Raw genomic sequence first — 72,089 nt, forward strand, 5'->3', positions numbered from 1 at the left:
TTACTCGCCTACCCACTTACTCGCCTACCCACTTACTCATACACTCACTCACGTACTTCCACACACACACTCGCCCACCAACTCACCAACTCACCTACTTACACACACGCACTCGCCCACCAACTCACCAACTCAGACACTCACACACTCACTCACCTACTTACACAAGAACTCGCCCACCAACTCACTCACCTACTTACACACACGCCCTCGCGCACCCAATCACTCACTCACTCACCCACTCACTCACCTGCTAACACACACGCACTCACCCACTCACTCGCCTACCCACTTATTCACCTACTTACACACAGAAGCACTCGCCCACTCACTCATCCACCCACCCACCCACTCACTCACCAATCCACACAGTCACATACTCACACACACGCGCACTCACCCATCCAATCACTCATTCACCTACTCACACACACACGCACTCGCCCACCAACTCACCAACACAGACACTCACACACTCTCTCACCTACTTACACAAGAACTCGCCCACCAACTCACTCACCTACTTACACACACACCCTCGCGCACCCAATCACTCACTCACTCACCCACTCACTCACCTGCTAACACACACGCACTCACCCATCCAATCACTCATTCACCTACTCACACACACTCTCACTCACCCAATCACTCATTCACCTACTCACACACACTCTCACTCACCCACCCAATCACTCATTCACCTACTCACACACACTCTCACTCACCCACCCAATCACTCATTCACCTACTCTCACACACTCTCACTCACCCACCCAATCACTCATTCACCTACTCACACACACTCTCACTCACCCATCCAATCACTCATTCACCTACTCACACACACTCTCACTCACCCACCCAATCACTCATTCACCTGCTCACACACACTCTCACTCACCCATCCAATCACTCATTCACATACTCACACACACGAGCACTCACCCAATCACTCACTCACCTACATACACACGCACTCACCCACCCAATCACTCATTCACATACTCACACACACGAGCACTCACCCAATCACTCACTCACCTACATACACACGCACTCACCCACCCAATCACTCATTCACATACTCACACACACGAGCACTCACCCAATCACTCACTCACCTACATACACACGCACTCACCCACCTACTCACACACACCCTCACTCACCCACCTACTCACACACACCCTCACTCGCCCATCCAATCACTCACTGACCTACATACATACACGCGCACTCACCCACCCATCCACTCACCCACCTACTTACACACACGCACTCACCCACCCATCCACTCACTCACCTACTTACACACACGCACTCACCCACCCATCCACTCACTCACCTACTCACACACGCACTCACCCACCCATCCACTCACTCACCTACTCACACACGCACTCACCCACCCATCCACTCACTCACCTACTCACACACGCACTCACCCACCCATCCACTCACTCACCTACTCACACACGCACTCACCCACCCATCCACTCACTCACCTACTCACACACGCACTCACCCACCCATCCACTCACTCACCTACTCACACACGCACTCACCCACCCATCCACTCACTCACCTACTCACACACGCACTCACCCACCCATCCACTCACTCACCTACTCACACACGCACTCACCCACCCATCCACTCACTCACCTACTCACACACCCTCGAGTGATGTCAAACACAGACAAAAGAACGGCGTGAGTAACAATAGATGTCAGTGGAACGGCGGGTCACACACGTAGACGTAGACGGGAAATCAATCGCCCTTCGTTCCGGCTTCTACGCCTGGATGCGCAACGTCCGCGACTGACAGTTAACAAAATGAATTTCATTCCCGATATATTGGAGACCATGTCAAACGACGAAATTAATCCCATCGCTTAGGCGGTGAGGTGGTAAATCACGCAGACGTAACGTCAGTATAACAGATTGTCCGCCTTAGAGACTGTAGAGAAGGGAAGGATATGACTGTGTACCCCCCCCCCCCCCACCCCACCCCCCCCACCCACCCCCACCCCACCCCCATGAACATCGCCGTTCATCCCTGATATATATATCATACATAGGGCCATCTCAAACACTTCAAAGCGAAAACGACCCAAAGGTTCTGTGAATATCACAGACAGATTTGTGTTTCAGTATTCGAGGGCAACGGCCAATATTACAATATTTTATATTATGGTAAGTATGGTGAGGTGAAATGAGGTTTAACGCCGCGTTTAAGATTATTGCACTTATATACGTGTGTGTGTGTCTGTGTTTGTGTGTGTGTCTGTGTCTGTGTGTGTGTGTGGCTGTGTGTGTGTGGCTGTGTGGCTGTGTGTGTGTGGCTGTGTGGCTGTGTGTGGCTGTGTGTGGCTGCTTGTACTAGTACGGACTGATGCCGATTTATAGTACTAGCTCACTGAGATACCATGCTGCAGTTTAACATGAATACCCCACTCAGACACAGTATACTGACTCCGAGCCGACCAGGGTCCTTGTTTAGCCCCTTAATGCCGAGCGCCAGACAGGGTAGCAACAAGTACCATCTTGTAACGTCTTTTGGTATGACGCAGTCGGGGATCAAACCTCGTACCGGGTGGGCGCTCTACCACTGGACCACGGAGGCGGTCTCTTATATTATGTACTTGTCAACATGCTGTATAGGTAATAGCAAACACTCACGGTGTATTAGAGATACCAACAAAGACAATATCGTCATGTCATATTTCCGGAGAATCTGGTACAAGGAAACAAATACTTTCAAGGCCATGTGGTCGGTAGTGAAGGCAAGTCGTGGGAAATACAGATGAGTTGAGTTTATTATATACCGTGGTGAACATGTATACGATGCAAACGCAATGTGATGTGTAACACATTATATAAACATATTTATTCCATTAAGTGGAGGGATTGGCAAACAAGCAAATTTTACTTATCTGAATGCCTCTCCCAAACATGCTACATATACAAATAGCAATGTATTGAAAGTGACATGAGAAATAGCTTACATCGTATAATTGGCATTTAAGATAATATTGTTCTGTAAGTGTTTAAATCCTGGATTATCTTCCATAACTACAATAACATTATTATTTACATGCAGCACAACAACATCGCAGTATCATATAGCAAAGCCAACATCTCAGACACACTCTCTAAATCGGCAAGAAGATAGAATAAAACTGTGCACCGATTTCAAAATTTCAAGATTGGTTTCTGTCGTTAAATGTGAATTACCATTTAGAATTGAATTCAAATCTTAGCCCCTTACGAAATAATACATGTTTTGCCTTACTGTACTGTTTATGTGTTATACATCAATGTCTTCCTGCGCTTCCTCAAGAAGAGGTGTGCATAGAGAAGAAGATTTTAATTCGCTTCGTTCACTTTAACCGTTCCGTGCATTCTCCAATATCCAGTGTATGATATATCTCTTATTATATTAGGACCCGCGATTATCCTGTGTATTATATCTCCATTCTATTATGACCAACGGTTATCCAGTGTATTATATCTCCGTTCTATTTCATCCTCGAGTATCCAGTATATTATATCTCCATTCTATTATGAACCTCGATTATCAAGTGTCTTATATCTCCATTCTATTATGACCAACGATTATCCTGTGTATTATATCTCTATTCTATTGACCCTCGATTATCCAGTGTATAATGTCCACATTCTAGTTCATCTTCGATTATCCTGTGTATTATATCTCCATTCTATTGACCCTCGATTATCCAGTGTATAACGTCCACATTCTAGTTCATCCTCGAGTATCCAGTGTATTATATCTCCATTCTATTGACCCTCGATTATCCAGTGTATAATGTCCACATTCTAGTTCATCCTCGAGTATCCAGTGTATTATATCTCCATTCTATTGACCCTCGATTATCCAGTGTATAATGTCCACATTCTAGTTCATCCTCGATTATCCAGTGTGTTATATCTCCATTCTATTATGACCCTCGATTATCCAGTGTATAATGTCCACATTCTAGTTCATCCTCGATTATCCAGTGTATTATATCTCCATTCTATTATGACCCTCGATTACCCAGTGTATTATATCTCCATTCTATTATGACCCTCGATTATCCAGTGTGTTATATCTCCATTCTATTATGACTCTCGATTATCCAGTGTATAACATCCGCACTATTATAACCCGTGTGTTAGATCTACATTCGAAATGGTCCAGGATATTTCTTATCAGAGGTTGATTATATACTACTCAAAAGAAGTTAAGGAACATCCAATTCTTTAAAATGGCTACAGCTAATCTCTCATTCCATGACAAATTAACTCGATAGTCACATGTAAGAATTGTGTGTTCCTTAACTCCTTTTGAGTAGTATATACTACGTTGAACAAGTCTCGATAAGTTTCATGTTATGACAAAGAGTCAGTTATGAACCGGCACTGATACATAAAACGCTGTGAACAAGGATGTATTATAGTTTTACACCAGACAATGGTCTGTATGATAAGTATGGGCTAAATTAAAATTGTGTCCGTGTTTCATTTTACAGAAATACAATTTTAACTACCGACAATTCTAATCACAAGGAAGAAAATAATAGGCAAAAGCGCCCGGCTAGCGAGACCGCATCTTGCTAGTGACCGGGTTGTTATTCAACCTTGGGCCCAACAATGTATGCACGTCTTTACAGTGTTGTCACTACCCCTAGTGTACAGTACATACACCCTGTGCACTCCAAAGAACCCTCTCGTCCGATGGTAGAAGGTGCAGTCGGGTAGCCTAGTGGTTAAAGCGTTCGCTCGTCATGCCGAAGACCCGGGTTCGATTCCCGACATGGGTACAATGTGTGAAGCCCATTTCTTGTGTCCCCCGCTGTGATATTGCTTGAATATTGCTGATAGCGGCGTAAAACCATACTCACTCACTCACTCCGATGGTAGATGACCAGATGGTGGAAACACGAATACGTACATACACCCGAAACACAATTGTCTCACCGTGTGGTGTTACACTGGGCAGACTAAGTACAAATGTGCCTCTTACTCAGCAGTGAATGGGTGTCCGATATGTGGGGTAGAGGTAAAAACCCTCTAGGGCTCGCATGCAGCTTGGGTTGTATACTCCCCAGGGAGTTGATAATAACTGGAATGCAAACGGATCCTATGGTCAGGATACAAATAAAACCGCATTTGAGCAGGAACTAATATCTGGATGCATGCGATATATGAATGTATGATATAAATAAATAAATCGATACTGTCATTGCGTATTTTTAGGATCCCTCGTTCAGTGCCTTACTAAATCATTCTGAGTTACCTGGTAGATATACGTGTCAAAACATAATCATGTAAATAGAATAAAACAAACATTACATTTTCTGATGCAATTCCAAAAGGTTTGGTTTCAAAAGATCCGGTGCTAGGGTTGATCAGAAAAGGAAACAGCAGCTGAAGTGTTTTCTTTAAAATAGATTTAATATTCACCCTAACCACAGTTTCTGAAAGCATCCGTAAATCTGAAAACTCAATTTCTTCCGTAACATTTCACCATGTTCGGAATTGACTAGGAGTCAGGTTGACGTTTTTCAATCGACTTGTAATACAAATTGATAAGAGCGCATGGGTGTCCCAGTTGCGTCCCTTGGGCACACCCGAATCCTATGTAGGTTCAAATCCCGGTTCGCCCCGATTGTGTTTCTAGGTTTGACAGAACCATACCCGTGCTCGTGGGTTTCACCGAAGTGGTAAACGTCTGAGACCTGCATCATTTCGGGCTTTCCTCCCACATTAAGCTGACACGCCGTGAAATAACTGGAATACTGTTTAAATCGGCGTTAAACCCAACTCACTCACTACAGACTGATAATGACAAGAATAAAATCAACACTGGTGCTACTTGCTAATTCTTCAGCAACTGGGAACCTCCCCTACACGCCCTTCAGCTCGTGCTACAAGCATATGAACACTGGTCTATTATCAAGTCTATAAAATGCATAGTTATCAGGCGGACCAGACGCAGCTACGTATCACTCAAGCAAAAGATTCTATCCATGTACATTAAACTACGGTTATAACGAACACGCTTATAACGAACTGACCGATATAACGAACTTATTTTTAGTCCCGGCCATTTGTTGTATATATGGTGTGTATATGCTTATAACGAACTACGGTTATAACGAACTAAAATTAGTGGTCCCTTTGAGTTCGTTATAACCGTAGTTTATTGTATTGTAACCAGCCTATCCTCACCAGCCTCATCAGTTGGCCCTTGCGACTTCCTTGGAGTGCGGAATCCCATGTGGTCATATTGAGGACTGAGTATCGCACATAAACCTGAACTGTACTGCTCAGGCGTTATTTGGAAATTGATAGTTCTTGATAAGTGTGACAATTGACTCACAGGACATCAAGTGAAGGACTTAAAGGGAAATACCCACAGCCGGGAAGTATGACTGTGTATTCGCGCACTTTACACTGACGGACACGGACGTGAAACATCACCCTGCTTCACACAGATCACAGTATCGTCCTCAGTAGGTCGGCAGTCATGTTCCGTCTCATCTACATGCTTCTCCTTGCTGTGGATATCTATACAGTTGCGGGTGAGTGCACACAATCAGATATATGTATCTGTAACAGAGGTGACGTGAAATTGGGTTTAAAGTCGCGTCCACGATTATTGCATATATAAGCGTGTACGTGCATGCACGTGTGTGTCTGAGTGGCTGCTTGTACTAGTCCGGACTGATGCCGTTTTATAGTGCTAGCTCACTGAGATACCATGCCGCAGTTTGACATGAATACCCCACTCAGATATAGTATACTGACTCCGAGCCGACCAGTCCTTGTTTTAGCCCCTTAATGCCGAGCGCCAGACAGGGTAACAACAAGTACCATCTTTAAACGTCTTTTGATATGACGCGGCCGTGGATCGAGCCCCGGACCTTCCGCTCACCGGGCGGACGCTCTACCACTAGACCACAGAGGCGATCAAAGCACATCACCAGCTCCTGTCCACGTGACTTGCGGTTCGATCTTCCTACATGGTTAAGCTATCATTAATGCTATAACTCTGGATGCACATTTCGTCTCTTGGCTGTCATGTGGTTTTGTTTCATAATGCATGGGTTCATGGGTTCGTGGTAAACGTCAACATGTATATTCTGAGTCACTTTGGGCTTTCCCCAAAATCTGTGTTTGAAATTAATTATTATATTATTATATGAATATTATTAGTCGTTGAACCAAATTATACGTACATTACAAGTGAGTGAATATTGTTTAACGCCACAGTCAGCAATATTCCAGACATATCAGCCGGTACATAATCCATAAGCATGCTCAACGATCCCGGGTTCGAGTCCCGACATGGATACAAAGTTTGAAGACCATTCCTGGAGTCCCAGGCGTGATATTGCTGGAATATTGCTGAAAGAGGCTTACAACTATACTCGTTCACTCACTCACTCACTCACTCACACTCACTCACTCACTCACTCACTCACCCACCCAAAACCCACTCACTCACTCACTCACTCACACTCACTCACTCACCCACCCACCCAAAACCCACTCACTCATATAAAGACACACGAGGAAAATGAGTCCTAGGTAGCCTCTATTGAAAGTCCGACTATAAGTACTGAGCTACCCGGCTCCCCCACCCCTATAGCTACCAACAGATCGCACATTGTAATTAACCCAACTTCATTAGTCGGGGGCGCTCGGGTAGCCTAGCGGTTAAAGCGTTCGCTCGGCACGCCGAAGACCCGAGTTCGATTCCCGACATGGATACAATATGTCAAGCCTATTTCTGGTGTCCCCCGCCGTGATATTGCTAGAATACGTAAAACTATACGCAGTCACTCACTCACTTAGTTGGCCTTTTCTAATCCTGAGTGAGTGAATGAGTATGGTTTTACGCGGCTTTTAGCAATATTCCAGCAATATCACGGCGGGGACACCAGAAATGGGCTTCACACATTGTACCCATGTCGGGAATCGAACCCGGGTCTTCAGCGTGACGAGTGAACGCTTTAACCACTAGGCTACCCGACCGCCCCTTTTCTAATCCTGAATTCCCACCAGGACGTGGCAGTAATTCTACAAAATATCGTTACATCCTACCGTCTGTGAACCGTTGTCTCACGGGAACGACGACACACGGTTATGATGTGTCATCATTTATGATTCATGATAATTCTCTAGAAAAGCAAAGTTTGAATATCACCGAATGAGTCATTAATGTTAATCAACTGACCGCCTCCGTGGCCTAGAGGTAGAGCGATCGCCCGGAGAGCGGAAGGTCCGGGGTTCGATCCCAGGCCGCGTCATACCAAAAGACGTTGTAACCCTGTCTGGCGCTCGGCATTAAGGGGCTAAAACAAGGACTGGTCGGCTCAGAGTCAGTATACTGTGTCTGAGTGGGGTATTCCATGTTAAACTGCGGCATGGTATCTCAGTGAGCTAGCACTATAAATTGGCATCAGTCCGGACTAGTACAAGCAGCCACACAAACACACACACGTACATGCACGTCGCTATATAAGTGCAATAATCGTGGACGCGACGTTAAACCCAATTTCACTTCACTGTTAATGAGCTATGACTATGTACTTTGCGACAGAGAGACAGTCCTACATGTTGGCAATGTTCATTAATGAAAGTGATGATATCGTCAAACTGTCAGCAATATTCCAGCTATATGACGGCGGTCTGTAAATAATCCAGTCTGGACCACACAATCCAGTGGGTTATGTAATCGCACGCCAAGTACCGAGTTCTGTCTCTACGTTCTTTACCTTTTGGCTTAACGTGTAATATGTTGTATGCATGGCGTCTGTTAATAAAAGATTGTTTTAATAAAAGTATACTTTCAAGGTGCTTATATTAGATATTTTGCAACATTTGTTTGTTTCCTGACACGGCTAAGCTATTGTTATATTATTTGGTTTGTTTGTTTGTAGTTTAACGTCGCACTCAGCAATATTCCAGCTATAAGACGGCGATCTGTAAATAATCGAGTCTGGACCAGAACATCGAGTGATTGATGTCATGAGCATAGATCCACGCAATTGGAATACGATGACATGCATCAACCAAGTCAGAGAGCCTGACCACCCGATCCCATTAGTCGCCTCTTATGACAAGCAAAGTCGCCTTTGACGACAGGTGGCCTCATTTGCATATCTATCTGACCTTGATACCAAGTTTATCGTATCGATTTATCGCATCAGTAACAATATCAATTATATGAATTAAGACAATTATTTCTAACCAATGTCGACCACCTAACCATTGGCCTCGGAAACAAAGGAAGATACAAAACCAATTGCAATGGTTTGTATGGCACTGTTACAAAATTCCCTCAAAAATATACTACAATATTTTCAGATGCGTCGGGCCTCCGTCAGATCCAGGGTCGAGAAGGGCGTGACATCACTCTCCCATTCCAACATCTACTCAGATGTAACAATCCAGTAGAACTATGCCGTCTACCCTTGGATGAAAATGGACTCGCCTATGAGAATGCCAGCGCGTGTTGGAGCCCCGGATGTCAGAGGCTGTCTTTCTGTGCGAGACGGTCCTCTTTCAATGTGTCAAGGAAGTATAAAGAACGGCTGTCCTATAATGGAGACGGGGGACATTTGTCTTCCTACACGCTGTCTAACCTCAGCAAGGCCGATGCAGGAATCTACCAGATGTGCTACAAAGCAGCAGATCCTGAAACAGCCATGTTGATTATACAAGGTAAAGTTAAGGGTCCAAATTTGGTGTTGTGTTGGCGCAGGCAGAGTTGCGTCCCTTGGATAGGCCAAAATCCTATGATATTGGGTTCGAATTCCAAAGGTTTAGATCCTGAAACAGCCATGCTGATTATACAAGGTAAAGTTAAGGGTCCAAATTTGGTGTTGTGGTGGTGCAGGCAGAGTTGTGTCCCTTGGACAGGCCAGAATCCTATGATATTGGGTTCGAATTCCAATGGTTTAGATCCTGAAACAGCCATGCTGATTATACAAGGTAAAGTTAAGGGTCCAAATTTGGTGTTGTGGTGGTGCAGGCAGAGTTGCGTCCCTTGGACAGGCCAGAATCCTATGACATGGGGTTCGAATTCCAATGGTTTAGATCCTGAAACAGCCATGCTGATTATACAAGGTAAAGTTAAGGGTCCAAATTTGGTGTTGTGCTGGCGCCGGAAGAGTTGCGTCCCTTGGACAGGCCAAAATTCAGTGTCTTGGACTCGCCTATGAGAATGCCAGCGCGTGTTGGAGCCCCGGATGTCAGAGGCTGTCTTTCTGTGCGAGACGGTCCTCTTTCAATGTGTCATGGGAGTATAAAGAACGGCTGTCCTATAATGGAGACGGGGGACATTTGTCTTCCTACACGCTGTCTAACCTCAGCAAGGCCGATGCAGGAATCTACCAGATGTGCTACAAAGCAGCAGATCCTGAAACAGCCATGTTGATTATACAAGGTAAAGTTAAGGGTCCAAATTTGGTGTTGTGCTGGCGCAGGCAGAGTTGCGTCCCTTGGACAGGCCAGAATCCTATGACATGGGGTTCGAATTCCCATGGTTTAGATCCTGAAACAGCCATGCTGATTATACAAGGTAAAGTTAAGGGTCCAAATTTGGTGTTGTGCTGGCGCAGGCAGAGTTGCGTCCCTTGGACAGGCCAGAATCCTATGACATGGTGTTCGAATTCCAAAGGTTTAGATCCTGAAACAGCCATGCTGATTATACAAGGTTAAGTTAAGGGTCCAAATTTGGTGTTGTGCTGGCGCCGGAAGAGTCGCGTCCCTTGGACAGGCCAAAATTCCTATGATAATGGGTTCGAATTCCGGATTCCTCCAGATTATGATTGTTGGTTTGTCATAGCCGTACTCCCTGGACTCATCTAAATGGGAAGCTTTAAGCCTTCATGGCTTCGTATTACCATTCCTCAGCGGACTCCCTTTGGTATAAGGCGTTAGAACACTCATGATCATTCAGTGTCTGGGCAGTGCCCAAGACTCGTGTCCACTCACAACCGAGTGAGTGTGTGAATTTTGGTTTGGCACAGCTTATTGCAGCTAAAATAAATAAATCAAACTTCTTTGAGAGGCATACAGAAGTTGGATTACTAAGTAAGGATAAGATATGTGGGTTCTAACACCGTTATCAAGCAATACATCACTTGCTTGATAACGGTGTTAGAACCTACACCGAAACGTCGCTCCTAATTACAGAAAAGAAGTTGTATCCATATATCTTATTCGTACTTAGTCAATCAATGCAGCAAACTCCACTGTTTAACGCCACAGTCAGAAACAGTTCAGCTATAGCCGGGCGGCCCCTTATAGGCGAAATTACGGGACACGTGAGGGGAATCGAACATTGGCTACGCCGCCACCCACAGAGACAAAAGTAGCAGGACATTGACCTTATAATCAAGAATTTACCAACTAATGTATTCCAGACTCCTTCAAAATGTCATCGATCCTGGATCAGTAAAACCAGAGGTCGATAGTCATTTTTACCGACAATTGTGGATGATAAAGCAATATCTGTACCCATTTTGGGAATCGAACCAGGGATGTCGTGACGAGCAAACACTTTAGCCACTGGGCCCTCCCACCGTCCGGGACTCTGGTTGCCTTTATATATCTAGACTGCGATCTTGATAAAGTTTCAGGGGCGGTCGGGTAGCCTAGTAGTTAAAGCGTTCGCTCGTCACGCCGAAGACCCGGGTTCGATTCCCGACATGGGTACAATGTGTGAAGCCCATTTCTGGTGTCCCCCGCCGTGATATTGCTGGAATATTGCTAAAAGCGGCGTAAAACCACACTCACTCACTCACTCACTGATAAAGTTTCATGATGTATTTGTTCAACGCTTAACTGAAACGGGAAGCCTGTGTGGTTCCTTCCGGTTGCTGTGTGCTCAACTACCTGCCCTATTGTTCAGTGAGGTTGACTTTAGATACATAACCGAAACCGAGGCGACCTTGAGACTACTCCGTCTATGAATTGTGTGATTATGCAGACGTTTGACAACAGTACTTGCAAATATGATTGCATTACGTGGAAGAGACCTCCTCCGTGGTCTAGTGCTAGAGCGTCCTCACAGAGAGCGGACGGAAGGTCCGGCGTTCGATCCCCGGCCGCGTCATACCAAAAGACGTTTAAAGATGGTACTTGTTGTTACCCTGCCTGGCGCGCGGTATTAAGGGGCTAAAACAAGGACTGGTCAGCTCGAAGTCGGTAAAAATCGGAATTAGTCCGGACTGGTACAAGCAGCCACACACACATTCATGTACGTCGGTATATGAGTGCAGTATTCTGGACGCGGCGTTAAACCCCATTTCACCTCACCTCACGTGGTAGAATTGGTTGGGTTTAACGCCTCTTAGAACAATATTTCTGTTGTATGATGGCGTGTCAGCTTGATCTGCAGAACTGCGTTCATGTTTCTGGTTTGACGCTACCCACCGGTGAGGTTAAAAGATGGTACTTGTTGTTACCCTGTCTGGCGCTCGGCATTAAGGGGCTAAAACAAGGACTGGTCAGCTCGGAGTCAGTATACTATGTCTGAGTGGGGTATTCATGTTAAACTGCAGCATGGTATCTCAGTGTGCTAGCACTATAAATCGGCATCAGTCCGGACTAATACAAGCAGCCACACAAACACACACGTACATGCACGTCGCTATATAAGTGCAATAATCTTGGACGCGACGTTAAATCCAATTTCACCTCACCTCACCTTTGAGTTATTGGCTCAGGGAAATATCCTAGTTTCACTACATTATATCTTCCCTTTTATATAAATAGACTGATTGAAACGAATAAGAGAACAATGGGAAATATAGGGAAATGAGATTTGCTGTCAGTCCATTTAAAATAGGACCATACACATTCAACACGTCAGAATCAAATGTTGAGATGTGTTTGTGTGCATTGTTATGGGACTCGCGAAGATCCGGGGTAGAATAGGTCTTCAGCAACCCACGCTTGCCGTAAAAGGTGACTCTGCTTGTCGTAAAAGGCGACTAACGGGATCGGGTGGTCAGGCTCGCTGACTTGGTTGATGCATGTCATCAATCCAAATTGCATGGATCGATGCTCATGATATTAATCACTGGATTGTCTGGTCCAGACTCGATTATTTACAGACCGCCGCTATATAGCTGGAATATTGCTGAGTGCGGCGTTAAACAACAAACCAACCAAGCATTGTTGTGGACACGTATTTGGTAGACATGGCTGGGAATCCATGACAACATAATATTTTACTGTCTAAAACTTAGTGTTCCCTTATTCATTTCCATCACGATTAACGGTGTCTAGCCGGGAGCGCCACATTTCACAAATGGCTATTGCCGGTAGAGCCACATTTACAGCTGAGTGCATTTCACCTATTCTAGCGGGTAATTAATTAATCCGATTACCGATACCTTTAAATGAGTGTCCCACGTTTGAGTGTCCCACGTTTAAATTACTAAGCGTGGTGTTCTTTAGAGATACCTTTAAATGAGTATCTCACATTTAAATTACTAAGCGTGGTCTTCTTTAGAGATACCTTTAAATCTGCCCGCGACAATACAGCCCGTGTTTTGATGTTTCAAACTTGTGACTTCCATTCCTGAGTATGCTTTTAAAAGTATTTTTAATAAGTCATACAGTCCGTAACAGTTGTTTTGTGTTGGGCTTTAGAAAACATATTCCGCTAACAATGTAAAATAACAATATGAATATTTCATTTTTATTTTTTCATTACGTGTTTGTATCGTTATCCATCGCGTAGTTGTCCGAGTTTCGATCACGAGGGTTAATACTACCTAATTTCGTTAGTCTGACATACTCGTTTATCCGACACACTCATTTATCCGACATACTCGTTTATCCGACATACTCGTTAATCGGGTTACAGGCCGGCAAAGCCACATTTCGAAAATAGATAGCCCAAATTGATGTGGCTCTACCGGCAATAGCCATTTCTGAAATGTGGCGCTCCCGGCTAGACACCCAGATGACCACGGAGTAGGCTGATCACTCTGTCGGATTAACGAGACTGATTAAGGAGTGATTTCGGTAATTCGTTGCAAATTTGGTGTGTCGGAGTCGGAGTGCGAGACTGTCGGATTAACGGGTCTAAATAGCACTGATTTAATCGGTTCCCATCATTAGTGTCGGATAAAGCCGAATCTCGGATTAACGAGACTTGACAGTGTGTAGTTTCCATCGAAAGTTATAATACGCGTTGTCTCTTTACACCGTGGGCTGAGTTCGCCTCGAGACATGGGAACATGTTGTGAAGCTCTTTCAATGTCTATCCGGAATGGTTCTTTAAAGAAAAAATATTTCACCCTTCTCTCACGTCAATGCTGGACACCAGTGATGGTCCATTTAAGAATTGACCCGTGAAGATTCCGGGGTAGAAAAGGTCTTCAGCAACCCATGCCGTAAAAGGTGACTCTGCTTGTCGTAAAAGGCGACTAACGGGATCGGGTGGTCAGGCTCGCTGACTTGGTTGATGCATGTCATCGATCCCAATTGCGTGGATCGATGCTCATGATATTAATCACTGGATTGTCTGGTCCAGAGTCGATTATTTACAGACCGCCGCTATATAGCTGGAATATTGCTGAGTGCGGCGTTAAACAACAAACCAACCCACCAACCATTTTAGAATTGGTCTTCAGCAACCCATTCATGCCGTAAAAGGCGACCATACGTGTCGTAAGAGGCGGCTAACGGGATCGGGTGGTCAGGCTCGTTGACCATTATCCCAGTTGCGTAGATCGGTGCTCATGATGTCAATCACTGGATTGTCTTGCCAAAACAGATCATTTACAGACCGCCGCCATAAAGCTGGAAATTGCTGCGTGCAGCTTTAAACAACAAACAAACCAAAAAACGTAAGGTTGGATAAAGGGCTAATCAAGCGGAGTTAAAAAAAACTCAACGATTCTTTCGTTTAATAACAATGGTATCCTAGAAGGGACATTGTCGCGTTGTCACCTTCAAAAACTCCAGCCCAACGTGACCTAATTATCCCGTTTCTTGGTCACAATTCTGCGTTGTCAAGCACATGTCTGGTTTTGTAATGGCGACAACGTGACAATGTGCCTTTTAAGATTCCATAAATAACAAGTTTGCATCCAATTATAAAACCAAATTGATGATATGTTTTTCAGAGACGCCAACGAGGCCGCACATAGCCACGCCCCCGGCCCCGATCCTGTATACGGAGTACACCATTACCTGTGTGACCAAGTCCCGGTCACTCCCCGGCAACCATGGACTGCCAATGACGTATCAGTGGGTAAAAAACGGAGAAACCGTCCATCCGGATCAGTTCATCAAGTTGACCGGGCCGAACCTGACAATTACAAATCTGAGCATGATGTACGATGGGAAGGTGTTTCGGTGTTCAGTGATGGAGAAGGGAGGCAGATGGACCGGAGAGAGCCGAGTCTCACCGATATTTGTTGAGTGTAAGTGTGCTATTTTTACGTTGATAGTACCAACACTAATTCCATTCAACGTGCAACCCGTGGAATGAGAACCATGATTTGTTGTACAGAGTTGCGCCCCTTAGCCATGCCAGGACCCCATGTTCGTGTGTTTGAATTCAAAAATCACCACGAATACTTGGTTTGTCAGCACAGTACCATTGTATGTTGGTTTCACGAGGGGCGGTCGGGTAGCCAAGTGGTTAAAGCGTTAGCTCGTCACGCCGAAGACCCGGGTTCGATTCCCGACATGGGTAAAATGTGTGAAGCCCATTTCTGGTGTCCCCCGCTGTGATATTGCTGGAATATTGCTAAAAGCGGCGTAAAACCAAAATCACTCACTCACTGGTTTCACCAAAGTGGTAAACATCAAAGACCTGTATTCCAACGGGCTTTCCTCCCACATTAAGCAGACACGCCGTGATATAACTGAAATAATGTTTGCAACTAAATACTGTTTAAACACGACCTTAATCCAAACTCGCTCATTCAGGAAAATGTTTGTTACACGTCTCTCACACATATTGTGAGTGAGTGAGTGAGTTGGGTTTAACGCTGCTTTTAACATTATTCCAGTTATATCACGGCGAGTCAGCTTAATGTGGAAGGAAAGCCCGAAGTGACGCAGGTCTAAGACGTTTACAATTTCGGTGAAACCCACTAGCACGGGTATGGTGCTGACAAACCTAAAAACATAATCGGGGCGAACCGGGATTCGAACCCACAATCATAGGTTTCTGGCGTGCCCAAGGGACGCAACTCTGCACAGCGAATAGCGGCGCCTTAGACGACTGGGCCACCCGTGCCCCCACACACACATATTGTGGATTGTGGACTTTTTTTGTGGACTTTTTGGATTTTCAATTACATCTCTCTGCATGTTGCGTAAACTAAACTGCAAAGAAAGTATACACATATGTTTGATGGTGGCTAAAAATACAACAAGCAAAAAATGGGGATGTATTTGATACGGGTAATATAGTTGTGTTTTGGACCGTAAGTTTGTAGTGTTTCGGCGACTGTTTTCAGCCTAGTAACGTTTTGATAACGTTGTAGTCTTTTGGTCTTATCCATTTTTAAGTGTTAATTTATTTTGCCCCGAAGGTCATAAATGTTTGTACTTGGTACCGCTCACTACGACTGTATTAATATAGCACCATAATGAACACTATGTAGGTTCTATCAAGTTTGAAGGGGCACGGGTGGCCCAGTCGTCTAAGGCGCCGCTATTCGCTGTGCAGAGTTGCGTCCCTTGGGCACGCCAGAAACCTATGATTGTGGGTTCGAATCCTGGTTCGCCCCGATTATGTTTCTAGGTTTGTCAGCACCATACCCGTGCTCGTGGGTTTCACCGAAGTGGTAAAGTCTGAGACCTGCATCACTTCGGGCTTTCCTCCCACATCAAGCCGTGATATTACTGGAATACTGTAAAAAGCGGCCTTAAACCCAACTCACCATCTCACTATCAAGTTTGACCTTCTTTATGACGGGGGAACAACCATCCCCAACTCCTAGTGTCACAGATTTTAAACGTTCACCCATGAAAAGACCAAAGGTCATATACGAGTACATGCGAATCTTGGATTAGACCCAACGGCCACTGCAGCCTGGTGCACATAAGAGTCTTAATTTTCTGCACAGAAAATTGCGGCGATTTAAACCACAAGGTTGTCTATGCCCTAAGGTATAATAGTTGTCTAGGTCATGATCATAGAATTCTGATTTCTGAGATATTTTCCCGTTTCAAGTGACATAACATTTATGATTATGAGCGATCTTAGTTTTGTGTGTACTTTGTGAGAAATCAATTCAGAAAGATTATGGTGGCGATTCGGACGAATGGGAAATAACCACAAGCTGTATATCTGTGGTACAACATATTTCAGATGGCCCGAGGGAGTTCCGGTCAAGTGTGTCGGAGGGCGACAATAAGCTGGTCACTCTAACGTGCTCGGCAGACTGCCGGCCGAGGTGCACTCTCACCTTCACCAAGAATAACGTGACGGTGGAGTCGGCGACTGACGTCGACGTCATCACACGGGTGGTGGACACCCGTCGGACCGTGGTCGGCGACAGATTCACGTGCATCACCAGCAACATCCACGGATCCATATCAAAGATCCACACATTTTATAATAATCAAGGTCAGTAGACGTATTCGGTGTTAACCAACTTGAGTACACCTATTCTGTAACAACCAACTTGAGTACACCTATTCTGTAACAACCAACGTAGGTACTCCTATTCTGTTACAACCAACGCAAGAAAACCTATTCTGTTATAACCAACGTAAGTACTCCTATTCTGTAATAACCAACGCAAGTACACCTAGCCTGTAATAACCAACGTAAGTACACCTATTCTGTAATAACCAACGCAAGTACTCCTATTCTGTAATAACCAACGTAAGTACAACTATTCTGTAATAACCAACGTAAGTACACCTATTCTGTAATAACCAACGCAAGTACACCTAGCCTGTAATAACCAACGTAAGTACAACTATTCTGTAATAACCAACGTAAGTACAACTATTCTGTAATAACCAACGTAAGTACTCCTATTCTGTAATAACCAACGTAAGTACTCCTATTCTGTTACAACCAACGCGAGTACTCCTATTCTTTAATAACCAACGCGAGTACTCCTATTATGTAATAACCAACGCGAGTACTCCTATTCTGTTACAACCAACGCAAGGTCTACTCAAAACATAATCCCAGTTTTGATAGTGTCCGTGTCCCTTGTGATGTCCCACACGTCAACGTCGACGTCAAATTCCTATCAATATCCTCCTATGAGAAGCGGGCACGGGTGGCCCAGTCGTCTAAGGCGCCGCAATTCGCTGTGCAGAGTTGTGTCCCTTGGGCACGCCAGAAACCTATGATTGTGGGTTCGAATCCCGGTTCGCCCCGATTATGTTTCTAGGTTTGTCAGCACCATACCCGTACCTGTGGGTTTCACCGAAGTGGTAAACGTCTGAGACCTGCATCACTTTGGGCTTTCCTCCCACATTAAGCTGACACGCCGTGATATAACTGGAATACTGTTGAAAGCGGCGTTAAAATCCAACTCACTCACGCACTCCCATGAGAAGCATTGCTAGGTCGAAGGAGCCGTCCTACCTTATTACCTCCCTTAGCTAAACGGATCCGTTATTTGCATATTCAAATCCCAAAGCATTTGATATTATACTGCAAATGTTTTTCTTCAGTAACACCGGACATAAAAAGATTAACAGCCAATGATCGTGAGACTGACAGAATAAACATCAAGGCGAACCAAACCCTCGATCTGACGTGCATTGTGATTGGTCGACCCGAACCAACCATCACGTGGTACTTTAACATGGAAGGCGATGGCCAATCACGGACGCTGCTGAAGAAATCAACATTTGACCCCGCCTACATTGCTAACGCTGACTTCAACGCGCACAACTATAAGAGCTCGTACAACGTTCCAAACGCAGAGGCACAGCACCATGGACGATATTGTTGCAGTGTGCACAACGCACTTCCCAACTCCAACAGGGAGGCTTGTGTCAGTGTCCTCGTTAAGAGTAAGTACCTACCGCCTCGAAGATCCGGGTAAAAACAGGTCTTCAGCAACCCATGCTTGCCACAAGAGGCGACTATGCTTGTCGTAAGAGGCGACTAACGGGATCGGTTGGTCAGGCTCGCTGACTTGGTTGATACATGTCATCGTAGCCCAAATGTGTGGCTCGATGATCATCATGTCAATCACTGGATTGTCTGGTTCAGACTCGTTTACAGACCGCCGTCATGTATCTGGAATATTGCTGAGTGCGGCGTTAAACAACAAACAAAAAAAACAAAGTAAGTACCACCGGCACTCCAACCTTCAACCAACCCCTCTTTCCCCAGATCTCTCTTTCTCCATCAGGGGGCACGGGTGGCCCAGTCGTCTAAGGCGCCGCGATTCGCTGTGCAGAGTTGCGTTCCTTGGGCACGCCAGAAACCTATGATTGTGGGTTCGAATCCCGGTTCGCCCCAATTATGTTTCTAGGTTTGTCAGCACCATACCCGTGCTCGTGGGTTTCACCGAAGTGGTAAACGTCTAAGACCTGCATCACTTTGGGCTTTCCTCCCACATTAAGCTGACACGCCGCGATATAACTGGAATACTGTTAAAAGCGGCGTTAAACCCAACTCACTCACTCACTCACTTTCTCCATCACTTTCAATATAAGCCCTTTTCCGTGTATCTCTTAATAATGTGTATTCCGGGGTAGAATAGGTCTTCAGCAACCCATGCTTGCCGTAAAAGGTGACTATGTTTGTCGTAAAAGGCGACTCACGGGATCGGGTGGTCAGGCTCGCTGACCTGGCTGATGCATGTCATCGATCCCAATTGCGTGGATCGATGCTCATGATGTCAATCACTGGATTGTCTGGTCCAGAGTCGATTATTTACAGACCGCCGTCATATAGCTGGAATATTGCTGAGTGCGGCGTTAAACAACAAACCAACAAACCAACCAACCAACTTAATCATTTGTTCGCCCATGTGTCTGTCTGTCCCTGCCTCTCACTCTATCATCCTATCAGTCTACCTCCATATATCTTTGTCTCTGTGTCCGCCTGTCCGTTTTTCCGTATGTCCTGTCTTGCGTCACTTAATTATCTGTAAGTACTGCCTACTTGTAGGTGTGCCGAAAGTGGTTGCCGCACCTAATGACGTGTATACTGGCGTTGGCAAAGCCGTCACCGTGACGTTCTCTGTGCTATCCTACGATGCACTCAGCGTGAACTGTAGCCGGAAGAACACCACCTGCGACGTCAACATCACCGTCTACAACAACAACACCTTCGAGACAAATCTACACCAAATCACACTGGATACAGCAGTTAAAAGTGACGATGACTTTGGTACATACATCCTTCACCTTCAAAACGAAGAAGGCCCAAGCGAGGTAACTCTGCGTTTTGTTAAAGAAGGTGAGAACATTAACTCTTCTTTCTTCAAAACATAAATAGAATGTTCAGATATTTAGTTAATAATCTAAACCTGATATCAAATCGGCATTACTCCGGACTAGTGCAGGCAGACATACACGCACGCACGCACGCACGCACGCACGCACGCACGCACGCACGCACGCGCACACGCACGCGCACTCGCACACACACACATGCATGCATTTATAGGAAGGAATGTCAAATGTAGTATGAGTGAATGAGTGAGTTGTGTTTAACGCCGCTTTTAACAGCATCACAGTTATATCACGGCATGTCAGCTTAATGTGGGAGGAATGCCCGAAGTGATGCAGGTCTCGGACGTTTACGAGATCGGTGAAACCCACGAGCACGGGTATGATGCTGACAAACCTAGAAACATAATTGGGACGAACCTGGATTCGAACCCACAATCATAGGTTTCTGGCGTGCCCAAGGGACGCAACTCTGCACAGCGAATCGGGGCGCCTAAATGAAGCATGATATGTGACAATCATTATTTCCAGCGAGCTTCAACGCGTCACGTGGACATCAATCAGTGGCGCCTGTTGTCTCCGGGATCATTGTCGCGATTGTCGTTCTCGGGTGTGTCGCCATGGTAACTATCCTGTACAGGAGAGGAAGACCTAAGCCAGGCCATCTGGAAGGTAGTTGGTTTTCCTGTCGACTATTGTTGGAACCAGTCTTCTAAACTGGGAGCCTGTCTTTCTTCCTCATCTCCCAACTTTCAACTGACTGAAATGTTTCTGGTATAAATTTGTTTGGTTAAAACGCAATTGCTCTGCTCATTACGGTCTACATTATTACAAGGGACCGTTCACATAAATTAATCTTGGCAATAATATTTGATTTCTGGCAACTTTCACCCAGAGTGAAGCCTGTTACGGCCTCTTTACCAACAGTTAGTCACACACAACTTTCACTCAGAGTGAAGCATGTTACGGCCTCTTTACCAACAGTTAGTCACACACAACTTTCACCCAGAGTGAAGCATGTTACGGCCTCTTTACCAACAGTTAGTCACACACAACTTTCACCCAGTGTGAAGCCTGTTACGGCCTCTTTACCAACAGTTAGTCACACACAACTTTCACCCAGAGTGAAGCATGTTACGGCCTCTTTACCAACAGTTAGTCACACACAACTTTCACCCAGTGTGAAGCCTGTTACGGCCTCTTTACCAACAGTTAGTCACACACAACTTCCACTCAGAGTGAAGCCTGTTACGGCCTCTTTACCAACAGTTAGTCACACACAACTTTCACCCAGAGGGAAGCCTGTTACGGCCTCTTTACAACAGTTAGTCACACACAACTTTCACTCAGAGTGAAGCCTGTAACGGCCTCTTTACCAACAGTTAGTCACACACAACTTTCACCCAGAGTGAAGCCTCTTACGGCCTCTTTACAAACAGTTAGTCACACACAACTTTCACCCAGAGGGAAGCCTGTAACGGCCTCTTTACCAACAGTTAGTCGCACACAACTTTCACCTAGAGTGAAGCCTCTTACGGCCTCTTTACCAACAGTTAGTCATACACAACTTTCACCCAGTGTGAAGCCTGTAACGGCCTCTTTACCAACAGTTAGTCACACACAACTTTCACCCAGATTGAAGCCTGTTACGGCCTCTTTACCAACAGTTAGTCACACACAACTTTCACCCAGAGTGAAGCCTGTTACGGCCTCTTTACAACAGTTAGTCACACACAACTTTCACTCAGAGTGAAGCCTGTTACGGCCTCTTTACAAACAGTTAGTCACACACAACTTTCACTCAGAGTGAAGCCTGTAACGGCCTCTTTACCAACAGTTAGTCACACACAACTTTCACCCAGATTGAAGCCTGTAACGGCCTCTTTACTAACAGTTAGTCACACACAACTTTCACTCAGAGTGAAGCCTGTTACGGCCTCTTTACAAACAGTTAGTCACACACAACTTTCACTCAGAGTGAAGCCTGTAACGGCCTCTTTACCAACAGTTAGTCACACACAACTTTCACCCAGATTGAAGCCTGTAACGGCCTCTTTACCAACAGCTAGTCACACACAACTTTCAACCAGATTAAAGCCTGTTACGGCCTCTTTACAACAGTTAGTCACACACAACTTTCACTCAGAGGGAAGCCTGTAACGGCCTCTTTACCAACAGTTAGTCACACACAACTTTCACCCAGATTGAAGCCTGTTACGGCCTCTTTACGAACAGTTAGTCACACACAACTTTCACCCAGATTGAAGCCTGTTACGGCCTCTTTACCAACAGTTAGTCACACACAACTTTCTCTCAGAGGGAAGCCTGTTACGGCCTCTTTACCAACAGTTAGTCACACACAACTTTCTCTCAGAGGGAAGCCTGTTACGGCCTCTTTACCAACAGTTAGTCACACACAACTTTCACTCAGAGGGAAGCCTCTTACGGCCTCTTTACGAACAGTTAGTCACACACAACGTTCTCTCAGAGGGAAGCCTCTTACGGCCTCTTTACCAACAGTTAGTCACACACAACTTTCACCCAGAGTGAAGCCTGTTACGGCCTCTTTACAACAGTTAGTCACACACAACTTTCACTCAGAGTGAAGCCTGTTACGGCCTCTTTACCAACAGTTAGTCACACACAACTTTCACTCAGAGTGAAGCCTCTTACGGCCTCTTTACCAACAGTTAGTCACACACAACTTTCACCCAGAGTGAAGCCTCTTACGGCCTCTTTACCAACAGTTAGTCACACACAACTTTCACCCAGAGTGAAGCCTGTTACGGACTCTTTACCAACAGTTAGTCACAAACAACTTTCACCCAGTGTGAAGCCTGTTACGGCCTCTTTGCCAACAGTTAGTCACACACAACTTTCACCCAGAGTGAAGCCTGTTACGGACTCTTTACCAACAGTTAGTCACACACAACTTTCACTCAGAGTGAAGCCTGTTACGGCCTCTTTACCAACAGTTAGTCACATACAACTTTCACTCAGAGTGAAGCCTGTTACGGCCTCTTTACCAACAGTTAGTCACACACAACTTTCACTCAGATTGAAGCCTGTTACGGCCTCTTTACCACCAGTTAGTCACACACAACTTTCACCCAGATTGAAGCCTGTTACGGCCTCTTTACCAACAGTTAGTCACACACAACTTTCACTCCGAGGGAAGCCTGTTACGGCCTCTTTGCCAACAGTTAGTCACACACAACTTTCACCCAGAGTGAAGCCTGTTACGGCCTCTTTGCCAACAGTTAGTCACACACAACTTTCACTCAGAGGGAAGCCTGTTACGGCCTCTTTACCAACAGTTAGTCACACACAACTTTCACTCAGAGTGAAGCCTCTTACGGCCTCTTTACCAACAGTTAGTCACACACAACTTTCACCCAGAGTGAAGCCTCTTACGGCCTCTTTACCAACAGTTAGTCACACACAACTTTCACCCAGAGTGAAGCCTGTTACGGCCTCTTTACCAACAGTTAGTCACAAACAACTTTCACCCAGTGTGAAGCCTGTTACGGCCTCTTTGCCAACAGTTAGTCACACACAACTTTCACCCAGAGTGAAGCCTGTTACGGACTCTTTACCAACAGTTAGTCACACACAACTTTCACTCAGAGTGAAGCCTGTTACGGCCTCTTTACCAACAGTTAGTCACATACAACTTTCACTCAGAGTGAAGCCTGTTACGGCCTCTTTACCAACAGTTAGTCACACACAACTTTCACTCAGATTGAAGCCTGTTACGGCCTCTTTACCAACAGTTAGTCACACACAACTTTCACCCAGATTGAAGCCTGTTACGGTCTCTTTACCAACAGTTAGTCACACACAACTTTCACCCAGATTGAAGCCTGTTACGGCCTCTTTGCCAACAGTTAGTCACACACAACTTTCACCCAGAGTGAAGCCTGTTACGGCCTCTTTGCCAACAGTTAGTCACACACAACTTTCACTCAGAGGGAAGCCTGTTACGGCCTCTTTGCCAACAGTTAGTCACACACAACTTTCACCCAGAGTGAAGCCTGTTACGGCCTCTTTACCAACAGTTAGTCACACACAACTTTCACCCAGAGTGAAGCCTGTTACGGCCTCTTTGCCAACAGTTAGTCACACACAACTTTCACCCAGAGTGAAGCCTGTTACGGCCTCTTTACCAACAGTTAGTCACACACAACTTTCACTCAGAGGGAAGCCTGTTACGGCCTCTTTACCAACAGTTAGTCACACACAACTTTCACCCAGATTGAAGCCTGTTACGGCCTCTTTGCCAACAGTTAGTCACACACAACTTTCACCCAGAGTGAAGCCTGTTACGGCCTCTTTGCCAACAGTTAGTCACACACAACTTTCACTCCGAGGGAAGCCTGTTACGGCCTCTTTGCCAACAGTTAGTCACACACAACTTTCACCCAGAGTGAAGCCTGTTACGGCCTCTTTACCAACAGTTAGTCACACACAACTTTCACCCAGAGTGAAGCCTGTTACGGCCTCTTTGCCAACAGTTAGTCACACACAACTTTCACCCAGAGTGAAGCCTGTTACGGCCTCTTTACCAACAGTTAGTCACACACAACTTTCACTCAGAGGGAAGCCTGTTACGGCCTCTTTACCAACAGTTAATCACACACAACTTTCACCCAGAGTGAAGCCTGTTACGGCCTCTTTGCCAACAGTTAGTCACACACAACTTTCACCCAGAGGGAAGCCTGTTACAGCCTCTTTACCAACAGTTAGTCACACACAACTTTCACTCAGAGGGAAGCCTGTTACGGCCTCTTTGCCAACAATTAGTCACACACAACTTTCACCCAGAGTGAAGCCTGTTACGGCCTCTTTACCAACAGTTAGTCACACACAACTTTCACCCAGAGTGAAGCCTGTTACGGCCTCTTTACAAACAGTTAGTCACACACAACTTTCACTCAGAGTGAAGCCTGTAACGGCCTCTTTACCAACAGTTAGTCACACACAACTTTCACCCAGATTGAAGCCTGTAACGGCCTCTTTACTAACAGTTAGTCACACACAACTTTCACTCAGAGTGAAGCCTGTTACGGCCTCTTTACAAACAGTTAGTCACACACAACTTTCACTCAGAGTGAAGCCTGTAACGGCCTCTTTACCAACAGTTAGTCACACACAACTTTCACCCAGATTGAAGCCTGTAACGGCCTCTTTACCAACAGCTAGTCACACACAACTTTCAACCAGATTAAAGCCTGTTACGGCCTCTTTACAACAGTTAGTCACACACAACTTTCACTCAGAGGGAAGCCTGTAACGGCCTCTTTACCAACAGTTAGTCACACACAACTTTCACCCAGATTGAAGCCTGTTACGGCCTCTTTACGAACAGTTAGTCACACACAACTTTCACCCAGATTGAAGCCTGTTACGGCCTCTTTACCAACAGTTAGTCACACACAACTTTCTCTCAGAGGGAAGCCTGTTACGGCCTCTTTACCAACAGTTAGTCACACACAACTTTCTCTCAGAGGGAAGCCTGTTACGGCCTCTTTACCAACAGTTAGTCACACACAACTTTCACTCAGAGGGAAGCCTCTTACGGCCTCTTTACGAACAGTTAGTCACACACAACGTTCTCTCAGAGGGAAGCCTCTTACGGCCTCTTTACCAACAGTTAGTCACACACAACTTTCACCCAGAGTGAAGCCTGTTACGGCCTCTTTACAACAGTTAGTCACACACAACTTTCACTCAGAGTGAAGCCTGTAACGGCCTCTTTACCAACAGTTAGTCACACACAACTTTCACCCAGAGTGAAGCCTCTTACGGCCTCTTTACAAACAGTTAGTCACACACAACTTTCACCCAGAGGGAAGCCTGTAACGGCCTCTTTACCAACAGTTAGTCGCACACAACTTTCACCTAGAGTGAAGCCTCTTACGGCCTCTTTACCAACAGTTAGTCATACACAACTTTCACCCAGTGTGAAGCCTGTAACGGCCTCTTTACCAACAGTTAGTCACACACAACTTTCACCCAGAGTGAAGCCTGTTACGGCCTCTTTACAACAGTTAGTCACACACAACTTTCACTCAGAGTGAAGCCTGTTACGGCCTCTTTACAAACAGTTAGTCACACACAACTTTCACTCAGAGTGAAGCCTGTAACGGCCTCTTTACCAACAGTTAGTCACACACAACTTTCACCCAGATTGAAGCCTGTAACGGCCTCTTTACTAACAGTTAGTCACACACAACTTTCACTCAGAGTGAAGCCTGTTACGGCCTCTTTACAAACAGTTAGTCACACACAACTTTCACTCAGAGTGAAGCCTGTAACGGCCTCTTTACCAACAGTTAGTCACACACAACTTTCACCCAGATTGAAGCCTGTAACGGCCTCTTTACCAACAGTTAGTCACACACAACTTTCAACCAGATTAAAGCCTGTTACGGCCTCTTTACAACAGTTAGTCACACACAACTTTCACTCAGAGGGAAGCCTGTAACGGCCTCTTTACCAACAGTTAGTCACACACAACTTTCACCCAGATTGAAGCCTGTTACGGCCTCTTTACGAACAGTTAGTCACACACAACTTTCACCCAGATTGAAGCCTGTTACGGCCTCTTTACCAACAGTTAGTCACACACAACTTTCTCTCAGAGGGAAGCCTGTTACGGCCTCTTTACCAACAGTTAGTCACACACAACTTTCTCTCAGAGGGAAGCCTGTTACGGCCTCTTTACCAACAGTTAGTCACACACAACTTTCACTCAGAGGGAAGCCTCTTACGGCCTCTTTACGAACAGTTAGTCACACACAACGTTCTCTCAGAGGGAAGCCTCTTACGGCCTCTTTACCAACAGTTAGTCACACACAACTTTCACCCAGAGTGAAGCCTGTTACGGCCTCTTTGCCAACAGTTAGTCACACACAACTTTCACCCAGAGTGAAGCCTGTTACGGCCTCTTTACCAACAGTTAGTCACACACAACTTTCACTCAGAGGGAAGCCTGTTACGGCCTCTTTACCAACAGTTAGTCACACACAACTTTCACCCAGAGTGAAGCCTGTTACGGCCTCTTTGCCAACAGTTAGTCACACACAACTTTCACCCAGAGGGAAGCCTGTTACAGCCTCTTTACCAACAGTTAGTCACACACAACTTTCACTCAGAGGGAAGCCTGTTACGGCCTCTTTGCCAACAATTAGTCACACACAACTTTCACCCAGAGTGAAGCCTGTTACGGCCTCTTTACCAACAGTTAGTCACACACAACTTTCACCCAGAGTGAAGCCTGTTACGGCCTCTTTACCAACAGTTAGTCACACACAACTTTCACTCAGAGTGAAGCCTCTTACGGCCTCTTTACCAACAGTTAGTCACACACAACTTTCACCCAGAGTGAAGCCTCTTACGGCCTCTTTACCAACAGTTAGTCACACACAACTTTCACCCAGAGTGAAGCCTGTTACGGACTCTTTACCAACAGTTAGTCACAAACAACTTTCACCCAGTGTGAAGCCTGTTACGGCCTCTTTGCCAACAGTTAGTCACACACAACTTTCACCCAGAGTGAAGCCTGTTACGGACTCTTTACCAACAGTTAGTCACACACAACTTTCACTCAGAGTGAAGCCTGTTACGGCCTCTTTACCAACAGTTAGTCACATACAACTTTCACTCAGAGTGAAGCCTGTTACGGCCTCTTTACCAACAGTTAGTCACACACAACTTTCACTCAGATTGAAGCCTGTTACGGCCTCTTTACCACCAGTTAGTCACACACAACTTTCACCCAGATTGAAGCCTGTTACGGCCTCTTTACCAACAGTTAGTCACACACAACTTTCACTCCGAGGGAAGCCTGTTACGGCCTCTTTGCCAACAGTTAGTCACACACAACTTTCACCCAGAGTGAAGCCTGTTACGGCCTCTTTGCCAACAGTTAGTCACACACAACTTTCACTCAGAGGGAAGCCTGTTACGGCCTCTTTACCAACAGTTAGTCACACACAACTTTCACTCAGAGTGAAGCCTCTTACGGCCTCTTTACCAACAGTTAGTCACACACAACTTTCACCCAGAGTGAAGCCTCTTACGGCCTCTTTACCAACAGTTAGTCACACACAACTTTCACCCAGAGTGAAGCCTGTTACGGCCTCTTTACCAACAGTTAGTCACAAACAACTTTCACCCAGTGTGAAGCCTGTTACGGCCTCTTTGCCAACAGTTAGTCACACACAACTTTCACCCAGAGTGAAGCCTGTTACGGCCTCTTTACCAACAGTTAGTCACACACAACTTTCACTCAGAGTGAAGCCTGTTACGGCCTCTTTACCAACAGTTAGTCACATACAACTTTCACTCAGAGTGAAGCCTGTTACGGCCTCTTTACCAACAGTTAGTCACACACAACTTTCACTCAGATTGAAGCCTGTTACGGCCTCTTTACCAACAGTTAGTCACACACAACTTTCACCCAGAGTGAAGCCTGTTACGGTCTCTTTACCAACAGTTAGTCACACACAACTTTCACCCAGATTGAAGCCTGTTACGGCCTCTTTGCCAACAGTTAGTCACACACAACTTTCACCCAGAGTGAAGCCTGTTACGGCCTCTTTGCCAACAGTTAGTCACACACAACTTTCACTCAGAGGGAAGCCTGTTACGGCCTCTTTGCCAACAGTTAGTCACACACAACTTTCACCCAGAGTGAAGCCTGTTACGGCCTCTTTACCAACAGTTAGTCACACACAACTTTCACCCAGAGTGAAGCCTGTTACGGCCTCTTTGCCAACAGTTAGTCACACACAACTTTCACCCAGAGTGAAGCCTGTTACGGCCTCTTTACCAACAGTTAGTCACACACAACTTTCACTCAGAGGGAAGCCTGTTACGGCCTCTTTACCAACAGTTAGTCACACACAACTTTCACCCAGATTGAAGCCTGTTACGGCCTCTTTGCCAACAGTTAGTCACACACAACTTTCACCCAGAGTGAAGCCTGTTACGGCCTCTTTGCCAACAGTTAGTCACACACAACTTTCACTCCGAGGGAAGCCTGTTACGGCCTCTTTGCCAACAGTTAGTCACACACAACTTTCACCCAGAGTGAAGCCTGTTACGGCCTCTTTACCAACAGTTAGTCACACACAACTTTCACCCAGAGTGAAGCCTGTTACGGCCTCTTTGCCAACAGTTAGTCACACACAACTTTCACCCAGAGTGAAGCCTGTTACGGCCTCTTTACCAACAGTTAGTCACACACAACTTTCACTCAGAGGGAAGCCTGTTACGGCCTCTTTACCAACAGTTAATCACACACAACTTTCACCCAGAGTGAAGCCTGTTACGGCCTCTTTGCCAACAGTTAGTCACACACAACTTTCACCCAGAGGGAAGCCTGTTACAGCCTCTTTACCAACAGTTAGTCACACACAACTTTCACTCAGAGGGAAGCCTGTTACGGCCTCTTTGCCAACAATTAGTCACACACAACTTTCACCCAGAGTGAAGCCTGTTACGGCCTCTTTACCAACAGTTAGTCACACACAACTTTCACCCAGAGTGAAGCCTGTTACGGCCTCTTTACCAACAGTTAGTCACACACAACTTTCACTCAGAGTGAAGCCTCTTACGGCCTCTTTACCAACAGTTAGTCACACACAACTTTCACCCAGAGTGAAGCCTCTTACGGCCTCTTTACCAACAGTTAGTCACACACAACGTTCACCCAGAGTGAAGCCTGTTACGGACTCTTTACCAACAGTTAGTCACAAACAACTTTCACCCAGTGTGAAGCCTGTTACGGCCTCTTTGCCAACAGTTAGTCACACACAACTTTCACCCAGAGTGAAGCCTGTTACGGACTCTTTACCAACAGTTAGTCACACACAACTTTCACTCAGAGTGAAGCCTGTTACGGCCTCTTTACCAACAGTTAGTCACATACAACTTTCACTCAGAGTGAAGCCTGTTACGGCCTCTTTACCAACAGTTAGTCACACACAACTTTCACTCAGATTGAAGCCTGTTACGGCCTCTTTACCAACAGTTAGTCACACACAACTTTCACCCAGATTGAAGCCTGTTACGGCCTCTTTACCAACAGTTAGTCACACACAACTTTCACCCAGATTGAAGCCTGTTACGGCCTCTTTGCCAACAGTTAGTCACACACAACTTTCACCCAGAGTGAAGCCTGTTACGGCCTCTTTGCCAACAGTTAGTCACACACAACTTTCACTCAGAGGGAAGCCTGTTACGGCCTCTTTGGCAACAGTTAGTCACACACAACTTTCACCCAGAGTGAAGCCTCTTACGGCCTCTTTACCAACAGTTAGTCACACACAACTTTCACCCAGAGTGAAGCCTCTTACGGCCTCTTTACCAACAGTTAGTCACACACAACTTTCACCCAGAGTGAAGCCTGTTACGGACTCTTTACCAACAGTTAGTCACAAACAACTTTCACCCAGTGTGAAGCCTGTTACGGCCTCTTTGCCAACAGTTAGTCACACACAACTTTCACCCAGAGTGAAGCCTGTTACGGACTCTTTACCAACAGTTAGTCACACACAACTTTCACCCAGAGTGAAGCCTGTTACGGCCTCTTTACCAACAGTTAGTCACACACAACTTTCACCCAGAGTGAAGCCTGTTACGGACTCTTTACCAACAGTTAGTCACACACAACTTTTCACCCAGAGTGAAGCCTGTTACGGCCTCTTTACCAACAGTTAATCACACACAACTTTCACCCAGAGTGAAGCCTGTTACGGACTCTTTACTAACAGTTAGTCACACACAACTTTCACTCAGAGGGAAGCCTGTTACGGCCTCTTTACCAACAGTTAGTCACACACAACTTTCACTCAGAGTGAAGCCTCTTACGGCCTCTTTACCAACAGTTAGTCACACACAACTTTCACTCAGAGTGAAGCCTCTTACGGCCTCTTTACCAACAGTTAGTACCACACAACGTTCACCCAGATTGAAGCCTGTTACGGCCTCTTTACCAACAGTTAGTCACACACAACTTTCACTCAGAGTGAAGCCTGTTACGGCCTCCTTACCGGGAGTTAACAGATTGCCTCTACTCACACTCAACAGATATTTGAATTCTATTTGTGAATAGTTGTCTTTCTCTGCATGTGTATATCTGCATCAACACTGCCATTTGGGGCGGTCGGGTAGCCTAGTGGTTAAAGCGTTCGCTCGTCATGCCGAAGACCCGGGTTCGAATCCCGACATGGGTACAATGTGTGAAGCCCATTTCTGGTGTCCCCCGCCGTGATATTGCTGAAATATTGCTAAAAGCGGCGTAAAACCAAACTCACTCACTCACTACACTGCAATTTCGTTATACTTACATTGTTTTGTATCTTCCAGGTGAAATCAAACTGAACATCTTTAAGACTGTCATAGATGTTGTTACGTCAAAACGTGACAAGACAGGTAAGACTCGTGATTTGAGGGTGAGATTCGTGAAGACAGGTATTCAGCGACCCCTACTTGGCGACTACACTTGTCGTAAGAGGCTCGCTGACTTGGTTGATGCATGTGATCGAATCCCAATTGCGCGGGATGCTCATGATATCAATCATTGGATTGTCTGGTCCAGACTCGATTATTTACAGACCGCCGTCATATAGCTGGAATATTTCTGAGTTCGGCGTAAAACAAAAAAGAAACAAACAAACTTGAGGGTGAGACATGATTATCGCCTGTATATGATAACTGTGTGTACACACTCCTGTTTTAAAGGAGGACCTGGCTCTGTGGTCTGGTGCCCATTTCCTGTGAAAGCCGAGATGTTATGACACCGAAACAGTGTCTATGTATAATAATGATAACGACTAACTGCTCAAATTATACCCAAATTATTTTTAATAAACACAAAATCAAAGTGGGTTCAAAGTTATTTTTGAACTACGGTTATAACGAACTCAAATGGACCACTAATTGTAGTTTAGTAAATAAACAAACATATTATACACTATTTAGTAAATATGTTCTTCATTATATCGAAAACATTCAGAAAAAGTAGACTGTCAAACCACGTTGACATGTATTTCAGGGACAGAGTCAGTATTGAAGATTTCAAAGAGTGACAGTGAAGGTCAAGGACACGTGGGAAACGATGGCCAAGATCAGCATGGTAACAACACGGCTAACATTTTTCCACATGGAGAGAACACTGTAACTGGGGTAACATAGGACACATGACACGCCACACTCGGGGCACACTGTAACACGGGCAACATTGGACAGGCGACATGAAGGGAACACTGTAACTGGGGTAACATAGAACACAGGACACGCCACACTCGGGGAACACTGTAACACTGGCAACATAGGACACGCCACATGGAGGGAACACTGTAACTGGGGTAACATAGGACACAGGACACGCCACACTCGGGGAACACTGTAACACTGGCAACATTGGACACACCACACCCGGGAACACTCTAACACGGGCAACATTGGACAGGCCACATGCAGGGAACACTGGTACAAGGGTAACATAGGACACAGGACACGCCACACTCGGGGAACACTGTAACTGGGGTAACATAGGACACGCCACATGCAGGGAACACTGTAACATGGGAAACATAGGACATGCCACACTCGGGGAACACTGTAACACGGGCAACATAGGACACGCCACATGCAGGGAACACTGTAACTGGGGTAACATAGGACACAGGACAGGCCACACTCGGGAACACTGTAACTGGGGCAACATTGGACACGCCACACCCGGGAACACTGTAACACTGGCAACATTGGACACGCCACACCCGGGAACACTGTAACACGGGCAACATTGGACACGCCACACCCGGGGAACACTGTAACACTGGCAACATTGGACAGGCCACATGCAGGGAACACTGGTACAAGGGTAACATAGGACACAAGACACGCCACACTCGGGGAACACTGTAACAGGGGTAACATTGGACAGGCCACATGCAGGGAACACTGTAACTGGGGCAACATTGGACACGCCACATGCAGGGAACACTGGTACAAGGGTAACATAGGACACAGGACACGCCACACTCGGGGAACACTGTAACACTGGCAACATTGGACAGGCCACATGCAGGGAACACTGTAACTGGGGCAACATTGGACAGGCCACATGCAGGGAACACTGTAACTGGGGTAACATAGAACACGGGACACGCCACACTCGGGGAACACTGTAACACTGGCAATATAGGACACGCCACATGCAGGGAACACTGGTACAAGGGTAACATAGGACACAGGACAAGCCACATGCAGGGAACACTGTAACTGGGGTAACATAGGACACAGGACACGCCACACTCGGGGAACACTGTAACACGGGCAACATTGGACACAGGACACGCCACACTCGGGGAACACTGTAACACTGGCAATATAGGACACGCCACATGCTGGGAACACTGGTACAAGGGTAACATAGGACACAGGACAGGCCACATGCAGGGAACACTGTAACTGGGGCAACATAGGACACAGGACACGCCACACTCGGGGAACACTGTAACAGGGGTAACATTGGACACGCCACATGCAGGGAACACTGTAACTGGGGTAACATAGGACACAGGACACGCCACACTCGGGGAACACTGTAAAACTGGCAACATTGGACAGGCCACATGCAGGGAACACTGGTACAAGGGTAACATAGGACACAGGACACGCCACACTCGGGGAACACTGTAACAGGGGTAACATTGGACAGGCCACATGCAGGGAACACTGTAACTGGGGCAACATTGGACACGCCACATGCAGGGAACACTGTAACTGGGGTAACATAGGACACAGGACACGCCACATGGAGGGAACACTGTAACTGGGGTAACATAGGACACAGGACACGCCACACTCGGGGAACACTGTAACACTGGCAATATAGGACAGGCCACATGCTGGGAACACTGGTACAAGGGTAACATAGGACACAGGACATGCCACATGCAGGGATCACTGTAACACGGGTAACATTGGATAGACCACATGCAGGGATCACTGTAACTGGGGCAACATAGGACACGATACATGCGGGAAATATTTTGACACTGTAAATATAGGACATAGTGTGACAACCGTGACGTCTTTAATTTTATCTCCCCTTTTATCTCTCAATACGGATAAGGGACTAACGAACACAAACATGCTGCAAGAGGGTGCATGGCGATTCTGTCAAAACACAAGACATGGTTTGCTACAGTATATGATTACCTCTCAAGATATAAACACACGTGGAAATAATATCCGTCGGTTTCAGTACCGGACTGTTTTCCTTGATACACGGCGTGAAACACAATATGCGGACATTTCTGGTCTAGAGGGGCGACTAAAGGGATCGGGTCATGTTCGGTTTCTTGGTTGATGTATGTCATCGTATCCAAACTGCTCAATTCGATGCTCATGATGTCAATCACTTGATTGTCTGGTCCACGTTCGGCTATTTACAGACCGCTGTCATTTAGCTGGATTATTGCGGCAAACAAACAAACAAACACATCCCTTGTTAAAATGATATCGCGAATTACCTCACACTAAGACGAATATATTAATACATGTACTTAAATCTTCACGACTTTTTATTCATGATGTGTATAAAAACAAATAAACAAAATATTTGGTAAATATGTTGTTTGTTATATCGAAGACATTCATAAAACGTTGACTATCCTAAAAGTTTGACATATATTTCAGGGACAGAGTCAGCCTGGTGGAGGTCAGCAAAACAACACAGGAAATGTCCAGGTGAGTGTGATGACCCGTACAAAGGCTGTCTGCATGGGTAACGCCAGATAGGGGGGGGGGGGGGGGGGGGGGGTGAGGGGATGGGGGACAATGTAGCGTAGACACATATACTGTGATACGTGGAGTTTTACATTGTGGGGGACCCTGTGACACGTGGGGTTATATAATATGGGGAACACAGTAACACCGGGGGTTTTACAATGTGTGGAACACGTTACACCGGGGGGTTTACAAGGTGGGGAACACGTTACACCGGGGGTTACAAGATGGGGAACACGTTACACCGGGGGTTTACAAGGTGGGGAACACGTTACACCGGGGGGTTTACAAGGTGGGGAACACGTTACACCGGGGGGTTACAAGGTGGGGAACACGTTACACCGGGGGTTTACAAGGTGGGGAACACGTTACACCGGGGGGTTACAAGGTGGAGAACACGTTACACCGGGGGTTTACAAGGTGGGGAACACGTTACACCGGGGGGTTACAAGGTGGAGAACACGTTACACCGGGGGGTTACAAGGTGGGGAACACGTTACACCGGGGGGTTACAAGGTGGGGAACACGTTACACCGGGGGGTTACAAGGTGGGGAACACGTTACACCGGGGGGTTACAAGGTGGAGAACACGTTACACGGGGGGTTTACAAGGTGGGGAACACGTTACATCGGGGGTTTAAAAGGTGGGGAACACGTTACACCGGGGGGTTACAAGGTGGAGAACACGTTACACCGGGGGTTTACAAGGTGGGGAACACGTTACACCGGGGGGTTACAAGGTGGAAAACACGTTACACCGGGGGTTTACAAGGTGGGGAACACGTTACACCGGGGGGTTACAAGGTGGGGAACACGTTACACCGGGGGGTTACAAGGTGGGGAACACGTTACATCGGGGGTTTACAAGGTGGGGAACACGTTACATCGGGGGTTTAAAAGGTGGGGAACACGTAACACCGGGGGGTTACATGGTGGGGAACACGTTACATCGGGGGTTTACAAGGTGGGGAACACGTTATACCGGGGGGTTACATGGTGGGGAACACGTTACACCGGGGTTTACAAGGTTGGGAACAGGTTACACCAGGGGGGGTTACAAGCTGGGGAACACGTTACACCGGGGTTTACAAGGTTGGGAACAGGTTACACCAGGGGGGGTTACAAGCTGGGGAACACGTTACACCGGGGTTTACAAGGTTGGGAACAGGTTACACCAGGGGGGGTTACAAGGTGGAGAACACGTTATACCGGGGGGTTACAACGTGGGGAACACGTTACACCGGGGGTTTACAAGGTGGGGAACACGTTACACGGAGTGGAGACCATTGAAATATGTGGAATTTACAATTGAGGAACATTGCGACAATTTGGGTTTTACAAGGTGGTGAACGCTGCGATGCATGGGTTTATTCAAGGTGGGGAACAGTGGAACACGTCGGATTTAACGAAGTGGGGACCATTGAAATATGTGGAATTTACAATTGAGGAACATTGCGACAAGTTGGGTTTTACAAGGTGGGGAACACTGCGACAGGTGAGGTTTTAAAAGGTGGGGAACATTGCGAGAGGTGAGGTTTTACAAGGTGGGGGACACTGCGACAGGTGATGTTTTACAAGGTGGAGACGCCGTGACACGTGGAATTTTACAAGATGGGGTTTTACAGGGTGTAGACAACTGTGACGCGTGGGATTTTACAATGTGCTGAATACTGTGACACATGGAGTTTTACAAGGTAGGGGCCCATGTGACACTTGGGGTTTTACAAGGTGGGAAACACTGTGACATGTGGAGTTTTACAAGGTAGGGGCCCATGTGACACTTGGGGTTTAACAAGATCCCCGGGGAACACTTCAGCCAGAGCATCGTTTTTATTCCTTTTTTATTCCATCATTTATAAATTAACGGATATTGGAGGATTTTATGACTGGTTCTATAACTTACTTGCCTCATTTTGTTTTCTTATAAAAAAACATTATGCGTCTACCGCGATGGAAGCGGCGTGTCCTTTGAATTTTGAATAACGTAACCTATACTTGATCATATAATTTGCATTGATATATATTTTTCTTTAGAGAGACGACATGGGGAGTACCTCATGGATGGCACGGACTGCAGTGAAGCTTAATGTTTGACACAGTGACTATCACATACAGACGGAACTCACACAGTAGGGAGTGACGAACCTATTGTGTTTGGTGTGAGGACATTGTCAGGGAGACGTCCGCTGTGTTTGGTGTGAGGACATTGTGAGAGCGACCTCCGCTGTGTCTGGTGTGAGGACATTGTGAAGGGACCTCCGCTGTGTTTGGTGTGAGGACATTGTCAGAGAGACCTCCGCTGTGTTTGGTGTGAGGACATTGTGAGAGACGTCCGCTGTGTTTGGTGTGAGGACATTGTGAAAGACGTCCGTTGTGTTTGATGTGAGGACATTGTGAGAGACGTCCATTGTTTGGTGTGAGGACATTGTCAGAGAGACGCCCATTGTTTGATGTGAGGACATTGTGAGAGACGTCCATTGTTTGGTGTGAGGACATTGTCAGAGAGACCTCCGTTGTGTTTGGTGTGAGGACATTGTCAGAGAGACGTCCGCTGTGTTTGGTGAGGACATTGTCAGAGAGACGCCCATTGTTTGGTGTGAGGACATTGTGAGAGACGTCCATTGTTTGGTGTGAGGACATTGTCAGAGAGACGTCCATTGTTTGGTGTGAGGACATTGTCAGAGAGACCTCCGTTGTGTTTAGTGTGAGGACATTGTCAGAGAGACGTCCGTTGTGTTTGGTGTGAGGACATTGTCAGAGAGACCTCCGTTGTGTTTGGTGTGAGGACATTGTCAGGGAGACCTCCGTTGTGTTTGGTGTGAGGACATTGTCAGAGAGACGCCCATTGTTTGATGTGAGGACATTGTGAGAGACGTCCATTGTTTGGTGTGAGGACATTGTCAGAGAGACCTCCGTTGTGTTTGGTGTGAGGACATTGTCAGGGAGACGTCCGTTGTGTTTGGTGTGAGGACATTGTCAGAGAGACGTCCGTTGTGTTTGGTGTGAGGACATTGTCAGAGAGACGCCCATTGTTCGGTGTAAGGACATTGTGAGAGAGACGCCCTAATGTTTGAGGTGAGGACATTGTCAAGGAGACCTACGTTGTGTTTGGTGTGAGGACATTGTCAGAGAGACACCCATTGTTTGGTGTGAGGACATTGTAAAGGAGATCTCCGTTGTGTTTAGTGTGAGGACACTGTCAGAGTGACGCCCATTGTTTGGCGTGAGGACATTGTTTGAGAGGCGTCCGTTGTGTTTGGTGTAAGGGACACCCTTTGTTTTGTGAAATGTATGACTTGTTTTTATTATTATCAATAACTGTTACTAACTGCCAGTAACTGTCATTTACCCCTGCTTACCTGGCGGCCTGGTGGGAAACTAAATAGAGGTAAAATCCCCTTGTAAATACATGTGACGGGTTGTTCGAGTCAGTGAGTGAGTGAATGAGGGAGTGACTGAGTGAGTGGGTTTGGTGTTTGTTCGGGCGTTCGATGGATGGGTGGGCGGGGGGAGTTGGATGGGTGGGTGGGGGGAGTTGGATGGGTGAGTGAATGAATTGGTGAGTGAGGTCTTACGACACTTTAAGCAATATTCCAGCAATATCACTGCGGGGGACAACAGAAATAGGCTTCATGCATTTTCATCATTTGGAAAATCGTTATGGACTGGACGTATGTCCTCCTTGACCCGGGGCGGTCAAAGCGTTCGCTCGTCACGCAAAAACCCGGGTTCGATTCCCGACATAGGTACAATGTGTGAGGCCCATTTCTGGTGTCCCCCGCCGTGATATTGCTGGAATATTGCTAAAGGCGGCGTAAAACCAAACTCACTCACTCACTCCTCTGTGACCCGGCATACAAGGCCAGCTGAGGACAAACACATACTAGCTGTGTGCATGTGTAGATGTTTACACTTACACATACATAAACATACCTTGTATACATTGCCGATACATGCACACGCTGTATATCCCGTCGCTCTTACTTTGATATAAATTATGTTCATGTTGAATCATTTCTATTCTACTTGCCTGAGTTTAATAAAACTGTCACGCAATTTCTAGTTTGGGAATTTTTCAGTAAATGCGCCTTTATCACAGTTATAGTCGCGATAGCCTCCAAAATCGTAACGCCCCCTTTCAAGGGTTAAGCCACGAGTCCAGGAATTGTGAGTGAGTGAGTGAGTTGGGTTTAACGTCGCTTTTAACAGTATTCCAGTGATATCACGGCGTGTCAGCTTAATGTGGGAGGAAGGCCTGAAGTGACGCAGGTCTCAGACGTTTACCACTTCGGTGAAACCCACGAGCACGGGTATGGTGCTGACAAACCTAGAAACATAATCGGGGGGAACCAGGATTCGAACCCACAATCATAGGTTTCTGGCGTGCCCAAGGGACGCAACTCTGCAGAGCGAATCGCGGCGCCTCAGACGACTGGGACAGCCGTGCCCCCCAGGAATTGTGAATATGTTGACTGATATGTGTGTCTTACATAAAGAAAAGAGACAAAAACATGTTCATCATACTGCAAAATCTATGCTAAACGCACAGACTATTGTGCGATTCGGACTTTACCAACAGCATGTGTTTATGAATCACTATCAAAGAGCGATGATACCAGGTGTTCGCGAAAAGGTGATCCTATCCTGCCCCACCGATGGCACCCGTCACAAACACAACTGTTCACCTGAAACATTACGGGGCCAAGTAAGATGTAACCAGCGTCTACTGCTTCTATACAACTTTCGGGGGGCACGTGGGGCCCTTGGGCCCTTGGGCACGCCAGAAAACTATGATTGTGGGTTCGAATCCCGGTTCGCCCCGATTATGTTTCTAGGTTTGTCAGCACCATACCCGTGCTCGTAGGTTTCACCGAAGTGCTAAATGTCTGAGACCTGCATCACTTGGGGCTTTCCTCCCACATTAAGCTGACACGTCGCGATATAACTGGAATACTGTTAAAAACGGCGTTAAACCCAACTCACTCACTCACTCACTCACTCTTTATCCAACTTTCATTCGTCACCACTCGCCCCTTTCCGTAACCTGCAAGCTATTCGACTTGTACCGGAATAACACGAGTTGGTCACGAATGTCCAACTTTGGGTCATTTCTAGATTGGCATTAGTCCCTGAAATAAGGTTGTCTTATTTAATAATATATACCAACAAAATGAACAAAATCTAATCCAAATGGAGCCAAGAACAATCTTCAAGTTCAGGGCTGAGGCAATCTGGACTTGCCAACTAATTCTAGACTTGAGTAGGACTCCTTTTTCAATTTATTCTCGAGGGTCTTGGAGACAAGGTCATCTCAAGCCATAAAATATCTATTCTTGCAATAAGGTATATCTTTGGATACTTATTCGGCAGGGATGGGATGAAATTACGCAGAGATGTAGCATACTGAATTTATTTTTCACTTTAAGATTTAATTTTTTGAAGTAACTTCTGAAAAGCAGACAGATCTAAAAGGCGTCCAAATGTTTCTTAACTCAACACATCCGTTTCAGCCGCGTTTAGTTTTACTCCAAGTCATGAACGATGCGATGAAAATATTTACATAACAGTTTTACACGGTCACACTCGCTGACTTGGTTAATGCATGTTATCGTATCCAAATTACGTAGATCGATGCTCATAATTTCAATCACTTGATTGTCCAATCAAGACACGACTTTTTTTCAAACCGACATTATACAAATGTGTGCGGCGTTAGACAACAGCCAAACAAAATATTGCCTGATATCTGAATGACATGGTGAGACATTTCTGTAAAATACACTTCATCGGTTGAGAATGGATATGTCTTCCACTAGCAACACAACCAGTGAAGATCCGGGGTAGAATAGGTCTTCAGCAACCCATGCTTGCCGTAAAAGGCGACTATGCTTGTCGTAAGAGGCGACTAACAGGATCAGGTGGTCAGGCTCGCTGACTTTGTTGATGCATGTCACCGTATCCCAATTGCGTGGGTCGATGCTCATGATGTCAATCACTGGATTGTCTGGTCCAGACTCGATTATTTACAGACCGCCGTCATATAGCTGGAATATTGCTGAGTGCGGCGTTAAACAATGGATTTCAGTACCACATGAAATAATGCTGGGTATTGTGATTTAGACAAATGTCGAAAATAACAATATATTCGACGTACTCTAATTTCAGATGTCGTTTAATAAAGCTTTGACTAAAATGCCTATAAACTATATCACAGAATATAGATTGCCCTGTAGAATCTACAAATATGAAGCATAATGCCTTTTGTGATGTATTTTGACAACTGATTCAATTTCATTCAAATCAAATCTTTCATTCCGATAGGCCACCTCTCTGCGTCGAGAGAAGTGCCGAATCGGTCACTCGCTGAGATGAACATGTTGTTTGACAAGAAAATAAAATGATTATCTAAATGGCTGAGATTAACTTACTGTAATTTCACAGTGAGAACTTTTTTTTAAAGCAATTTGACTGGCGAAATAATAAATTATAAGAAGTAAATTTACAACCTCGATCTTTTCGTTGATAATCGAGGAAGGTGACAATTGCATGATACATTATAATGATGGCAAAAAACACAGTTTCCCGACGTCCAGTGGCGTATATAACGCCTGGACCTTTGACATTTGGTAAAATTACATCTTTGTATCAAACAACATTGACCAGCGACGGAAACTCGCACCCATTCCATTTTTCTCGACCATTCGAAGTGTATTAAAATGCTTTCATTAAATCGTTTTCCGGATTGAGTTACCTCCCTTGGAGTGGTGACTTCCGGTAGAGAAATGTGAAAACAAAGCGAGAGGCCTACACATGAGCTTTTACACTTGAAAGCAAGTCAGAAGCGCGACTTCCACTTGATATGCGCGGTGTGTATTAACAAACAATTCTCAGTATAAACTCTCGTATCAAATTGACATATATTTGCACGACAAGGTGGCGAAAAGCACTGAAGCGAAACGACTTCGAGAAACCATTGGCGAGACAAGAGCGAGGTCGGAGGGTATATATATACAGTTATATATCCTGGAATAGGTACAGTCCGCCTTCATGGTAACTTTATATGTTTAGGAATCTAACCATCTATTGAGATTCAGTTATTATTTCGACAATAAGCCACACAGACATGCAAAGCATTGGTTGCATCTTTGTATTTTATGTTTATTAAGGGTAATCAAACGCTAATTCGGAATTCAAAGTACACCGGGTAATCATTATCAAGGTGGATACAGCTGATTGCTTACAGCGTTGTATATGTAAATGTAGCGGCCATAAAATTTCCGAGTCCCGTGATGGGATTCGAACCACGGACCTTCTGATCAGAGGTCGGACGCCTTGTCCGCGTGACCAAAGAGGTTAATCCCGTCAGCAAGCTGACAAGGTAAGGATGTCATCTGTGGGATGAGTCCACGCCCTGCTACATACTCCCCCGTCAACAGAAGGCACGTCCCGGGCCGCACAGTAGGGTACTGAGGCTTATTTTGCTCAAATTTGATATGAACGTGCTCAGCCCCACGTTGGGCGCCAATGTAGCGGCCATAAAATTTCCGAGTCCCGTGATGGGATTCGAACCACGGACCTTCTGATCAGAGGTCGGAAGCCTTGTCCGCGTGACCAAAGAGGTTAACCCCGTCAGCAAGCTGACAAGGTAAGGATGTCATCTGTGGGATGACTCCACGCCCTGCTACATAAATATGAGGTATTAAGATCCAGCCCCCACAAATGTGCAGTAAGCAATGGCTTGTTTGCTTCTTCAATAACAATGTTTGTTTGTTCTTCATTAACAAAGTAATTAGAGGCTAATTGATTATATGAATTAATCCAGGAGATCATGGGCCCTGATTGCCATTGTCACCAGAGCCTGTGACTACATTTCATATGGACCCTTTGAGCAAAAGAATAATCTGTGACTTCTGCCATGCTGTATGTGTGGTAATAGGTAAAGTGGTGTGTATTTTGAAACATCCTAGTTTTTTATTTTTGCTAGGCTTGGGATGATACACCAACTGTGCAATTAAATATGTATCACGATACCTTGCACACGATCAGATACGTATGGCGCAGTGGATGAAAATATTTACATTTCACTACTCATTTTCACTAGTAAGTTTGGTTTAACATTTATTAAAGAATATATTTAAGGTAAGAATCAATATTTTTTACTAATTATTTCTGATATCTATATCGATGTGAAAGTAATTTGATATGTAGACTAAGTAATCTTATATGAGTGATGTCCCCTGCATTTGGCATCTACTTGGTTGGTACTTTTAAAACTAAAAAAGTAATAGACAGTTTGAAACTTATTGACAAACTACTAATGTTTGTCAAATTATAACATATGTAATACTCTTCCTTTTCATCGTGACACAGGGACCAAAATTCTAAATGACGGCAGACTGTTTTGCACAGTACTTTACATGAACCCAGTGCTCACCTGTCGGACGTGTACACTGTCAAGTCGGCAACTTTGATGCTGTCACTCCTAATAACACGACAAATCACAATCAGTATGACTTCGAAAAGAGGTGTGTCATTCAAAAACAGTTTTCTCAAAGATATATAAGATGCTGACCTTAGACAAGATGATAGTCGGTTACCTCAGATGCTAGAATCACAACCAGTGAATCATTATCTAAATCTCTCAGCCTCATGATCTCCCCGTGGCCTAGTGGATAGAGGGTCAGCCGGGAGAGTGGAGGGTCTGGGTTCAATCCTCAGCCACGTCATCCCAAAAGACGTTAAAAGATGGTACTTGTTGTTACCCTGTCTGGCGCTCGGCATAAAGAGGCTAAAACAAGGACTGGTCGGCTCGGAGTCAGTATACTGTGTCTGATTTTGGTATTCATGTTAATCTGCGGCATGGTATCTCAGTGGTCTAGCACTATAAATCGGCATCAGTCCGGACAACTACAAGCAGCCACACACGTGCATGCACGTCACTATATAAGCTTTTTCACATCAGCTTTTTTAACTTCACTTCAGAATTAAGTCATGAATTGATACAAGGATGGGCAAAAATGAAAGGAAATTTATGATGCATTAAAGATCCCATACTGTTCTAATAAACACAGGACATTAAACAGCCGTGCTTGTTGTCAAACTGAATGTTCATATCAATAACTGGAGCTCTAAATTAATTTGTAATTTACTCGTGAAGATCCATGCTTGTAGTAAGAGGCGGCTAGCGGGATCGGTGGTCACTGACTATATTAATGCGTGTCATCGTATCTTATCTGTGTTGTTCCAGGGGGGATAACAGCGTTAGAAATGAGCACTAGTCCTATAGTCCTTGCCAAACTACCCAAAAGTTAAGGTATCATAAGGACTAGTAGAAATTTTGGCCTTTTTAAGGGTTTTGCTATATATTGTCATTATATGGACTTGTGGACTAAATCTTTTAGTTTCTCTCGCTGGATAATCTTCCACAGATCCGCAAATTTAAGAGACCACAAATTTGTTAAAATCTGATGGCTTCTCCGATAAACACCCCCAAATTATGAACCACACTTCATTGCAAAGAGGTTTCAGCTGAAAGGAAACTATCCATTCGCATCCCTGTAGATCGGTCCGGATGATGTCCATGATGATGTCAATCACTGGATTGTCTGGCCAAAACTTGATTATCTACCGATTGATGTTATATAGGTGGAATTTTGCTGTGTGTCAGCAAACAACAAACAAACAAATCATAATCCGTTTCATAATTCAGAGTTTCTTTCTCATGAACATAATTACTTTAATTTCATATTATTTGAACAACATATGGTGAAAGTTGGTAAAACACAATGAAAGCTAACGAGTCGCTGATTGACACATAATTGATGACAGCTGTTGTTTGATTGTTTAACCAAATATTCAATAAACTCCCCCATGACTATTAGCCAGTTGTTGATCTTTGTTCATCAACTTGATAATACTAATTCTCACATCAACTCGACCCGTGAAGATCCGGGGTAGAATAGGTCTTCAGCAACCCATGCTTGCCGTAAAAGGCGACTATACTTGTCGTAAAAGGCGACTAACAGGATCGGGTGGTCAGCCTCGCTGACTTGGTTGATGCATGTCATCGATTCCAATTGCGTGGATCGATGTTCATGATGTCAATCACTGGATTGTCTGGTCCAGACTCGATTATTTACAGACCGCCGTCATATAGCTGGAATATTGCTGAGTGCGGCGTTAAACAACAAACCAACCAATCACATCATCTCTCTCAGCCCAAAGTATAAAAACGGTGTAAGTGTGGTATGGCTCCAAGTTGTGGTGTGATGATACATTGATACAGATGCCAATCCCACACTTGATACACGCGATACATTACATTACAAGTACAGAATACACAGTTTATTTAGTATTTCCCAGTTGGCTATAAACAGCATAATATTCACAGTGCCCTCCAGCTTATAAGTTTCTGGCCATCAATACCATCATCTTCAATCTTGACATTTAAGATAAAAGATTCAGGGTTGTGATTCACCTGCAAAATGTAAGAATATAAACTTCTGACCCGATTATTTAGAGACCGCTGGAATATTGCTGAGTGCAGCGTTAAACAACAAACAAAATAATTAGTGGTTTCAGCTGAAAAGGAAACTATCCATTCGCATCCCTGTAGATCGGTCCGGATGATGTCCATGATGATGTCAATCGCTGGATTGTCTGGCCCAAACTCGATTACCTACAGATTGATGTCATATAGGTGGAATTTTGCTGTGTGTCAGCAAACAACAAACAAACAAATCATAATCCGTTTCATAATTCAGAGTTTCTTTCTCATGAACATAATTACTCTAATTTCATATTATTTGAACAACATATGGTAAGAATATAAACTTCTGACCCAATTATTTAGAGACCGCTGGAATATTGCTGAGTGCAGCGTTAAACAACAAACAAAATAATTAGTGGTTACAGTTGTATATGTTGAATGCTTGCACTGATCATGCTCACAGGACAGTAAGGTTAAACACAACTATGATCATGACTACTGTTGAATTGCCTATAGAAACTATAATCATGACATTCGTCTAAATTGTTAGGCTTGCCTTGTCCCGACTGAATAAAAAAATATCCAATTCCTCATAGAGATCCCAGGAAGTATGTCATTTAAATCACATTTAAGTCAATTTACACCAACCTTGACGTTTGAGACTGAAGGCAAATTTCCAAACCATATTGACATGATTTTGTGATGGATGTAAATCTCTTACATGCTCAGTAACCATGGTAACAGGAGGATACAGTAGGTCTCATGCCCAGAGCTGCAGATTTTCTCAAAAGGTTATCATGGTCATGAATGCATATCTATCAGTATCAATAGCATCAACACAAATGCTTATCCTTCCAACTTGATAGTGATGGAGACAGCAGTATGGTCCTGAAGACATTGACATTCTTCCAGCATCTTAGCCAACAGTTGTATATGAATTGTTATTCACCAAATAAGTTATCAGAGAACGGATACTACTCGTAACGAATCATAGCAACACACATGCAATAGCCAATCATTTCTGAATTGGTTTCGAAATTTGCCTCCAGCCTGAAACATCAAGACAGTTAAGTGGAGTTACGTCCCTTTGTTCATTTTCTCTGGTTTCTTGTGCCTTGACATAGGATTTCACTTAGCTCAGTGGGTTCTTACCTAATGATTGTGGATATTTTGTTGTTGGAATACTTCCCAGGGGTAAATATTGTTTGTGTGTACTACATTCCTGACAACTAATCATCGTCCAAATACAATGCAATGAACTTCTACCGAATCTCAACAATGGCAATGTAATACAGTTTCGATCATTGTTTAACAATGAATTGCATTGCCATAGACGTGATAGAACAGTCTGTAGATTGTTGTTTCCTGACTGATTATAAATTGTATATTCTTGGTTTAAAGGACAGTTTGAAAAGAGTATGTGCTGGTAAAAAGAGTTGATTTTTGGCACACAAAGTCACCAGTATTACCTCTATAGATAAGCTGCCTATTTGCGTAAAATACCCCCTCCCCCAAAAATATTCAAAACCCAATTACTTTCAATTAACTTGCGTACAGACACGCACGCATTAAATGAAAAATTCAACTGTATAAAAGAAACAGCATGTGTAAATACCCAATAAAGCTTTATCAGCATGCGTACAAAGGAGCTCATTTCCAAAACACAATTACAAGCTAATTTATTTTCTGTGTCAAGCCTATATATTTAGGACAGTTAAATACATCTAAAACATTATTTCATTTTTTTTTAAATCTCAAAGTGTTCACTTATTTTGGGGAAAAACCAATAGTGTGATGAATAGATGTGTGAAAAAAATATTGGTTACCCAATGAAAAGAGTAATAACTCAATTAAAATAGAAACCCTAGAGTAAAAACTCAATTACTCAAAACGTTATCTGGAGCTCTGTACCTGTTGGGGGCATGGGTGGCCCAGTCGTATAAGGCGCCGCGATTCGCTGTGCAGAGTTGCGTCCCTTAGGCACGCCAGAAACCTATGATTGTGGGTTCGCCCCGATTATGTTTCTAGGTTTGTCAGCACCATAACCGTGCTCGTGGGTTTCACCGAAGTGGTAAACGTCCGAGACCTGCACCACTTCGGGCTTGCCTCCCACATTAAGCTGACACGCCGCGATATAACTGGAATACTGTACAATTGTTGATGAGTATAAATTGTACTTCAGGAATAGAATGTATTATTTTATATTTTATTATGTAGTTGAAAAAGCTACATTGGGTAATTACAAAGAAGTGTTCTTTTGAGTTTTTGAAAATTATTTGCGTCGTTGTCATGATGGAGAATCGGGGCGGTCGGGTAGCCGGGTGGTTAAAGCGTTTGCTCGTCACGCCGAAGACCCGGGTTCGATTCCCGACATGGGTACAATGTGTGAAGCCCATTTCTGGTGTCGCCCGCTGTGATATTGCTGTAATATTGTAAAAAGCGGCGCAAGACCATACTCACTCACTCATGATGGAGAATCAGTTTGTCTAAAGCTCTGCATCCTGATTCTAACCATGCCCTTGGCATTCCAACATGTCCAACACAAGGAATGCTAACCCTGTACTTCCCAGGGTTTCTGCTGAGTTTTTAAAAAATACAGGTCCTGCCTACTTTTCATACTTCCAAATTCCAAAACACACGGTGAAGAAACTGTTTCATCTGCTTTGATATCCCTGCCATTTTGTCTGTATGTACGTTATGATATAGATCTTCCCCTATGGTCTTGGAATCTTAGTACCCCTAAATCTATTAACATGAGAACCAGTGTTACGAATTCGCACTAGTCCTATAGTCCCTGCCAAACTGCCCACGAGATAAGGTCTTGTAGAAATTTACACTTTTTAAGGGTTTTGCTACATGTTATTTTTATAAGGACTAGTGGACTATAACTGTTAGTATCTAATGCTGAGAGCAACAGCACTGACATCTTGAGTGTCATGTTTAAAGTCCTGGGTGCCGTTGTACAAAGCAATCTTAGTGCTAAGGTGATCGTAACTCCCATACCTTAACTTAGACTCAAGACAGTCGTAGCGCTAAGGTTGTTTTGTACAACAGCATCCAGGACTGTAAGTGTGATATTGATCTGGAGTAAACAGCATTTATTTCCTCATGGCTGTAATGACAGGAAGTTGACACTAGTAGTATTGTACTGAATATTAATAAAGTTAAAACATTTAGTGTCACTTTATGTTAGAATATTGATTCTGAAACAGAAAACTGAATCGAACCATATCCATTTATGAATTGAATTCGTTATTTGTGGCCACTAGAATCGAATATTAATGAATATGCAAGCATATGCATTTACATAAAAAAAACAACCATAAGAACATATTTTACATGTTTTATGCATAGATTTCTTCAAAACACAACTCTCTTATACTATTTAATTTGACAGTATTGTGGTCACTGGTCATTGTTGCATTTGAGCAGATACTTGTACCTGGATAAATGCAGTATATAAATTAATAATATATTTAATAATATATTAAAAATTAACAAACCATGTCAAATAATTTATGTTGTTGTTGCCTCACTGAACATGCTGAATATAACAAATGATACATCAACTGCTGACTTGTTATTGTATTCGTGAATTAATATTCATATTGGTTACCCTATATTCATGATACAAATCGTATTCGCCTCATAGTGTATTCGTTGCAGCCCTAGTGGTCAGGCTCGGTGGCTTGCTTGATTCCTTGTCATCCCACACCAACAGCATGGATTGTTCACAAAATCAGGGGGCGGTCGGGTAGCCTAGTGGTTAAAGCGTTCACTTGTCACGCCAAAAACCCGGGTTCGATTCCCAACATGGGTACAATGTGTGAAGCCAATTTCTGGTGTCCCCCGCCGTGATATTGCTGGAATATTGCTAAAAGCGGCGTAAAACCATACTCACTCACTCACAAAATCAGTCATTGGATTGTCTGGTCCAGACATTTATTTACTGGCTGCCGTCATATAGCTGGAATATTGCTGATTGCAGCATCAAACTACAAACAAAAGCATGTTGTAGAATATTGAAATTGAAACACGTTACAGCGAATATGGTATATTTTAACATGGACCATAAGCTCAATAGAAATCATGTTTCATTTGACCAAAATCTACAATCTAAGTTACTTTTCTGTAACACTCTGCTTCATGTACATAAATCCAGTCTGGTCTCTGCAGTACCCTGGCTGAAATAAAAATATGAATTATGATATATATCTAAATACTTTATTCTGTCATGGGATTTTATCATTGAACAAAATAAGCGCTTAGAAAATTGACAAGAGGGAGTCTTATTAAAACCAGATACAGCAATTTAAATTTGTTGTTGAGATCTAGCAGTATCAACATGATCAACAAACTTAGTCAAAACATCAATGAAATTATAAACATAGTTACTAGTCCATTATGTTTAGAAAAAGATCCTAATATATGCAAGAAAATACAGACTGTTATGTAAATTTTCTGTCTTATTAGGAGGTGCATATATACAGATGACTTAAGTACTGGTCTATAAGTTGGTCAGAGGGTACTTATTATGGCAAATACGGTAATACCCATTAAGTCTCAACGGGGGCACGGGTGGCCAAGTCATCTAAGGCGCCACAATTCGCTGTGCAGAGTTGTGTCCCTTGGCCTCGCCAGAAACCTATGATTATGTTTCTAGGTTTGTCAGCACCATACCCGTGCTCATGGGTTTCACCGAAGTGGTAAACGTTTGAGACCTGCATCACTTCAGGCTTTCCTCCCACATTAAGCTGACACGCCATGATACAATTGGAATACTGTTAAAAGCGGCGTTAAACCCAAGTCACTCATGTCTTAACATTGACACTTGCAGTTAAATACAAGGGAAGAATTAGTCGACATGTACAGTGCTTGCACCTAAACCAAAACATTGCCTATTATATTGCTTGAGTGATTGAATGAAAGTGTGAATGATTGAGTGAAAGTGTGAATGATTGAGTGAAAGTATGAATGATTGAGTGAAAGTATGAATGATTGAGTGAAAGTGTGAATGATTGAGTGAAATGTGTGCACGATTGTTGTCCTTTCTTGCTTAAAAAATTCTCGATCTCTTTTATAAAGTATTTTAGATATTTCATCAGTATATCGGTGGTACTCAGATGGCCTATTGTCTCTGCAGAGTTGCATCCATTAACTTTACCAGATTCACTGATTGTGGGTTTGAATCTGACATTCATCATTTTTATGATCCATTGTTTGTCAGCAACATATTTCGCTCGAAAACAAATACCAGCGCCCTCCTTCCCCTCCAAAATAATAGGCCCGTGAAGATCCGGGGTAGAATGGGTCTTCAGCAACCCATGCTTGCTGTTAAAAGCGACTATGCTTGTCGTAAGAGGCGACTAACGGGATCGGGTGGTCAGACTCGCTGACTTGTTTGATGCATGTCAATATTGTCATCAATCCCATTTGCGTGGATCGATGCTCATGATAATAATAACTGGATTGTCTGGTCCAGACTCGATTATTTACAGACCGCCGTCATATAGCTGGAATATTGCTGAGTGCGGACTTAAACAACCAACCAACCAACCAACCAACCAGAATAATAAATAGTCGATTGCTGAACACATGTGTACTGTTTCATCAATGTTTCTTTCTTCCATTCCAGACCGAGTGACAGATCGGGAGAGTCAGCCCTCACCCAGCAGCAGGTTCTGAACCAGGAGGGCTGCATCAGAACCACAAGACAAAATTGTTGGTCTCAACACCTTCGTTCCATCAGTGACCTGCTCGAACATTTCCAACCTAGTCATCCATTATGCTAATCACCAGACAAGCACATGCACACCTTCAGTGATTAGTTCGGAGCATGAGCGTAGACCATCCAGACACATCTCGATGTTAGTATGATCGACGCCGGTAAGGCAGCAGCGTACCACCAGGCTGCCATCGCCACATACCAGGTTTCCCTTTACGGCTTGTACACAAACGCTGGTGTCTGCGACCCCATCATCAACGGCACTGTAGTGGACAGTGTCACTGCAAGAGGAAGTCCTAATTTAATTACTCAGATAACAAGCGTCCACCCGAGCAGCCAGCTTACGGTCACAGAAGCAAGGAAAGACTTGAAGGAAAAGCAGGAACGATTCACATGTGATGAGTGTGGAAAGTCGGTGAAAAGTCGGAATTATCTGAAGTTGCACAAGAGGACACATACAGGAGAAAAGCCATTCGCGTGCAAGCAGTGTAGCCTTAGCTTCAGTGTACGGGGGAACCTGTACAAGCACATGCGAACACATTCGGGGGTGAAGAATTACGGTTGTAGCTACTGCGGGCAGATGTTTCGGGACAGTACATCTCGGAATCGACATGAGAGGCTCCACACTGGGGAGATGCCATATCGGTGCGAGGACTGCGACCAAAATTTCCGCTACCGTGAAATGTACAAGGCTCACATGATGAAGACTCATGGGCTTGATGAAGAGGAGGTTGTGTCTCTGCCTCCGGGAAAGAGGATGAAGACAGAGCAGAGTTCTATCTCACCAGGTGCATCCAGCACTCAGAAAAGTAGCACTGATGCCATCCGTTTGAATCCCAAGACGGTCTCGTCCAAATGTGAAGACACAGTCCAGAAGCTGTCCTCTACTGTTAAACTAAGTGGAAACGTAGTTCTCAAGAAGGAAAGTGGTTTGGACGGCACAGGTCCAAAGGGCAAGATGGCCAACCTCTCCGGCTTCGCCTACAACACTGCTGCGGCCAGTACACAGTGTATTGGGTCTGAGGAACAGGCTGACATGTCCAGTCTGACTGAGGAGGATGGTGACATGGCGTTTGAAGACACGTCACCCTACAAGCTGATGCCCCTTGAGCTGCAGAACACTGATGCCGTCAGCATCAGTAGACCCGAGGGGGCAGCCCTGCTGCAACAGGGGAAGAACAGAGTAGAACAGCTTCGATGCAGCAAGTGTCCGAAAACTTTTGACAATAAATCCCAGCTGACACGGCATCAGAAGATGCACAAGTTACTGAGTGTTGTGAAGAACGCATCTCACAGTGCATCTCCTGGTGGCTCAGGTAGTAAAGTTGTGACCAAGAAACCTGGAACTGCCAGGAAAACAATGAGAAAACAAACCCATTTTGTTAAAGTGAGTACCCCAGATTTGCCTGATTCTGAAGCATTTAGTGAAGAGAATACCCTCAAGTCATCTCTGGAGCTGTCATCCCTGAATCCCTCAAGTAACAGTTCTTCATCACAATCTGGTGATCACAGCATCCAGATTGATGCCTCTCTTCCTGAGACCTTCCTCCAGGAGTCTGTGACAGCAGAAAGGGATGACTCTTGTTCTGACACTACGAGGAGTAGAGCCCTGTCTCCTGCAGGGGAATCACAGGAGATGCTTGAGGTGGGAGATGATGTCACTAGCATGACCAAGGTCGAGGATCAAAGTGGGAGTGGGGCAGATGTGTCCTTGAAAGGAGACCAGGTAGCTGTGGAACAAAGTGCTCATACCTCTGACAATCCCGATTCTTCAGTAACCAAAGACAAGCCCCAGTCGTCCAATGCACCAGACCCTCCTGGAGGTATTATTCTTGATGGTTGTGAATGTAAGATTTGTGGACGGGTTTTGTCACGAGAGTCCTACCTGATAATACATATGCGATCACATTCTGGGGAGAAGCCTTTTGTTTGTCAGTTCTGTGGCAGGGGTTTCACAGTTTCTCAAAACTTGTACAAGCATGTTCGAACACATACTGGGGAGAAGAACCATGCATGTCCAACGTGTGGTCGAAGATTCACCACCAGCAGTTCCCGGAACCGACACATGCTGCGCCATAGTGGTGACAAGCCCTACCCTTGCACTCTCTGTGACGACGGATTCTCTTACCTTGAGCAGCTGAAGTCACACTGTCAGAAGAACCACGCTTACTTTGATACATCCCTGCTGAAAAAGGTTGAAATTGATACTTACGAACTATCAAAAGGGAAAAAGAAAAAGAAGTCGAAAAAGAAGTCGAAAAAACTTATTGTAGCCCCTGGTGCAGTGAGCAGTTTTATGAGTGGCAAGCTGATATTTCCCTATGATAACCCCTCACAAGCTGCTGGAAATCAAGGTGTATTATCCACCCAGGCATCATTGGATCACGTGCAAGCAGACAGCAGTGGTATGCTGGACCCCAGCCTAGAGATATCCAGGCAGCTGAGCAACATAGAGGCCCAGGCCAAGATAGAAGACAGCAATGACCTCCAAGGAAACATGGTGTCATCAGATCCGGGACAGACGGAGGAAGGAAATTCTTCAAGAGTACGTTTTATGTGCACCTTTTGCGGAAGTGAGTTCCAGAGTGAGCACTATCTCCAGCATCACATGACAATTCACAAAGACGAACGTAGCTACGAGTGTCCATTCTGTCACCAGGGTTTTGCTATGCAGGCACACCTGCAGGCCCACCTCCGGAACCACGCTGACGCCAAGAAGTACAGCTGTGGTATCTGTGGTAAGGGATTCAGTGTTCGATCCAAACTGGAGCGGCACATGCTAGTCCACACTGGGGACAAGCCCAATCAGTGCCAACTGTGCCAGGAGAGCTTCAAGTACAAGCATATCTTGAAACTTCATTACAGGAAGATGCACCCTAGCTTTGCATCTTCAGAACTCGCTAAGAAAAGAGGGAGGCCCACGAAAATAGAAGGTCCAGAAGGGATTGATGTCAGCGCAGAATCAGATGGTGTGTCTTTTTCACATGATCTGGAAGATGGTGAGGTTGTGCTCGGGATGACTGGTGAGAGTGGGAAAGGGGTGTCCAGGCCTGCAGGGGGTAATCCTGATGCTATAACAGGGCTGAAGTCAAATGGAATACAAGGAAGGAAAACGATACTGAGACTTTTAACAGGTGGTGATATCGGTCACAGCTCGAGTATAGGCTGCATGGAGCCAACATCAACAAGAACTCATTCTGCAATAAATAATAAAAAGGAATCTGGTCCAGCCAGCTCTGAAGAAACATCGCTAACTATTCAGGGCGATGGCATGAAAGAGAATGAATCAAATACACAAGAACAATACAAAGTACAGATGAGGTCAAGTGGATTGGGCAGTCCTACTGCATGTTCCTTCGACTGTCCCCATTGCCCGTTAATCTTCCAACACAAGAAGGACCTTACTGAACACCTTCTCACACACACTGAAAGGCTGGTCCCTCACACTGATGGCAACCAGTGTGGAGATCAGAGTGACCATACAGGTGTGTCTGATAGTGATCCCATCATAAACAGTGACGAAAGTGACCCTTCAGTTCCAGCTGGGACAAGCTCCTCAATTCTTGCCACTGTTAGTGATCCCCACATAAAGGATGAAGTAGGCAGGGGGTTCACTGCTTCTGGAGTCCAACCCAACGTGTGTGATGTGTGTGGGGCCATCTTCACTGCACCCAGAAAATATCGGCAGCATATGGCAGATCATTTGAAACTCTTAGAATCAGACAAATCCAGTGTTGAAGCCAGTTCTGAGAAAGACAAGTTGAGGTCGCATTGTGAAACTGCATTACAACTTGCTGAAGATAGTCAGTCACCCAGCAGCAAAACTACCTCAAAAGTGAAAAGGAAAGGTGCAGCCAAATCAGGTCTGCTTCCTTTGAATAATTCTACCTCTGAAGAAGTGTGTTCGATATGTGGTGATGTGTTCTCAACTGTTGAACTTCTAGGGCACCATCTAAAGGGCCACAGCGACCCTGTGCAAGATTCCAGGGAGAGCCAGACTGAAGGGACGAGCAGTGCATTGACACATACAGACAGTGCTTCAGCTGATAGTGTGCAACAGAGGAATCCTTCAATTAAGAAAGAACCAGAGGAGTATCTTCCAGGACACACCCCTCTGATCGAGAGTCCTGACCAAGCCAGACCGGATGTTCCCGGTTGTCATGATGAGTGTCTGAGTGAAGAGTGTCACCAGGTGGAATGTCGACACTGTCTTGCAGTGTTCACATCCTTCAAGGCTCTGCATGATCACATGAAAGTTCATGAAGGTCAGTCAGTGTTCAATTGTCCCCTCTGTAGCTCAGTGTTCCACAAGCAGGACCAGCTACTTGAACATCTCAAGGAACACACAGGGGCCTGAGAGTTGGACTGTGAAGTCTTGGTGAAGCTTCTCAAGGGAAATGCTTAGGCATCAACCTTATGATATGTACAGATAATGGGAAACTGGTCAAAGTACATACAGTAGTGAGTGTTGTATTTCTTCAAGGAACATACATGGGTCTGAGTTTTATACTGTGTACACCGAGAGAAGTTTCTTAAGCATGTTAATGGAACACACATGGACCTAAGATTTATACAGTGTACTGGTGAAGCTTCTCAAGGAACAAACTTGGGCCTGAGACCTGAACTTGTGAAGGCTCTGTTGATCATCTGAGTGTGAAAACTGAGACCTGAGTTTATACTGTGTGGTCCTTGTTGAGTATTTCAAAGAAAATAGGTATGAAAGTTAAGGTGTTTGGTCCTGATTGAGCTGCTTAAAGAATATATAGGGGCAAATAGACTTCTGTGAATTATCTGTGTCATTGTGGTGGATCATATAGAGGAGCATACTGGATTCTGTAGTTGTGTTAGAACTTCTGTTGGAATATTCTTCAGCTAAATACAGAAACATCCGACTTCTGTTGTGTGATGCTGTTTCACAGCCCCAAGGACAAGATGGGATTGATCGCTTTGAGCTTGTTGAGGAAGAGGATTTGACCGGATCTGACACTGAGCCTAAGGCCACAATTGTTATATTTTTCAGTTAACCAGCACTAGTGGGGTGTTTATTTTTTAACCAGATACATCTATCCTTGAGGGTGTCATGATGACTAGTCTTCATGTCACAGACGTGATCCAACTCTGTGAGTTGTGAATGCTGTTGGTTGACCTGAGACACAACCATTGTTAAACTCACTACAGCTGATGACACTGTCCCTCAGCAACTTCTAATGCTGCAGCAGCACTGTTTTTTTAAAACATGGCTTTGTGGAAGATGCCCTGGCTGCCCTGAAGTATTATAATGGTGGTACACCTGGAAGAGACAAATACAGATTGATACTTGTTCTTGAAGAGACATATTTGAATATACCTTTATCCCTCTTGTACTGTTGGACTTGATGGTCATGGTAGTTGAGTTATGATGTATTATAATTAATAAGATGAGGGTCAACATTTCTCCTGTACTGCCTCCTTCATCACTGTGTCTGTAGCAGAAGTTGATGTCAGCCGTGTCGTGTGTAGTGTCATCTGTCTCATGTTTCTTTGTTGGATGATTTGATGAAGGAATTGCTGCAAGTTCGTATATAAGCTGTCAGACAGTTGCCGTTGTCCTCATGTCCTGTGACGGGGGTACACACGAGGGTACAGACTGGGGAGCTGTTTTATTTCTTACCTGGATGTAGATGAGATCTTTTAAGGGGGTATGTTTAGAATGATGCGAGCAAGGCTTGTTTTTGTACCATGTGTTATGTTGAGATGAAAAGTAGACCCGTGCTTAGTCTGGATACTGACTGTGCTTATTATGGACACTGTCTCTGTGCTTAGTCTGGACACTGTCACTATGCTTAGTCTGGACACTGACTGTGCTTAGTCTGGATACTGACTGTGCTTAGTCTGGACACTGTCACTATGCTTAGTCTGGACACTGACTGTGCTTAGTCTGGACACTGACTGTGCTTAGTCTGGACACTGACTGTACTTAGTCTGGACACTGTCTCTGTGCTTAGTCTGGACACTGTCACTATGCTTAGTCTGGACACTGACTGTGCTTAGTCTGGACACTGACTGTGCTTAGTCTGGACACTGTCACTGTGCTTAGTCTGGACACTGACTGCTTAATCTGGACACTGACTGTGCTTAGTCTGGACACTGACTGTACTTAGTCTGGACACTGTCACTATGCTTAGTCTGGACACTGACTCCTTAGTCTGGACACTGTCTATGCTTAGTCTGGACACTGACTGTGCTTAATCTGGACACTGACTGTGCTTAGTCTGGACACTGACTGTACTTAGTCTGGACACTGTCACTATGCTTAGTCTGGACACTGTCTGTTGCTTAGTTTGGACACTGTCACTGTGCTTAGTCTCAGTCACTGACTATGCTTAGTCTGGACACTGACTGTGCTTAGACATATTTTGTAGCACTGCAAGTGTCAATTATCCTATTATTTTATCATAGACTTATGATAAATCTATTGCCTGACCTATACAATAACCATAGCTCCAATTTCATAAACAGATTTACAAAACCATAGCCTCTATTCTGTCAGTTGGACATCTAGCTCCTCTTCTTGGGTATGGACCTCATGCTTATTGGGACCAGTCTAATGATGCCTGTAGCTACTATACTTGAACATAGTCCCTGTAACTCGCGTACCCTACATAGACTACTGGTAGTTGTGACTTTCATTTCTTGACATAGATAACACATTCGCTCATACACTGTAGCCAAGTGCTGTGTTAGCTGCTCCTGTGCATAATTGTAGACTAAGTGTAGCCCCAGACCTGACACTGTGAAAATGCTGACAGCATCAGTGATCTGGGTACGCCTTTCATGTATGTTAGGTTCCATCTCTGTAAGTTTTGGGGACGCTGGTAATATGTTGGGGGTCCAATGCATTAAGATGGGTCTCGGGATGCACAACAGCAAATAAGATACAAAGTGTGTGTGATGCCTTATGCTTATTACAGCCTTCTGAATCCAATGATGGTACATCTTCCTGAGGCAAGGGCGTTAACTGACTTTAAAAGTCCAGTTTCCACCCTTGCCGAACTAGGCTGGAATTCCTGTGCTCGATCGTAGCGCCCCCAGTGGCTATTACAAGTTATGACCCTTATTACCCTCCCGAGTTAGGCCTCTCCTGTGGACCAATCAGACTCCACCTCTTGTATCACTTGCATTTGCTTCAAACAAAATGGCAGCACCCAGTCAAGACGATTTGTTCGATAATCAAGATCTAAATTGGGTCTTACATCGCGAAGTGCATCAAATCACGTGAGCACCTTCATTAAAAACATGAAAAGATTTGCAAAATATGTGTTGATGACGAGTTGGCGGTACACATGCTTTGCAAATCCTTCAATCGACCAAAATCTGCATCACCGTTATGAACAGGTCTTCGATTTCTTTGCGTGATTTGGACTCATTAGTCCAGCCAAAATGTAACTCCTTAATACCAGCCTTGTTCGGCATTTGGGTGGAAATCGGACATTTATAGTCGGTTACCTCCCTTGCCTCGTGAAGATGATGGTAGAGCTCATGGATTAGTAACATTTGAGGACTATAATTCTGAACCAGTTCTCAATGCCTCAATTGTGCGGCAAATTTTTACTCAATAAATCTGATGGAAAATTAAATGTTAACACTCTAAACATTTTTGTCTCTTTTAAGCACGACTAGCTACAAACTCTGACATGACGGAGGACTTGTTAGACAAACTTTTCACAAATCCTTTAACATATTTAAAAACATGAATTTCAAAGGCTGTATTAAAGAGGGCATTTCCTTGTTTCTTTTATAACTTGTGTGAAGAAAATCTTACCCGCTCTGTCCGAAAATTGATAGTGTTTCTCATCAGGACAGAAATATTATGTATCTTGCCTACATGTTTTAAAATTTTATTAGTTTTAATCATTCCAATACGCAGACTATTTTTGCATCCAATGGGGTTCACAGTGGATATTTTGTATCTTTTCTTACTTTTGCATCCTGTAAAACTATGTGTGTACAATTTTATATACTGAATAAGAAAAGATTATGGATCATGAATATTTTGGGGAATATTTTTATGAAATTGCATGCGCAGTCTTCACTGCAAATAAATCCCCCCAAATATTCATGGTCCCTAACTGTTTTGTGAGGGTGTGCGGTATTATCGGTATATCGGTTAATTGAGGTTCACCCTTTCCACGATACGTATCACAATATCATTTTTTTTCATGCTCGATATATTGGGTGATGTCAAATAGCGATTTTTTAAATGTTTTTTCTTGCCAAATGTTTTCACTGCCCTGCCGCACTCCATGGCCCAAGATGGCTGCGTATTTATTGAGTACACATTATGATTTATCAGTGTTTTGTTTTGTTCCATTTATGAACTTCAATTCTGACCATAATGAATCAGACTGCTGCTGAATTCAAAATTTATGATTATACAATATATCGTGATACGTATCGCAATACCGCCTTGTGCATCGCAAAATATTGTGATACACTTTAAACCTCCAATACCCATCGGGGCGGTCGGGTAGCCTAGTGGTTAAAGCGTTCGCTCGTCACGCCAAAGACCCGGGTTGGATTCCCAATATGGGTACAATGTGTGAAGCCCATTTCTGGTGTCCCCCGCCGTGATATTGCTGGAATATTGCTAAAAGCAGCGTAAAACCATACTCACTCACTCACTCACTCCAATACCCATCCCTACTATTTTGGTTCAGTATTCATTAGACCTGAAGCTGCAGCAGATGCTTTTTGTATGCTTGAGTCACTGTTGATTTGTTTGAATGCAAGCAAGGTAGAGCATGACTAAGGCCTGGCTTTTTTTTATTTTTAGGATTACGGATTTTTCAGCCAAAAGTCCAAGCTTAGAGGAGGAAAAAAAAAAAGTAGATGCATTTTTTTAAATGCAGAATGCCTCTGGCATACTTTATGAACATATTCTGTGCTCAAAAGACAGCCATGTGTGAGCCCCTTGAAACAATATATATTCTACCACTTACAACACGGACAATTGTCAAGGGAGGCTATTCATGTTCGGCTTCGAGATCAACAAAGATCAATTATGTATCTCCTTACTAGTTTACAACAGTGAATTCATATGTTTTTTATTAAAAGGTGATGTTAACAAATAAAATAATTGAATACGCGGCTATTGGTGGGGGAAACAAAATGGAAATCTGATTTTTGGGGGTTTTCTTTAAATTTTCACAAAAATTAGAGTCGACGGGTTCGTAATCCGAAAAATATTAAACATTGGCCTAATGTGTGTTGAGATATCTAGACATCACGTTGTATTGTTGTGTCAAATCGCTGCCATCTACCCAATATTATCTGTGACTTCTTCTTTCTGGGACCATTATGCTATTGTTTGTTGGATCATGGGTTCGAGGGTACTATTTTCTTCAAAATTGGAAAAACTACAATTCAAATTTACACTTATATTTCTATGCCGACACACCATACATGCAAACCTTTTTTTTATATTACTCGGTGTATATGACAAACCCATAGAGCATATGAAGCTCAATTTAACATGAATATTTCGCCAAATCGTCCTACAAAATTCCATGCTAACTCTATGCCCCTTTTCCTTCATTTCTAACATGGACTTTACCAAAATTAATAACCCCACCCCTCAATTTGGAGGGGATGAACAGGTAGCCTAGTGGTTAAAGCGTTCGCTCGTCGCGCCGAAGGCCCGGTATCGATTCCCGACATGGGTACAATGTGTAAAGCCCATTTCTGGTGTCCCCAGCCGTGATATTGCTGGAATATTGCTAAAATCGGCGTAAAACCATACTCACTCACCCACTCTCTAAATTTGGAAAATCCCATGGCTGTTAACACTTCACCAGCTTGTGGCCCCCGAGCCAACATTTCCGACAGCTATGTGCATGCTTCATGAAATGACATACTTTTGTAAAATTCTGTTTTTAAATGTTCTCCAGTTTAATTTTAGATTGGCTTTTTTTACGTGACATGATACAGCTGGGAGTTATTTTCAGATTAATTTTTTTTCCTGTACTTTTTATTTCTAAAGGGTCAATATGGTATCATGTTATTTACGGTAGAAGAATGGGAATGTGGAATAGTATTGGGATTGTGTGACCTTTGCCTTTTATATTCTCTTAGATATATTATATAGTCATGCAGAGTTCATATTTAGAGTTATTTCTGTTGATCTCTACATGACCTTTCTACAGGGCCCCTCTACAGAGCCCCTCGATATGGTTTGAACAGAGCCCGAGTACGAGGCCACTCTACAGGGCCCCTCTATATGATTTGAACAGTCTGTCAACACAGCCACTCTACATGACCTCTACAGGGCCTCTCTATATGGTTTGAACAGAGCCTGTCAACACGGCCACTCTACATAACCTCTACAGGGCCTCTCTATATGGTTTGAACAGAGCCTGTCTACACGGCCACTCTACATAACCTCTACAGGGCCTCTCTATATGGTTTGAACAGTCTGTCAACACAGCCACTGTACATGACCTCTACAGGGCCTCTCTATATGGCCTCTCAACTGAGCCCCTTATGGTCTCTCTACATGACCTCTACAGGGCCTCTCTGCATGGCTTCTCAACTGAGCCACGTATGGTCTCTCTACATGACCTCTACAGGGCCTCTCTTCATGGCTTCTTAACTGAGCCCCTTATGGTCTCTCTACATGACCTCTACAGGGCCTCTCTGCATGGCTTCTGTACAGCACAGAGTATGGACAGGGTAGGGGGCTGGACAAAGGTGGTCTAGTTGTCTAAGCATGACGACTCGCTGTGCGGAGTTGCATCCATTGGGCAAGGCAGAAACCATGGGGACAAGTCCCACATGCACCTGGTTATATTTCTTGGTTTGTCCATACCCACTGTACACCAATGTGGTAAATTTACAACCTGCAACATTTCTGGGTTTCCTCCCACATCAAGCTGACAATACTGTTCAATGTTGCGTTAAACACAATTCATTCACTCATGGCCTCTATTGAGCCTCCATGGCCTCTATTCAGGGCCTCTCTATTGAGCATCCATGGTCTCTGTACAGGGTATCTCTATTGAGCCTCTATACAAGGCCTCTATTGAACCTCCATGGCCTCAATACAGGGCCTCTCTATTGAGCCTCCATGTTCTCTATACAGGGCCTTTCGATTGAGCATCCCTAGCCTCAATGCAGGGACTCTCTATTGAGCCTCCATGGCCCTATACAGGGCCTCTCTGTTGTGCCTCAATGGCCTTGGTACAGGGCCTCTCTGTTGAGCCTCAATGGCCTCTATACAGGCCCTCTGTATTGAGCCTCCATAGCCTCTGTACAGGGCCTCTCTATTGATCCACAGGGCTCTATTGGGTCGCCATGGCCTCTATACAGGGCTCTATTGAGCCGCTATGGCCTCTATACAGGGTTCTATTGAGCCACCATGGCCTCTATACAGGGCCTCTCTATTAAGCATCCACAGCCCATCTATTAAGCCTTCATAACCCAAACAGGGCCTATATTTGGCCTCTATACAGGGCCTCTCTATTGAGCCTTTCTGTTTAGCCTCCATGGCATCGGAGGTGGTTAAGCTTCCTCCCAGAGCATACATTCTAAATGTGATGGGGATATAGGTAATGTTCAAGTGATCATTGGTCCATATCAATGTCGGAAGGCAGTTCAGAGAATTGGCATTTTTATTTTGTAGGAAAATACACCAGTGTTGCAAACTAATATATATTTTTTTATTGGAATGTAAATTAGTAGATGTGCTTTTCATAGCGTTGTGGTATTTGTAACCCAGCACATCATTCTGTCTGCATCTATTTTAGACTATATCGGACTTGTTGCCTGTTTAGTTGTGGAATGTTGTGATGCACAGAATGAAATGAGTCCTGCAGTGAATGATTGTGGATAAGCAGCAGGAGCTATGACTTAATCTGGTCCAATAATGATGTAATTGTTGTGTTAGAACTATAGTAGCCAGGTAATACTATTTAGAATGGGATGCCCTCATCCATGCTGAAAGTCTGGATGTGCCCTGATCAAGAACATGTCTCATTTATTCCATAGAAACTGTGAAGATATGTTTGTAACTTGAATCTGCTTGTATTCTCATTGCCATACTTAACCAGCCCCAGGTCAGGCCAGCTGGTTCAGTGAGAGGGTGTGATGGAGGTCACGTGTATATCTGAACACTCTCAACTATTCATTGATACAACAGCTGGTAGTTTGTGTATTGGAAGACTTCGGATGTTGCCGGGAAGAGTCTTGCATCACAGGAGTGTCTTTCATTGTCATCATTATTGTCAATAAACAAGTGTTACAAATAATGAAGCTTGTTGTTGTAATAAACATACATACATATATACGTGTGTGTGTGTGTGTCTGTGTGTGTCTGAGATGTGAAACAGGTTGCAATATGTGAAACAGATAGCCATAAGTGAAACAGGTAGCAATAAGTGAAACAGCAATATGAAACAGGTAGCAATGTGTGAAACAGCAATATGAAACAGATAGCAATGTGTGAAACAGCAATATGTAAGTGGTAGCAATATGTGAAACAGCAATGTGAAACAGGATGCAAAATGTGAAACAACAATATGATACAGGTAGCAATATGTGAAACAGCAATATGGTACAGGTAGCAATATGTGAAACAGCAATATGAAAACAGGTAGCAATATGTGAAACAGCAATATGAATCAGATAGCAACGTGTGAAACAGGATGCAAAATGTGAAACAATATGATACAGGTAGCAATATGTGAAACAACAATATGATACAGGTAGCAATATGTGAAACAACAATATGGTACAGGTAGCAATATGTGAAACAGCAATATGAATCAGATAGCAACGTGTGAAACAGGATGCAAAATGTGAAACAATATGATACAGGTAGCAATATGTGAAACAGCAATATGAAACAGGTAGCAATATGTGAAACAGGTTACAATATGTGATACATATAGCAATATGTGAAACAGGTTACAATATGTGATACATAAAGCAATATGTGAAACAGGTTACAATATGTGATACATATAGCAATATGTGAAACAGGTAGCAATATGTGAAACGGCAATATGAAACGGGTTGCAATATGTGATACAGATAGCAATTTATTACCCACGTGGTGAAGATCCAGGTGGTAACATACTTAATCCGTACGTCACACGTGTGTCGTACAAGGTTGACCTTGTTTTATTCGTTTTGATTGGATAACTGTGACCTCTGTCACACCGGGACTACTTTTTTCATTCATAAAAAATCGCAAGACGTCATTCATTTTGCAACTACAAGGCAGAACTGAAGCAATCTCATGTGAGCGAGGGATATTAACAAACACTCTATTAAACCAAACAATATTGTCACACGCATCAAATTCGGTTTGCATCCTATATAATTAATGCATTGAGCTTCCACAGACATTATATGATCGACCTATATCCATTTACAATGTACGACTACCGTTCAATAGATCGAGGGTCCCAATGAGCGTGACGCACCCGACTACTTTCGCAACTTCCAATATGATTTAACGTAAAAGGATAAGCGTGGTGAAATGAAGTCAGTTTAAACTATCTGGACAGATATCTAGACTTACTTGGGATGGTCCGGTTGAGCCAACAGTGTCCTCTTCGAAGCGTATTTTGTGGCACTGTTTCGGGAGTTGTTTGTTCACGACTGCGCGACCAGATCACTCAAAGTGAACATTTCCGATACAAATCATTCGAAAACTCCGTAGAAGTATGCCTGATTTCTGATTATGTGGCCCAAAATATCCCAAAGGTGAACAATAACATTCCCTATCTCTAGCGTAAAACGCTGAGTAGCTCACGGTTGTCATTTCTTATTCCGCTGGTGACCTTGCCCTTCGTTCGAAGCTGACATGGAAGCAGACTTGAGCGTGTTGATTTTTACGTCTTCAGTAAAGGGTGGTACAGTCAACATGAATGTCTTTGGCAAACACTCTAATTTCCCTCTTCCAAAATGGTACGGACATGATATAAATTAAGATGACAGATCAAGGAAACCGAACCATTTTGATTGCACAGACGGGACCCCGGCAGTGTGACCGACTGTTGGTCCGATATTCAAAGCGCGGCGCAAATGTGACTTTTCAAATTTTCTTATTAAGTGTCCTGCGTACTAACAGCATGGCGCTTGAATTCTCATAAGTTGAAGAAATTCTTCCAAAAGGATCTTGAGCGTCGGTGCTGTTTTGTTTTCAAACACAACTGCAGGCGCATGTTGTTAATGCGTATGCATAAGAATGTCAACAATGCCCATATTTGGGCATATATCAATATTCGTGCGCAACCAGATTTTGCAATCGGTTTCAGTTTGGTCTGTCAACGAACAAAAGTTGTTATGTATTTACACTTACATACATATTTACCGTGGGTAATAAATAAAATACCACATTCATTCTCGTTAGATACCATTTTTACGAAACTCGTGAACTTTCTATGAGAATGAGTGTAGTATTCTCTATATATGAAACATCAATATGTGAAACAACAATATGATACAGGTAGAAATATGTGAAACGGCAATTTGAAACAGGTAGCAATATGTGAAACAGCAATTTGAAACAGGTTACAATATGTGATACAGATAGCAATATATGAAACATCAATATGTGAAACAACAATATGATACAGGTAGCAACATGTGAAACAGCAATTTGAAACAGGTAGCAATATGTGAAACAGCAATTTGAAACAGGTTACAATATGTGATACAGATAGCAATATGTGAAACATCAATATGTGAAGCAGATAGCAATATGTGAAACATTAATATGATACAGGTAGCAATATATGAAACAGATAGCAATATGGGAAACAGCAATATGAAACAGGTGACAATATGTGAAACAGGTTGCAATATGTGAAACAGGTAGCATTATGTGAAACAGCTAGTGATGTGAAACAGGTATCGATATGTAAAAGAGGTTGCAATATGTGATACAGGTAGCAATGAGCGAAACAGGGTGCAATATGTGATACATATACCAATATGTGATACAGGGCAATATGTGCAACAGGTAGCAAGATGTGACAAGGTAAGGATGTCATCTATGGGATGACACCACACCGAGCTACACTGACAAGGTAAGGATGCCATTTGTTGGACGAATCCACGCCCTGCTACACTGACAAGGTAAGGATGTCATCTGTGGGATGACTCCATGTCCTGCTACACCGACAAGGTAAGGATGTCATCTGTGAGATGACTCTAGCCCTGCTACACTGACAAGGTAAGGATGTCATCTGTGGGATGACTCCGAGCCCTGCTACACTGACAAGGTAAGGATGTCATGTGTGGGATGACTCCACGTCCTGCTACACACGATATCGACTTGATCAGAGGGGTACGTTCATTCCTATATGAACTCGGTTACCCGGATATGTATATTATCTGTATAATCGGGTGATTATTACAAACAGGATATAAGCGGCTCAAAACGGACATACCATATATCACGTGATCATGAGGTAACAGACCCGTGAACATCCGGGTTAGAATTGTCTTCAGCAACTCATGCTTGTCGTATACCAGGCGACTAACGGGACCGGGTGGTCAGGCTCGCTGATTTGGTTGATGCATGTGAGGTGAGGTGAGGTGAAATGGGGTTTAACGTCGTGTCCAAGATTATTGCACTTATATAGCGACGTGCATGCACGTGTGTGTGTGTGTGGCTGCTTGTAGTAGTCCGGACTGATGCCGATTTATAGTGCTAGCCCACTGAGATACCATGCCGCAGTTTAACATGAATACCCTACTCAGACACAGTATACTGACTCCGAGCCGACCAGTCCTTGATTTAGCCCCTTAATGCCGAGCGCCAGACAGGGTAACAACAAGTACCTTCTTTTAACGTTTTTTGGTATGACGCGGTCGGGGATCGAACCACGGACCTTCCGCTCTCCGGGCGGACGCCCTACCACTAGACCACGGAGCCGGTCTGATGCATGTGAGTGTGTGAGTGAGTTCGGTTTAACGCCGCTTTTAACAGTATTCCAGTTATATCACGGCGTGTCAGCTTAATGTGGGAGGAAAGCCCGAAGTGATGCAGGTCTCACACGTTTACCACTTCGGTGAAACCCACGAGCACGGGTATGGTGCTGACAAACCTAGAAACATAATTGGGGAGAACCGGGATTCGAACGTCTGATGCATGTCGACCCTCGCATCCCGATTGCGTAAATCGATGCTCATTCTGTCAGTCACCGGATTATCTGCCACAGTCTGTATTATTTACAGACCGCTGTCATATGGGCTGGAATATTGTTGAGGAAATAAATATTTAATTTATAAAGTATCACATTTAAAGCTGGGATAATAAGAAAAAAACAAACTATGTCAACAGTATGAAATTAGATATAGGCAGATTGGCATAATGATAGAAACGGCACTTTCCACATATGGAAATATAAAGTTTCTAAAAAATGTCATGTGATACACAATGCAGGGGCCAGTGAACACATATATACTCGCATATATGGTCGCGTATATATATATATGTGTGTGTGTGTGTGTGTGTGTGTGTGTGCGAGTATATATTTTTCAAATGGGCCAACAGATTTGCTGACCGCGCGACCAGCTTTGGTGTTGCATTTATCATATGGAGGCGCGAATAAATATTACATTTCATCAAGAAACCTTTAGCAGTTGTCATAAACATACATCTAGTGATACAAATACTACTTCAATGAAGGACTTATTAATGACTGTAAATGCATTCTAACGCGAGCTTCGGGTTGTTATGGAAGCAGTTCAGTATTGGATCAATAAGACTTCAGTTCAGATCACGTGACGCTGAACGATGGCCAGCTTAGATGGTGCTCGAACGGGGATAATCTCAATTCCTATCAATGAATAAAAGGCGCTTATCAACATCAATTCACTCTGATACATATTGGGGATTAAATGTTCATAATACATACCTCAGACATAGATTCATATGTGATTATTTACCTTTAGCTGTGATTATTATTCCGCCGTAAACAATTCCTTGTGTGAGAATCTGACACAATTTCCCGGTCGGTTCACTCAAATCTTGCAAGGTCGTTCTCGCCAATATCTATTTTTATCCCCTACCAGCTGACAGCGCCGCTTTGTTCGACGGCCGGTACTTGACCATTGGTTTAATATTTCAACTTTTACCGGCGTTCTCCTTCCCCTTGATTGTTGACGAGCCACATTCCTGCCAGATGTACACGGACATGGTGACGTAAGTGGATTTTATCAATATTTTTCAGTTAAAATCATCTCCACATTTTGCGGCAGAGCTCAGCGGAAGCGCCGATCAGCTGTTTTCTGCCGCGTCGTTTCGCTTGGCGATCCTAGCTCACGGTCACAATATATCGTGAAAAATATGGCCTGACTCAATCATGTCATTATGTTAACCTCCGCGCAACATGCTCCGCGAAACACCTACCATTATAATGCGATTCTGTTCTTGTGCAGTGTGCATATCTTGTGTACACACAATTAACCATGAGTCTACTAATATATATTAATGTGTATCCATCAATTTTGCATATATAGCAAAATCTGAATAATATGGATCTAAATATGTGTTTTATATGGATGTGGGTTACGTATTCGTAATGTATACAGCTGTCAGTGAAAACCTAGCCGATCATGAGTGAACGGACCATCTCATTATGGGCTGTGAGAAAGCGAGGATGACGTAAATACGTTATTTTTGGTCAACGTGACACAGTTTCTACACGGATGATTTAATGCATGGGTGCATATTAATTTACAGTTTATATAACCATGTTGAACCCCTTCCTATCGATTATTCTACCTGTACTTATGCCGCACAATGTACCGACAATTCCTGCTGACATAACCATGTAATCTCTTTGCTTGATGCATTGACATCGGTGTGAAATTGGTCCCGCGTTCGCCATAACACACCCTGGCCGGTGAAAACAACGCGACACCTTTGTGTGGTCATTTGTCGGCTGTCGGGTTTGTAACACTGATGAACGCCAGACGCTTGATTACGTGATTATCTCCCTTTACCCATCCCCATCACCCGACCCCCAAGTTGACCCCTAGTTGAACCTCTGACCTTTCTTGTAGGTAGATAGATAAGCCAGTCAGTGCTGGTCTGCTAAAACCACGCGCTGTATTCCTGGGAACTATATTTCGTGTAACCAGCACCATTTTCATGCGCTTTGAACACTATACAAATACAGTTAATCCCGTTAGTCTGGATCTGGTTGGTTGGTTGGTTTGTTGTTTAACGCTGCACTCGGCAATATTCCAGCTATATGAAGCGGTCTGTAAATAATCATGTCTGGACCACACAATCCAGTGATTAATATCATGAGCATCGATCCACGCAATTGGGATCGATGACATGCATCAACCAAGTCAGCGAGCCTGACCACCCGATCCCGTTAGTCGCCTCTGACGACAAGCATAGTCGCATTTTACGGCAAGCATGGGTTGCTGAAGACCTATTCTAACCCGGACCTTCTCGGGTCCGTTAGTCTGGATGCGTCCTCAGAGAAGTCGTCCGGTTTAACGAATTTCCAGATTAACGAATGATTGTTTTGTATTGTTCTTTGTGGACAAGCTGACATTCCCGAGACAGATGTGTTTTCCGGTGTCATTAATTATGCGCTGACAGTTCGTTGTTCTCCCGTGACACATGACATGGTACTTATCATGCATATCTCGATCATCACTTGGCTGTTCTCATTCCATCTTGAGAACAGAGCAAGAGTCTACATCGAAACGTCGCTAATGGTATGAACCAGAATTGCCATCCATAAAATTGTACGTTTTCTTGTTAACACCACAGACGTACATACGTCTTTGTTTCTACTTAATGACCCTTATTCCACGGTTACATGTGATGTAAACTTCCATTTTGCCCTTCCTTACCACAGTGTACTCTATGACCCTAGACGCGGAGTCTGCTATGGGTCATCCAGGTACGTTATCCCGAGTGCAGCACGCGCACAATATGTATCTGTAAACAACACCCGCATCCGGTTTCGGAATTAGAACGAAACTGAAGCTAGGAGCACGTTGTTAGTCTAGTTCTATCAACCTATCTTCAATAACAATATTACATAATCCCGTGAAGATCCGGGTTAGAATTGGTCTTCAGCAACCCATGCTTGTCGTAAGAGGCAGCTATGCTTGACGTAAGAGGCGACTAACGGGATCGGGTGGTCAGGCTCGTTGACTTGGTTGATGCATGTCATCGTATCCCAATTACGTGGATCGATGCTCATGATGTCAATCAGTGGATTGTCTGGTCTAGACTCGGATTATATACAGACCGCCGTCATATAGCTGGAATATTGCTGAGTGCGGCGTTAAACAAACAACAAACAAAATATAAAATTAACAATAGGAGGGGAGTGGCTGTGAGATTGGTCGAAGGACTAAGAAAAAATATAGCGGCGTTAAACAGCAAACCTATTACAAGATACACACTTAAAATTATTTTCTTACAAATGGACATCGTCTGACGTGGACTCGATGGGTTACTGTTCCGGGGGTTCTCTGACTTGTAAATGTAGGTAGGATACATCAATGCCGTGATCGAGCACGTGAACCACGGACGGTGGTGTCATGGGGTACATATAGGGTTTCCGAGTAATATATAATATGATGTCTACAAACAGGCTTGTCTGCACCAAGCCGGCCTCATTAACCCACAGGAAAGATTCAGAGATCACTGAGAATACTGACTCATGTTGCCGGTGAGAGAACACAACAAACCAAACAATAAAACAACAAGCACACAGTGCACGCTGGCTTCTAAACTCGTGTCAGGTAGTGTCACAATAACGGTATCCATGGGTTCATTCCTCCCCTAAAAGGTTTGACAAGATTGTTAGTTGTATTTGGTTGTTTGTAATTTCGAATTGTAGGAACTGGAATCCTACTTTAATTATCCAGTTTAGCGGCTTATATAGCATTGCATGTCCCCATCAGTAAACACACGCCCCAACTGTGGTGATAAGGTGTTACACATTGCGCTGAGCGTCACACGCTTGTGTACAGTGATGGGTGATCACAGACAGCACGATCGCCACGCGTGTTGTACAATAACAAGCGGAAACTACCTGTGTATGCATCTTTCCATATATAATTGTTCATTTATAGCTGTTGATATTGTTCATCATAGATGTAACAATGACACCCGTGATGAACATTGACACCTGTGATGAACAATGACACCCGTGATGAACAATGACACCCGTGATGAAAATTGACACCTGTGATGAACATTGACACCTGTGATGAACATTGACACCTGTGGTGAACAATGACACCCGTGATGAACATTGACACCTGTGATGAACATTGACCCCCATGGTGAACAATGACACCCGTGATGAACATTGACACCTGTGATAAACAATGACACCCGTGATGAACATTGACACCCGTGATGAACAATGACACCCGTCATGAACAATGACACGTGTGATGAACAATGACACCTATGATCAACAATGATACCCGTGATGAACAATGACACCCGTCATGAACATTGACACATGTGATGAACATTGATGCCTGTGACGAACATTGACACATGTAATGAACAATGACACCCGTGATGAACATTGACACCTGTGATGAACATTGACACCTGTGATGAACATTGACACCCGTGATGAACAT

At 44.3% G+C, this 72,089-nt stretch overlaps 2 protein-coding genes across 2 annotated transcripts; both read left to right on the forward strand.

The window, feature by feature from the left end:
* Positions 1-6,538: 6,538 nt before the first annotated feature.
* On the forward strand, positions 6,539-38,727 carry LOC139457437 (neural cell adhesion molecule 2-like). Its single transcript, XM_071238834.1, has 12 exons — positions 6,539-6,593; positions 9,385-9,741; positions 10,193-10,465; positions 15,168-15,467; positions 17,372-17,629; positions 18,700-19,044; positions 20,153-20,443; positions 20,968-21,108; positions 31,813-31,878; positions 32,501-32,581; positions 35,158-35,208; positions 37,282-38,727. Exons 1-12 carry the CDS (start codon positions 6,539-6,541, stop codon positions 37,332-37,334), a joined length of 2,271 nt encoding a protein of 756 aa, XP_071094935.1. The 3' UTR covers positions 37,335-38,727.
* Positions 38,728-42,024: 3,297 nt separating this feature from the next.
* On the forward strand, positions 42,025-57,010 carry LOC139458459 (zinc finger protein 91-like). The gene is made up of 2 exons (XM_071239900.1): positions 42,025-42,113; positions 51,372-57,010. Exon 2 carries the CDS (start codon positions 51,610-51,612, stop codon positions 55,816-55,818), a length of 4,209 nt encoding a protein of 1,402 aa, XP_071096001.1. The 5' UTR covers positions 42,025-42,113; positions 51,372-51,609; the 3' UTR covers positions 55,819-57,010.
* The last annotated feature ends 15,079 nt before the right edge of the window (positions 57,011-72,089 follow it).

Source organism: Haliotis cracherodii, unplaced genomic scaffold (genome assembly GCF_022045235.1).
Source record: "Haliotis cracherodii isolate W230 unplaced genomic scaffold, xgHalCrac1.p SCAF_12, whole genome shotgun sequence".
In the NCBI taxonomy this organism is placed as follows: domain Eukaryota; kingdom Metazoa; phylum Mollusca; class Gastropoda; order Lepetellida; family Haliotidae; genus Haliotis; species Haliotis cracherodii.

Excerpts from the sequence above, each read along its gene's own strand:
- LOC139457437 (XM_071238834.1), top strand. The coding sequence starts at position 6,539 with ATGTTCCGTCTCATCTACATGCTTCTCCTTGCTGTGGATATCTATACA. Across the intron at positions 20,444-20,967 it reads TCTGCGTTTTGTTAAAGAAG|CGAGCTTCAACGCGTCACGT; the intron begins GTGAGAACATTA and ends CATTATTTCCAG. Across the intron at positions 31,879-32,500 it reads GTCAAAACGTGACAAGACAG|GGACAGAGTCAGTATTGAAG; the intron begins GTAAGACTCGTG and ends CATGTATTTCAG.
- LOC139458459 (XM_071239900.1), top strand. The coding sequence starts at position 51,610 with ATGATCGACGCCGGTAAGGCAGCAGCGTACCACCAGGCTGCCATCGCC.